Raw genomic sequence first — 72,089 nt, 5'->3', positions numbered from 1 at the left:
CTATTTAGGTAGTAGGATGAGAATGTTAGTGACATATTACTTTCTCAGTGATCTTATGATTTTTCTAAATTTTCTGGAATACATGGTTATTGAATTATGCTTTATTTTGTATTTTATATATTCAGGCTGGAGTGCAATGGCATGATCAGAGCTCACTGCAGCCTTGAACTCCTGGGCTCAAGCAATCTTCCTTCTTTAGCTTACCAGATAGCTGGGACTACGGGCACATGTCATAATGCCCGGCTAAGTTGAATTTTTTTTTTTTTTTTTTTTTTGTAGAGTCTTGCTATGTCGACCAGGTCTTGAACTTCTGGCCTCAAGTGATCCTCCTGCCTTGGCCTCCCAAAGCACTGGGATTACAGATGTGAGCCGCTGTGCCTGGCCCAGATGTTGAATTTATAATCAGAAAACTACAATGAGTTTTTTCCAATTTTTAAATTTGTGGTAAATATACATAACATAAAATGTTACTACCTTAACTGTGTTTAATATATACAGTTTAGTGCCATTGAATATATTCATAGTATTGTGCAACCATCGCCACCATCCATGTCCATAATTCTTTTCATTCCATAAAACTGAAACTATGTACCCATTAAACTAGAACTCCCCATTTCCACCTCCCTCCAGCCACTGACAACCACCATTCTGCTTTCTGTCTCTGTGATTTCTAGTGCCTCTAAGTACCTCATCATGGGTTTTTATATAGGGAGAAATGACTGATGTCATGTGCATTTTCCAATTTAAAAAATAGAAATCAGTGGTAACAAAGACATTCCCAAGACTGGGTAATTTATAAAGAAAAGAGGTTTAATGGACTCAGAGGTTTAAGGTTCCAGGTGGCTGGGAAGGCCTCACAATCATGGCAGAAGGCAGAAGGCAGGTCTTACATGGCAGCAGGCAGAGAGAATGAGAGCCGAGTGAAAGCGGAAACTCCTTATAAAACCATCAGATCTCGTGAGACTTACTCACTACCACAAGAACTGTATGGGGGTAACTGCCTCCATGATTCAGTTATCTCCCACTGATTCCCTCGCACAACACATGGGAATTATGGGAGCTACAATGTGAGATCAGATTTGGGTGGCGACACAGCCAAACCCTATCAGTGGTGTTAGAGATCATTTTGTAGGAGGAGTAATTTTTTTTTGTTAAGAAAGGGAGACAAAAAGTGGAAGGACTGGGCTACTTATATATCAGCAACATGTGTTTGAATTTTGGGGTATAAATTAATGAAACCAATAATCACAACTTTAAAATCAACTATTTCTCTCAGTAGAACAATGAATAAAAAGAGCTCCAATTTACTGAGTCTTTAGGAGGGTACATGCCAGGCACTTGGCTAAGCATGGACAGAAATGAGTGCAGCCCTCCTCCAGCCCTGAAAGGTAGGGTTCTTGTCCCATTGAGAGATGGGTTTAGCTAGCTCCTGTGCTGTGTTGGAGTTACACAGCTCTTCACACTGGTCCTTCTGACGCCAGACTCATGGCCCAGTGCACGATGGGACTCTTCCTCTCTTGGGACAGCCTGTTAAGTGTACTGAGGATATGGGTAATGATGGCAAAGCCCATTATGTTTCACACCAAACCAAAAAGGAGGAATCTTGCGGGAGGTTCCATCCCAGGATAAATGCAAAACAATGTCCAGATCAATTTCAGGAGGAGAAACTGATCAGTCTACCAAGATGTAGCAGATTACTACAATGTGATGGCTTTTTATTCAGAAGGAAAAAAAAAATGCCTACTACTGTTAGGGGGCATATATGCCTTGCCTTGCTTGTAGGAGGGAGGACAACCTCGCTGATAAGCCCTGGGTAGCCAGGCTGTTCAGCAGGTCCCCCCCTAGTCCCTGTATGTTGTTTTTGGTTTTGTCTATATGGCACCACAACACTGGCCTCACTAGAAGACATACAATTCATAGTGAAAAGTGTTGCTGGGAGAGAACAGCCACGGGGTGCTCTATGTCTTCGTTCACATTTCATCATAAGCAGGGGTTCTGGAGTTAGAAAGTACTGAATTCAGGTTCTGACGGTTTTCTCACTAGATTCCTGTGGCAAGCTACTAACCCCTTCTAATAATAATAGTGCTGACCTCATAGGATTATTCTGAGGGTGAAGTGGGATGCTGGCTGTCAGGGGTTTTGCCCCATGTCTGGCACACAGCAAGTGCTTAAAAGGTGAGAGTTATAATTATTCACTAGCTAAGATTACAGGCCATCCCACAACCAGCCATGCCGGCCAGGCGGTGTCATGCTCTGATTGGGTAAGCTCTGGGTCACAGCTGCATTCTGAAAAGATGATACTGTTGCATGGACTAGGTATTGTAGGAAGGCAAGAATGTGGACAGTGACTAGGAGATATTGTAGGCATTCAAATAAGAGATGATGCAGCTTCAAAGAGGGGAGCGACTGTGGTGCCAGAGGTGAGGGCCAGGCATTGTGCTTCTGGAAAGCTGCAGGGAGTTGAAGTCATGAGTTCTCCCCAGGTGCACCAGAAGCTCTGCTTCTTCTTCTCCATGGGAACAAGGAAGGAGGAAAACACTAAGTAGCAAAGGTAGAGGAACACATACCATCAGGCTAGCTTTCCTGTATCAGATCAGGCCACCAACATTGCCCTTGTTGGCATCTTGGATTTCTAAGAAAATGCAGCCCCATGAAGGGAGGGCATATTGTTAAGCCAGAAGTAGGCTCAAGAGCACACTTCCGGCCGGGCGCGGTGGCTCAAGCCTGTAATCCCAGCACTTTGGGAGGCCGAGGCGGGTGGATCACAAGGTCAGGAGATCGAGACCATCCTGGCTAACACGGTGAAACCCCGTCTCTACTAAAAAGTACAAAAAACTAGCCGGGCGAGGTGGCGGGCGCCTGTAGTCCCAGCTACTCGGGAGGCTGAGGCAGGAGAATGGCGTGAACCTGAGAGGTGGAGCTTGCAGTGAGCTGAGATCCGGCCACTGCACTCCAGCTTGGGCAACAGAGGGAGACTCCGTCTCAAAAAAAAAAAAAAAGCACACTTCCAGCCCTGCGAGCCACAGGCCACAACCAGCCCTTTTTGCATGGGGTGCTGGGAACTATCTTCCTCAAGCCTCTACAACCCTTCCTTGATTGCAAGCAAGTCCCTGGATTTCAAAACAGGAAGTAGCCCAACTTGAGTTGCTGTTCTTGCCGGCAGCTTCCCTTCCCGGCAGCTCCTCCTCCAGACAAAGAAAGAGGCAGATGTTTTGCAAAGAGCAAGACGACACTCTTCATGGAGCTCTGGGGCAGGAGACAAGATGTACAATGGCACAGGACAGGGCACCCAGGTAGAGGACAGCATGGCAGGGCTGAGGCATGGCCCAGCACCTCTGTACAAGGCACACCTGGAATTGATAAAGCGAGTATGGAGAGGGACGTGACTGGCATTGAGAACTGTCCATGTCCCAGGGATTGAGGCCACAATATTTTAACTTGGAACTATCTCTCAGTGGCCCTAGAGGTGGGCATTCTGTCTCTCATTTGACAGGCTTTGAGTTAGAACAGCCAGGATTCACATCTCAGTTTGACTCCAAAGCCCCAGACTTTCTTAGTCAACAACCTGATTGTTTTCACCTGCATAATACCTCATGCGTCCAGCCGATATTTTTCCTACTGGGTTGGATGAACCAGTGGGAGAACAATCAGAGACCACTGGCATCCATTGCCAGGAGATAAGAATGGCCTCGTAGCTGTGTATACACTTATATGCATGTACTTTGCATATTGCAGAACGTAATGAAAATGTTAGGGCTTATCACTATGAGCAGTTCTACCATTTATCATACTGATTCCTCCCTTAAATTAGGACAGTCTAATTTCTTTGAAGTCAGGAAGCACCTCTATCAGTTTCATCTTGTTCACCCAAAGGATGGTACCCCATCAGTACCTCACACATGGCAGTTGTTCATTGTATATTGTTTTAAATGGAAATGAATTGAATTATGCATTTTATCTGTGCTCCACAGTTCTTCGGAATTTAAAGGATTGCCTCATCAATGTTAAAGAGCTTTTCAAAAGCAAACATTTTCTCTAAACTCTGAAGGGGTTGGTAAACATTAGTTTCAAGGAGTGTAAGGCCATGATATTGGGTCTCAATACACAGGGGCACATTTCTCAGGAGACTAAGACACGCCTGACAGTGCTGTGTCCAAGACACTCATTGTGCCTCCCAGTTTGACTTTGACAAGAGTCTGACCAACACCCAAAGGTCTCCTCAGCTTAAACTAAGGCCTGTCTTGCCAGAAACCAAAGTTCCCAGCCATTAATCAATGTCTAGTCCCTACCAGGCTGAGAATAGACTCCATGCCTGTAAAGACATTCAAGGAAGCTGCCAGTGGCTTCTGGTAATCGCCAGTGTGAGTGGGAAAGACGTAACTAGCAGGTTGGGGGAGAAATGAAACATGAGGGGCTACTGTTTTTGGCTTCATCCAAAGCAGGGTGTACTTTTTCAGAAGAAAATAAAATAATGAAACAGGAAGAACATAACAAGGTCAATGTCACTTCCTAGTTCACCGTGTGTTAGACTTCAAACAGTGAGTCCTTGTTTTCCGTCTTTTCTATGGGGCAAGATGTGATTGCAACTGAAGTACATTGATTAACCCAAAATAACTTTCCCTCAATTTGCTGGATGCCTAGGAATACTCCGGAGACCCTGCTTTTGTTTTGAGTTAGCCATTTGGGAGCTTGGCACCGATCCCCATGTAGCAATTCAAACTGAGTGAACCAGAAAAATGTCAGGAACTACACAAGGACATATAGTACAGTTTAATTAGTTTAGAGAGAGGGTGGGTCCCCCCCTTCTAGCTAAACATCACTCAAGCAAATTGTTTTTTTTATGGTCTTGTTAAAATAATTTCATGGTTGCAGTTTTGTTCTCATACTAACTGCGCAGGACCGCGTGGGTTATTAAAAAGGGTAGTCAGCCTAGAGAAGGTGGGTGCATTCTGTTTGCTTTTTAAAAACATAGGAGTTTAATCACCTGGCTTGTGCAATGACATATTAAAGAACCCAATCTTGAATGTCAGCGCAAGGCTGAAGCTCCTATTAATAATAGTTGTTAGCTAGGAAATTCTTCTGCTGACTTTAATCAGGAATTTTCCATAGTAACCAAGGCTGCCCACGGGTAGCCAGGCAGTGCGGATTTTCATTCCATCACGCACATTTTTCTGTTCATTTGGTACAGAGAACATTACTTACTGGAACATGTGAGCAGAGCTATGCTTTCTGGGAGTGGAAGTCTTTTACTGCTCCTCTTTCTTGGAAAAATTCCTCAAAAAGATTGGAGAACTGTCCTCTTTCAAGGAAGATGAGCCACCTGTTCCAAAATACAGGCCTGCGCAGTTAATTCCAGGCTTCTGTGTCTTTCTGGCATTTCTCCCTCTTCTGACATAAATCTTGTAGTAGTGACAAAGATGAGAAATCAGGGCAACCCTTCTATCTTTTGTGGGAACCTGATTCTGATTGCACAGAGACATCATTCCCCTGCTGAAGAAATTTCCATGGCTCTCCGTGGCTCATGTGATAAAGTTTGGACTTTTTTAGCCTGAGGTTCAAGGTTGTTCATAACCTGGCCACAAACAGTTTCTGACTTTCTTTCCCTTTTCTCATCCCACCAGGATAGAGCTCAGTCACACTAAGAGGCTCTTTGGGGCTTCCTTAACATAGGCTCTTCTCTTCACCTTGGAACATCATTCTCCATGTCTGTTGGACAAAATCCTTTTTATCTTTTGAGGCAAAGCTCAAATGGCATCTCCTGCAGGGAGTCTTCCTTAAAGTCTGTTCAGTAGGGACACTGAAGCTGCCTCAACAGCGCCTTGTATAGCTACTCCTGGCTACGGCATTTAGAGATGGTGTGTGTGTTTCTGTGTGTGAATGTGTAACATAAAACTACTTTTTATGACATCTGCCCTTCAGAGAAGTTGGTGACTCCCCAGAGTATTGCTGCTCCAAATGAGGTTGACAGCATCACCTTCCTCTGGGAGTCTATTCGAAATGCACAATCTCAGGCCTCACCCCAGATCTACTGAATCAGAATCTGCATTTCATCACATCCCTAGGTGAATCCTTCATGCATTCAAGCTTGAGAAGCACAGGTCTACAGGGCCCAAACATCATGAGGGTCTTGAATTCCTCCACAGTACATGACTGCATAGCAAAATCAGCAAGGAATGCTGTCAATAGCACATATACTTAGGCCTCCTTTGATTCGGTAGGTCTGAGGTAAGCCCTGTGCATGTTTGTATTTTTAAAGACCACAGGTGATCCAGGTGCACAGCCAAGATACAGAACCACTGGCTGAGCCCAGTGACCCCTAAACCTGAGTAAATTGGAATCAACTAGAAGGCTTGTTCATACAGACGGCTGGGCCCCATCCCTGAGTTTCTGAACCATCAGATCTGAGGTGGGCCTTATAATTTGTATTTCTAACAAGCTTCTGGGTGGTGCTTATGCTGCTGCTATGAGGACAATGCTGCCAGCCATTGTCTTAACACACAGGACATATTTTTTGGATGTATAAGTGGAAGAGATGATTAGAAAGAAAATTTAGATTCAAAAAATGTCTAGTGTCTCAGTTATCCATCGCTGCATAATGAACCATTATTCCAAACATTCCAAAACACAGGGGCGTAAAACAATGAATGTGTTATTTCTCACAATCTTACGGGTTGCCTGGGCTTAGCTGGTATGGTTCTTTTGTTTCATAAGGGGTAGCTGAGGGTACTAATGGAGCTGCCTTCCACTAGAAGCTTATTTGCAGCTGCAATGCCAAGGATAACCTCTGATCTTCAAGGCCCTTTTCCACGCCGTCCCTTCCTACCCCTTAGCAGTCTGGCTTAAGCTTCTTTACAGCATGCAGTTGGCTTCAAAGTGGGAGAAGGTAGAAGCTGTTGGTCATTTTAAAGCCTAGGCTGGGAAGCCCTAAAATGTCATTTTTGCCACATTATATTGATATAAACTAAGCAAGTCTAAAGGCAACTTTAGATTCAAGGGGAGGGGAAACGGAATTCCCCTCTTAATGGGAGGAATAGCGAATAATTTGTAGCTCACTGCATTTAGTTTATTGTAGAGGAAAAAGCAAGGGAGCGAATGAGAAATACCTAAATTCTGCTAATCTGTCATTTGGCCAGGTTAGCAATATCTACTGCAGCCATCTGTTGCTCTCTATGCTGAGCCTCAATGGCTGGGAATTCAGAGGTGGGCATCAGCTTTGCTTGGTCTTCCTGCTCTCCTTGTGAACTCTTTTTTTGAGGTAGGGGAGATGCAACCCTGTTTCATCTATTTTGCCACAGGTGGAAGGGGCTTGGGAGAATCGTTTTGTGGGTATTAACACTTCACAGAGGGTTCTATAGAGCTCAGGGGTTGAGGTAATGAAGGTCTCTTATTAGTACAATAAAACACTGTGATGAATCTCTTTACCCTTGGTCATCAGGTAGATGGTTTTAAAAAAAAGTTTGGGAATGAATGAAAACTGGAATGACAGCAACGTAAGACCCTCCCCATTGCCCATTCAATCCGGAGTTGTTATAGTAATTTTATTATTCTTTAACAACGAATGGCTTTAATAGCTGAACTTTTGATGTAGTCTGCAGAACCCTTTTTCATGGGCATTTTCACATGGACTCTTTTGCAATCACCTGTAACAGTGGATACTATTATCTTCATTCTGAAGATGAAGAAACTGAGTTTCTAAAAGTAGAAGTTACCCAAGGTTATGATAACTAAATGGTTGCTGAAATTCAAACCCAGGACTCTAGCCACAAGCCTTTTCCATGATTCTATTTCAGGAGGTCCCTTCCGGGAAAGAATTTAACTGAACACCCTGCAGTCATCTTAACAGGTCAGGAGGAACAATAGGGTGTTCTAGATTTACATGGCTTAAAGTGTCTGCTCAGACCGGATAGCATCAACATGATGTGAATGCTTCTTAGAAACGCTAGATCTTAGGCCCCAACCCAAATCTACTCAATCAGCACTTGCATTCTAGCGAGGTTTTTGAAGTGATGTGTATGTACCAAAAGTTAAAAGCACCAATTAAGGGTACAGTTTTGGAGTGGAACAGGTTAGAGTCAGATCCTACGTTTGTCACTTACTAGTATTTGCATGACTTGGGCAAGTTATTCTCTAAGCTGCACTCTCATTGTCTGTAAAACAGTGATTCTCAAAAGCACCTGACTTCTCAAGGTTATTTGGAACATTCTACAAGTTAATTCACATAAAATGTTCAGCAGACTGTCTGGTTTGTAGTAAATGCTCAGTAAATGTGAGCTACTGCTATTACTGTTAAAAATAATAACCTTCTTGATCAGCCAGCCAGATGGCTCATGATTTCTTTCTGTGAAGAGCAAAAGCCTATACACACACACACACAAGTACACACGAGTACACACATACACACATGCACACACTGCAAAAAAAAGACTGCCTTTGCTTTTGAGTTGGTCTCAGAGCATTGAGGAAGGAAGGGTAGAAGCACAGAAGAACAGACAAGACAACTTCTCCCTCAGAAGCACCCCGGTGGAGCCCACACTCTCACTGGCTAGATGGGCTGTGTGATGAGATGTCCCAAGGAGGAGGAACAGTCCTGGAGCTTGTTAACTAACTGATGAGTCAGGGGTGGCAGCAACCGAAGCATGAAGGTGGAAATACACAAACAAGGCTCAGCATGGCCAGGCCTGCCAGGGCACACTGCCCTCCCTTAGCTCCCCACCCAAGAGCTCACAGAGAGGGTGGGAGGTAGGGGGCAAACCCGGGGATGACAGGGTAGTGTGGGGTCAGGCTGGTCCTACCTGGGTCCTGAGGGGCTGGCTAAACTAGGATTTATAGGGGAATGCTGGGCTTCAAACTGCTGGGGGCAAAAAAGGGATTTCAATTCTGGGGACATCTCTGTGAGATGTATGTGCTATGAGTACTATAAGCTGGAGTGGGCTCAGCATGAGGGGCAAGGTCCTGAGTCAGGTTAATAAAAAATAATGACAACAGCATTTGTCACATGCTTGGTGTATGTCAGGACTGCCTATGAATGAACTCACCTCATCCTCACAAGCACAGTCCACACGAACTGGGTACCAAATGCAACAGATGAGAAAACAGAGACATAGAGATGTTAAACTATCTGCCCAACATCACACAGCTAGTAAGTGGCAGAGCCAGGCAGTTTGGTTTTCAGAACTAGCTTTCTGAACTATTAAACTAGGTTGAATCTCCTGAAATAGAATCATGGAAAAGTTTGTGGTTTTTGACGGGGGAACAGATGTGTGGATGGGTCTGTTCGGCTGAAAGAACCTGGGAGAGAGAAAAATTGGGATGACCTGTGATCCTGTCTTTTGAGGAGGTGCTCACCCCAGAGGTGAGTTCACCCTAGTTTCACTTTGTCTCAAGTTTCAGTCCATACAAGGCAGATGCTGACTAAGTACCCATTCTGTGGCATGCAGTGAGCCTGACTCTGAGAGAATGGTTGGGTGAGGCACTGCAGTGGCCCTGAGGAGCTCAGAGTCTCTTAGACGCCTGTGGTGCAATGGAGTCAGGTAGGTGCAGACCCTGGAGAGGCAGGAGAGGACGCTGGGCTTCCCACTTTCTTCTCAGACAATGAAACCAAGATGATGGAAGGGTTGGCACCATCCTTCTGTTTGTAATTTCCTCCATGCCTTGTGTCTTTGTGAGTCTTTTCCCCAAGTTCAACTCAGCCCTACCATCTCTCACCTTTGCACCTTCTCCCATGTCCCTACATACCTCCTCAAGGCTTCTTGTTTCTGAAGATCACAGATCTGATTCCAAATAAGGAAGATTTGGCCAAATCCCAACTTCTCCAACATGTAGTTAGAAACGACCCATAGGCCAAGAGAATCCTCTTGTGGGGACTGACTAGGGCCATTTGGTTGTAGAGGCAAATTGCCCTACACAGTGGTAGGAAGACACTTGGACTTCACTTGGAGGATCTCTGTGCAAATCTCAGCTTTGACACCGATTAGCAGTGGGATTCTGGGTAGTGACTTACCTTCTTTAAACCTCAGCTTCCTTTTCCTCGTAAAATCCTTCACTTACCCCAATTGGCTTTAAGGTCCCTGCGTAATCTAGGCCCTGTTAACCCTTCCAGTCTCATCCCTCACAATTCCTTAATTAGTTAAGATTCATGGAGCAAATAACAAATGAGCAGTGGCTTAAATCGCAAGGCTGTCTGTTGTTTCCTTACTGAGAAGTCTGAGGGGTATACCCTTGCAGCGTGGCTTCAGCAGTAGCTCAGTGTCCAGATATCTGGATGGTCCATTGGGTCCATGTCTCTCCAGTTCTCTTGGCTTTCCCCTTGTTATCTCAAGGTGGCTGCCATGGCTCCAGGCATTACCCCCACACAGGACAGTGACAAACTCTCTTCATGTACTTCTTTACTTTAATCTGAAGCTCCCCAGAAGACTTCTTCTGACACTTTTTTAGATGAGACCATACCACGTGGCCACTCTAGCTGCAAGGGAAGCTGATGAAGCACACATCTGGCTTTTCTTCTGTAGGGTAAGGCTGGTGAGGGAGAAGCGGATCGCAAATGCCTGCTGAGTGGCTGAGCAACATTGGCTGCTACATCCCAAACCAACATCCTGTCCCTCTATCACACCAGTCTGCTCAGTGTTCCCCCAAAGCAGCACAGAATTTCAGGCCTCTCTATCATTTTATATGACGGTTTTCTCTGCCTATAATGCCCTTCCTTCCCTTCTTCATCTGGTAAACCCCTGCTTAACTTCTAAGGTTCAACTCAGAGATGCCTTTGTTTAATATGACCTACACTCTCAAGTGTGTGTTAGATGGACTTCTGCTCTCTGGACAGAAAGTGTCCCTTTCCCACCTTCTGTATCCTACTGTCAAGCATATAACCATATAAAACAGGTGTTCAATAAATGTTCATTGAATAAATGAAGTTAATAGTCACTACCTCACAGTCATTATGAAGTTGAAAATGAAATAATAAATAAGAACTAATATACATTTTAATAATAATTGACATACTATTAGTAACTTCAACTAGCATTAACTGGGTACTTAACTAAGTATCAGCCACTGGTCTAAACATCTAAAACACCTAACTCATCAGATCCTAACAAAAACCTTATGAAGTAAGCCAATTTGTTGACATGAGCTAGGTTTTGCTGAAGTAAATACCAAAGATTTATTTCTCACTCATGTTCAATATTCTTTGTGAGTTGAGGGGATCTCTCTTCACTGTAATCACTTGGGAATCCAAGCTGGCCATCCTGTAGTTGCAACACTCAAAGCACCTGGCCTGCCTCCTTGGTCAACACAGCAATGTAGAGAGTATGGAGAACCCATGCCAGCAATGAATGCTTCTATCTAGAAGTGATGTACATCACTTCCCCTTATATTTCCTGGTCAGGGCAAGTCACATAATCCAAGTTCACAGTCCATGCCCAAGTTTAGAAGAGTATGTGCGCTGAAAAAGTTGTTGGTGAGCTCTAGTAGCATCTACCACATAGGTGTTCTTATCAGTTTTACTTAACAGATGAAGACACTGAAGAAGAAAATGGGGATGAAACCATTTGCCCAAGGTCACATAGCTAGTAAGGGATTAATGCAGAATTCAAATTTGGCCTTTGTGAATTATGGCAGAGGTCATCAAACTCTTTCTGCAAAGGGTAGGAGGGTGAATATTTTAGGTTTTGCAAGCCGTATGGTCTCTGTCACAGCTACTCAATTCTACTGTTATAGCACAAAAACAGCCACAGATGATATGTATATGAGCGGGTATGGCTATGTTCCAATAAAACTTTATTTACAGAAGTTTGGGGTGGGCCAGATTTGGCCAGTGGGCCATGGTTTGCTGATACCTAAGTGAGAGTCCTTGCTCATGACCTCAAGGTTACCTTGAGCTCTGCAAATTGTGAGATAATGAACCAATGTGAGTTCTTATATCCATTTTCCACCAAATATCTGCTACAACATTACCTCCCTAGCTGCTCAGAGTTAAATGATTTCACAGACTTTAATGGGTCACTGAGCTTTCATCTAGCCAAGGTTAAGGGTAACCAGCTTCTCTTTGGGGCCTGGTTAATTATTACTGTGCAAGTTTAAAGGGAATGACAGACAGGTAATTTTCTTACTAAAAATGACAACAGGAACCATACCAAGAACCAAGCAAGCCACTATTAAAGCCCCATTAGCTGGTGGGGTCATTTCTAATGGCACATTCACCGATGCGACAATCGTTCTGCTGGCCTATGCTAACCAGCAATTGAAATCAATGGGAGGCTCTGGGCACCAAAGCGGGTTTTTTTCTGGGCCACCTAACCCAGACCTTGTTTTTCCAGCTGACACTCTGCCTGTGTCAGCTAATTCCTGCTTTGGAAAATGCATTCCAGGGCTAATAAAGACTTTAAAGTCACACTATTTTCTCACCATGTTATTAAAACCCAAATGGCTTTGCTTATTTCTAACATGACCAGGAGATTCTCTGGTTAGCTTAGAAATTGCCCGAATGGCACAGAAGTTGGAGTTTCAATTGGGAAGACAAGTCCCAAGGTTTATTTATTGATTTTATTAAATTAAGAATTTGTTTTTAAAAGATTCAACTGTTGTAATGGCAAAGCAGTGAGTTAGGTGCCATAAGAGAATCACATGAAGACCATGGTTGGACTAGAAGGCTGATAGGTTTGAAAATCTGCAAGGCAGCGTTCACCTGCTCCAATTACTTACTTGTGGTGGGAAGCTGGGCAAACCTCTTCACCTCACTGAGCCTCAGTTTCCCCGTGTGTGAAATGGCAACAATGAGACCAGTTTCATGGTGTTGTCATTGACGGTGGCAACGTGTAAGTGGCCCTGAGGCCATTCCTGAATTGCAGCTAGTATGGAAGCAGGCAGGTCACAGGTCTGGCCAAGCCAGAAATAGCTGAGAACTGGCTCCGGAAAACTGGCAGAATCAAACCCAAGCTGTGCTCCTCAGTGCTAATTGGGAATTAATCAGGAGAAACAATGACCAGCCAGAACAATCTGGAGAATGAGCTAATGGAATCTGCCCACCCCAAGCTTTGTTCATTCTAGGATGGCAACCAGTCCTCCCCCAGGCTGGTCCACAGCTGCCTTGAGGGAGGAGGGCTGTGTGGGGGCAGAGGCAGAGCGTGCCTCATTTCAGCATGCCTATCTTTATCTCCACCATCAGTTCTCACGAATGCTGCACTGAGCTCACCAGACAGGGCAGCCGGAGCCAATCATCAGAGGCTTAGGGAGACCTGTGGATGCTGGCAGCAAGGCAGGGCCACAAGATGCAGACTAGAGTCAGGCATTTCCCGTGCCCCTGCTCCTCAATGGCAGAGCTGCAGCATTCAGAAGCATGGATGGGATTTCCGAGTTCATCTAGACTTTACATTCGCTTTGTTCAGATGAGAAAACTGAGGCCCAGAGATGGACAGTTAGTCATTTGCCAAAGGCCATCTAGACGTCAGGATTGCTGCCATTCCAGGAACCGGACTGAAATCTGCTTACTGACCTATCTATCTCAACATCCCTTTAGAAAGAGGGCCACCAACACTGCAGTTGGAGAGGTTAGGGGTTTGTTTGAACAGAGAAGGGATAGTGTGAGGTCAAGGATGCAAATTTCTAAACTTCTGAGCTGGGTTAAAAGAAAAATCTTTCTCTACTGTGGTAATATTCACATTGGAACAAGGGGCCCTCCTCTCATCCCTTCATCAGCAGACTATATTCAAGTCGAGTATCCCCACCCAGAGGGAAGGGTTAGCTGCAGATGAAGAAGATGGAGCACAAACACTATTATTGCCTAATTCACTTTGTGGAAAATTTGCTAATCCTGGCCCTGCCATTTCCTGGCTGTGTGTCCTTGGGAAGTTACTTCTCCGCTCTGAGCTCGGATTTCCCCACCTGCCAAACTAGGGTAGTGGTAGAATTGAGAATCTTTTGTAAGCTATAATTTATTAGATGAATGGGGATCTAACAAATTACAAAATTAGACCAAGGGGATTTTACATGTAAAGCAGACTGAGGCAGAGAATTTTTAGTTCATAACAGGTGCCCCTGTTCCTTAAAAGAGGGTACAGAAAAATAATGCCAGGCAGCCATCCTGCAGAGCCTGGAACCTCCTTCCTGTTTTAACAACCTCCCTGTAAACAGTCCAGGGGGTGATAAAATCTCCTTCACTGAAAATCTGCAGCAAATTGCATTCCAGGCGACTCACCAATCATTAGCCATGCGATCTTGTTTATCCTGCCCCAGCCTGGAATTTGGCCTCTTACAAAATCCCAGCTACAAAAGGAAAACAGGTTGGACCAAAACTGCTTAGTGAGTAAATGAAGGCTTCCAAGAGAAAGGCTGGGGGATATTTGCTAAACAGAGGCCAGGCCCAGGCCCACTCACTAGACCCTGGCCTGAAAGTTCCAGCTGAACTTCCTGTTGACATTGATTTGAAAGTTTGAGGTATGATCTGACCCCCGGAGAGGATAGCTCCCAAGCTTGGGTAATTGACTAGGCTCTGCCAAAAGTCAGGTCTTCGCTGCCGGTGATGGCCACATTGCCTTTCATTTGCCCAATGGAGGCATTAACATTTGTTGGGTACCTTGTATGGGGCAGGGATTGTGCAGTTCTCATCATTTCCCTCAGAAGTTGTGACAGAATCATAACTTGAGTCTCTTTTGATCTATTGAGTCATTTGCCCAGGGTCACAGGGCCGGGAGGGTGAAGTAGACGGGGTGGCTGTTGTTTGTGTCAGCCGACACATTTCCTCACCTCTCCACTGCTTAGGATAGCAGACCACGATACCCTGTCCACGGAGGCTGGGCACAAGACCCAGGCTAATCCAATCCTAAGACCGTACCCTCCTGGCAAAATCAGAGAGGAGCGTGCGACCAAGAGGGGCCAATCAGATGCTGTTTCAAACGTTTAACGTATATAACTACATTTATGCCTCACGCAATGGACTGAATGTTTCTGTCTCCTCAGATTTGTATGTTAAAATCCTAACCTCCAATGTGGTGATATTTGGAGATGGGTCCTTCGGGAGACGACTGAGTCATGAGAGTGGATCCCTCATGAAAGAGATCAGTGCCCTTATAAGAGGGACTCCAGAGAGCTCTCTTGCCTCTTCCCACCCTGTGATGACACAGTAACAACAGTAACAATCTGCAGCCTGCAGCAGGGCCCTGGAGCCAAACCATGCTGGCACCCTGACCTCAGGCTCCCAGCCTCCAGAACTGTGAGAAATAAAGTTCTCTGGTTTGTGGTACCTATTAGGTTGGTACAAAAGTAATTGAAGTTTTTGCCATTAGTTTTAATGACAGGGAACCGTAATTACTTTTACATCAACCGTATAGTTATTGCAGCCCAAACTAAGATACCTCTTAGCAACCCAATGATATAGACCCTTACTGTACAGATGAACAAACAGAGTTGTTATGTAACTTACTGGAGCTCACACAGCTAGTCAGTGGGGGGACTAGGACTCAAACTCCAGAGCCCACATTCTTAGCCACTAGGCTGGTCTGAGCCTAGTGACTGTCCTCTTTCTATTCCACCACAAAGCTTCTTGCTGCTTTGTTTATCGTGAGACCTTCTAGTCCCTTCCCGACTCTGCTTTGAGGTGTTATTTAAACAATGTAATTGGGCCAATCTGCTTCTCATAATGCCTGACTCACTCTCTGTCTTCTACAGGGTCAAGCCCAAGTAGCTGGTCTACGGTTGGGTCTGTGCTGCCTCCCCTCAGCAGCTCACCTACACCCCCACACACACATACACACCCACGCACACACCCCCCACCCATGCTGACAGATCAGGCCACTAATGATTTCTGTAAAATGTCAGCTTCCTAGGATGGCATCGTCCATACATATAATGCAAGTCACATTTGTAATTTTACATTTCCTAGCAGCTGCATTAAAAACATAAAAAGAGGCCAGGTGTACCTGTAATCCCAGCACTTGGGGAGGCCAAGGCGGGCAGATCATGAGGTCAGGAATTCGAGACCAGCCTGACCAATGTGATGAAACCCATCTCTACTAAAAATAAAAAAAATTATCTAGGCATGGTGGCACACGCCTGAAATCTCAGCTACTCAGGAGGGTGAGGCAGGAGAATTGCTTGAACCCGGGAGGCGGAGGTTGCAGTGAGCCGAGATCTTGCCATTGTACTCCAGCCTGAGTAACAGAGCAAGACTCCCTCTCAAAAAAAAAAAAAAAGTAAAAAGAAACTGGTAAAATCCCTTTAGTAGCATATTAAATATATGTACAACATTGACATTTCAACATGTAATCAATAGAAAACAAATTATGAATGAGTTTCTTGTTTTTGTTCTAAATTTTAGGAACCTAGCATATATCTTAAACTTACGGGCCATCTCAAATTGGAGTAGCTGCATGTTCCTAGTGGCTACAGTACTGGACAGTGCAATTCACCAAATTTTTTAGGTCACAGCACATCTAGGAAATGACCATACTCGTATGGTGTCCCAGGGTAAATAGTCGAGCCTGTTAGGGGCCAGAGGCAACAGGCCAGATGCCCCAAGCTCCCATCGCCCCACCTTCTTCACTGTTCCAAAAGAAACCCCCCTTAAGGGCTGGATATTCAGAGGCTTTATGCATATTAGGAAAAGGCATCCTGTCTGGGGATTTCAGTCCACTGCTCTTGAAGCTGAAGCTGGATGCCCTTGTTTTGCCCACAGCCTATACAACTATCTTCAGGTGTCTGCTGAGGGATGAGGGATCAATTTCTGGATGCACATTTATCTAGCCATGGTAGCACAGGCTGGGAAGCTGTGTGCTGGAACTTGGAAGTTTGTGTGTGTGTGTTTGTGCGTGTGTGTGTGTGTGTGTGACCTTTCTTCCTTCTCTTTACTGTGAGCTCATAGCAATAAGTTAGGCCGGTGGTTTTCAAAGTGCAGTTTCCAGAATAGTAACAGCAGCATCACCTGGTTCCTGTTAGAAATGCAAATTCTCAGGCCCCATCCCAGACCTACTGAATCAGAAACTCTGGGTGTGGGGCCCAGAGCTCTGTGTTTGACAAGCCCTCCCTGTGATCCTGATGCTCTCTACACAGAATAGAAATAAAGTGGTAATAACACCACCACCACCTGCACTTCACTGAGTGCTTTCTGTGAACACTTACTAAATGACTATGACCCTCATAGCCAATCTGATGAGGGTGCTATAACTTGCCCCATGTTACAGGAGAGGAAACTGAGGTGTGGAGGCCAGTGATTTGAACAGACCCCACAGCTGGTGTATGACAGTGCAGACACAGGGTTTGAATTGAGTTCTCTTTACTCAAGCACCCATGGTTGTAACTGTTTGGCTATGCGGCTTCCTTTTCTACTTCAGCCCAGCTGATGGCTTGAAGTCTTTGGCTTGGAAATACTCTGCCCTAATCTCTCATTCATTCATTCATTCATTCATTCTGGATTGAGCTCCTAATCTGTGCCAGGTCCCATATTAGGCACTGGAGCTGCAAAGATAACTAGGATTTTGTCCTCACTCATAAGAAGCTTACAGAATAGCTACTTTGGGCCTTGGGAAGGCAAAACAAACCAAGAACAGTACGGATTAAGATGAATTGGGGTCAATTGAGTAATTGGAAATTTGGTAGTTATAGTGGTAATTTCTTGGTGGGAAACACATGTGCTTGGATTTTTCAGGATAGTATTGATTATGACTCAACCCCTCCCCTTTCTCGTGTAACCATTTCTTCATCATTGATTCCTCTGGAAGCAGAAATTTTATTTTATTGCTTTAGATAATAACTCAGCCTCATTTTATTTGTCAACTGAGTTCTAATGGTGCAAAATGGAATGATTTTCCTGGACCCACTTTTTAGGGGTGTGGATGTTGTGACACTTTGGGAAACTGGAAGTGATTCTATATGAGTTTAGTAGGTCAGAATAGACATGCAACCTGAAAGTCCACTGGGACTTCTCTGCTTCTTGGAGATAGGTAAGCATTGTATCTGTTAAAAATGCCTTTGGATGCAAGTAACTAAAAACAAGGCCCAGTAGTTTATTCTTATTTATAACAAAAAGTCTAGAATGAACAGACGATAGCCTTGGTTTAGCAGCTTGTTAATGCCAGGGCCAGTGACACTGATTCCCTTGGCCTCTTCCATCATGCTTGTCCCACAGAGTCACAAGATGCCCTCATAGCGCCAGACATCACATCTGTGTTCAAGGCAGGATGAAGCTGTAGGGAAGGTGTTATTACAGACAGGCCTTTCTTTCTTTTATTTTTCCTGGGTGCTATAGTTTGAATGTGTCTTCCAAATTTCATGTGCTGGAAACTTAATCCCTAAATTCATATGTTGATTAGAGATGAGGCCTTTGGGAGGTAACTAGGACTAGATAAGGTTATTAGGGTGGGCCCGCCATGATGGGACTGGTGGCTTTATAAGAAGAGGAAGAGAGACCTGAACCTACACACAGTCTCTTGCCCTCTCTCCATGTGATGTCTCCTGCCACATTTTGACTCAGAACAAGGACCTCACCAGGGTCCATGCCATGCTCTTGGACTTCCCATCCTCCAGAACTGTGAGCTACATACATTTCTTTTCTTTATAATTTACTCAGTATATGGTATTCTGTTATAGCAACAGAAAATGGACTAAGACACCAGGTAAGCAAAGCTTTCCCAAAGTCCCCACAATAAGCTTTCTCTAAAGCCCAGTTGGTCAAAACTGTGTCATGTGGCCTTAAGGGATACTGGGAAAATATTTGTCACAATTGGCTCAGACTCATAGTGATTTATCACTGAGGCTGGGCATGGTTCTGTGAGCAAGAAAAAGGGGAGAATGGACAATCTGTAGGAGACTAAGAGTGTGTACTACAATCATTAGCACCATCTCCACTGTGGTTGTCTTCCTTCTTTTTGCCATGCTAGCAAACAGTGCTTTTGCCATTTGCTGGCCCCTATAGTAATGGTTTTGTAGGTGTTTCCTCATCTAATTCCCAGAACAATTGTAGAGATTGTTCTTAGAGATAAAGGAAGGAGATTAAGAAAGGCCACATGACCTGCCCAATATTACTCAGCTACTAAGTGGCAAAACTGGGATTTAGATCCAGGCTGTATGTTGCCAGAGCCCACATTATTATTATTATTGTTTTTTTGAGATGGAGCCTTGCTCTGTTGCCAGGCTGGAGTGCAGTGGTGCGATCTTGGCTCACTGCAAACTCCGCCTCCTGGGTTCAAGTGATTCTCCTGCCTCAGCCTCTCTAGTAGCTGGGACTACAGGCACACACCACCACGCCCAGCTAATTTTTGTATTTTTAGTAGAGACAGGGTTTCACCTTGTTGTCCAGGATGGTCTCGATCTCCTGACCTTGTAGTCCACCCACCTTGGCTTCCCAAAGTGCTGGGATTACAGGTATGAGCCACCACGCCTGGCCCAGAGCCCAGTTACTTACTGCTTCAAGAGACTGTCCCCAGAGGGATGGGCATCTCTGGGCTGGAGCAGTGTCACAGCCTTGAAAGTCACAGCCCCTTTCCACCCATTTTTGTGATTTCTCCAGGGCCGTGTCCTCAAGGTCCCCTGTGTCTCCAGCTTTTCCATGCTGATCTGATGCCTATTTTAGATCCATGTGGGCTGGAAACTGAGGCTTCATTATTAGTTTTTACAAATTATCAACTGACAACAAGCAGTTAGTTGGCTGAGTAGCTTTTACTGAATATTTGGAGGGACAAAGGAAGGATCACCTTAGAGTACACAGCCTTCCACCATCTTGCTGACTCTTATATTGTCTTCTCCCTTCCAATCTCTGTTACTTCCTCCCTGCTTTCCAGAATTCCCCAGGAATTCCAAATTCTTTTCCTTCTGTGATCCCAAGTATTTCAGCATCTTCTCCCAAATGTGGGTAGCATGAAGTAGCAGTGGGTGTCAGCGTGGATGGGTGCTTATAAGACCAGGAGTCCTCTGTATTATTCCTGGTGTCCATCCTGCTGTGGATTTCCTGTTCTGGTCTGAGGGTGATGGGTCTCAACTGGCCTTTGGGACATCGTGTGGTCACCCATTGCTGAAATCCATGGTCCCAATCGTTGGCTTCTGGTTCTGAAGTCTACTCACCATCAGCCCTCCTCAGTGTCTGAATGTCCCTCACTGGGGAGCCTGAGAACTTGCAGAAAACTTGCACACTGCCTAAGGCTCATTTATCCAGCTGTTTCTTTCTGAAAAGGCTGTATGTTGACCCTGTACCTGCTGGACATGGCCTTGTCCACACTCCCTTTCAGCCATGCCGGCTGCTCTCCAGGTCCAGGGGAGTTGCCACAAGCTGCCCACCTCCCCCACCGTGTCCCATGTTCTCAGAATCCTCTTCCCACCTGGATGTGTCCACCACACCTCCTGCAGGCTCCTCCCTGATCTAGGAAAAACAGCTTCACATATGGCTGGTCTCTTCATCCCCCCACCACCATTTTCTCTGCAAAACTTCTCAGGGGAGCAGAAGGATCAGAGCTCCCCTTCTTGCCTCTTCTCAGCTCAAGACTTCCTCTAAGTGGAACCCTCTTCTCTACCCTAAGGTGGCCTTCATCCTGCCCCCTTCCCTGAGCCCTTGACAGACAGGCTTCAGGCAAATAACAACAGCAACAAACCCAACAACTTGCCAGTCAATGATGGGAGATCCGCAAATGTGATTCTGATTTTAGTTCCTTTTCCAAACCCTTCAAAGTGCTCAGAAAGGATCCTTATTTAACAGTCACCACCCTTCTGAAAAGGCAGTCAGGTTTAGAAAGGACAATTTTTTTTCCCTGTTACGTGCATTCAGTGGTAATGATTCTGGTGTTAATTATTCATTTAGTCAGTCATGGACGAGAGGTAAAATACAAACAATGCAATTAAGAAATGCAATTAGTGTCAGCATGTAGGCCTCCTCTTCCTGCATCTTAGTGAGACAAACCCCTCCCAAATCCACTACCTGCAGTCACGATTTCCTGCACTCTCCTGCCCTTATATCCATCCCAGATATTCATTTTATTCAGTTTTCCCTACCAACAACTCATCAAAGAAATGGAAATTAAAACAATGTTGAAGGACCAGTTTTACCTGTTCTGACAAAATACATAAAATTACGGTACTATCCAGTGTGTGAACCCTTTGACAACAATTTGGCAGTGAGCTGTGGGAGCTATTAAAAAATGTTCATACCCTTTGACCTAGAATTTATCTTGCAGAAATAATTCCTGAAAGAAAAAACTGTCACATGCATGTTCATCATAGCAGTATCTATAATAGCTCCAAATTGGTGACCTCAAAATCAAATGACAGAGAAAAGGTGAAGGAAAATACAGTACTTCGAAGCAGTATGATATTATGCAGTCATTAAAAATGACGGGAAGATTATGTAGCAACATCAGAAGTGCTTGTAATTTGATGTTCGGTGTAAAAAAGCAGAATACCAAATTGTGTCTCTGCAAGTTCTCCCGACGATCCACAGCCTGTGTTAACCAAATCCTGACCCATTTACTCTTTCCTTTCTATCTTCCTGGCCCAACTCAGTTCGGGCCTCATCACTGCCAGCACACATGTGATGGGAGTCCTTCATATACCACACACTCACTGTCTGCTTATGTCCCCACCTCTGGCCCCAGATGATGCATTTTTGGAGGACAGACACTCTGTCTTATCCTCTGCCGTCTGGCACGTGATGAAGCCTTCCTAAATGTTTGTTGAATTACCAGATCAATGGAAATAATTTTGGCTACTGTTTATTAACCACCTACTATGCAGCAGGCACTGTCATTGGCATTTTCCGTATATTATGCCACATTATTTTATTCTGCAATAATCCTATGAAGTAGATACTGTTATTACTCCCCTTGTACAATGAAAACTGAAGTTCAGAGATATTTGCATACCTTAGGCCATGCATCTGTTAAGGGAGAGGGACAAGATTAGAATCCGAGTCTGTCTGACTTCAGAGCCAGTGATCTGCTCATTTCAAGATTAATAAATCTGTGTGTGTGTGTGTGTGTGTGTGTATCTGCCTATGATACAAACAGGAGGAAAACGTGCAAAAATAAAAATGGATGATTTATTTGGCTGGTGAGGAGTGAGATGGTGGGTGGATGAGTTTTTTTCCTGTTTTGTATTTCTTGAAATGTTAAGGTGGGTTGAAAAGAAAGGAATCCACTGAGGTTCCAAGTCCTTCTGAGGTTTTCTCTGGTAGAGTGAACATCTTAAAGGAAGGCAAACCATGTTGGTCAGCTAACTCCCTTTCTTCCACTTTTCAGGGCCCAGGGGTTATTCTGTTCCAGAGACACGATCGTGTGCAAGACCTGGGCCTGGGCAGCAGAAAGTATCTGCTGCGGCGTAGCATGCTGCAGAGCCAGCTGGGCCCACCTGGCCCAGGGCACAGGGACAGTTATTTTCTCCCCACTCCTGCCATTCTGCTCTCACTGCCTTTAGGGGAAGTTGCACAGTTGTTGTTCCAGGCCCCAACTCACTGCAGAGGTGTGTGTGCTGGGTTGAGGCAGGGGTGCATGCAGGAGTGAACAGAAGCTTAAACCATGGCCACCATAGCAGTGGAAATCCTAACATTTAGAAGGCAGATATTACCTCTAAATGAATTGAGACTGAATTCAAAGAAGATATTCATCACACTGGTTTAAGCTTGCATCACATTACTGTATCACTCTGGCTGTGCGTTATGAATTAATACTTTTAATAAATCCTGTAATTATCTTGTGAATAGTGCATAATTATGCTGCTTTGTAATTTTTTCAGTGTTGAAAGCATACATTTGGTAAATGGAAATATGTAAAATATATCTCAATTTTTCTAAATTTTGTTTCAGCATGTCTTCATTTAAAATATATATACTCAAATAAACTACAAAAAAATTGAAGTGGCCCAAGTCCCTTTCACTCTCTGAGAAATCCAGGCCCCTGATGTCCGAATGTGTACGGGACAGAGGCAAGCTCATATGCCTCACTGCATTTTGGAGTGTTCAATGTGCTTGGAGATAGAACCTATTATTTATATTAAAAATAAACTAAATAGGGAAAAAATCAGGAAATAAGATGAAAAGAGCAAAATCTGTATTTTAAAAAGGGCACTGGGGAACTTACATTTTAAAATGAAAATCACACCCATTCATTTATATCTGCTTCTTCTTCAAATCACACTAAAATGACAATGATAATGGATTAAAGAAAGGTTTAATTTACAAAGATAAAGAGAATAGGAGATTAGGCAGGTCAATTACTCTTTTATTAAAAAAATTTGTGTGTGTGTGTGTGTATATGTGTGTGTGTCTATGTGTGTGTGTATGTGTGGTGTGTGTGTGTACGTGTGGTGTGTGTGTATGTGTGGTGTGTGTGTGTGTATGTGTGGTGTGTGTGTATGTGTGTGTGTGTCTGTGTGTATATGTGTGTGTGTATGTGTGTGTGTCTGTGTGTATATGTGTGTGTGTCTATGTGTGTGTATGTGTGTCTATATATGTGTGTATATGTGTGTATGTCTATGTGTGTGTATGTGTGTGTGTATCGTGTCTATGTGTGTGTGTCTGTGTGTGTATGTCTATGTGTGTGTATATCTATGTGTGTGTGTGTGTATGTCTATGTGTGTGTGTGTGTATGTCTATGTGTGTGTATGTGTGTGTATATGTGTGTGTGTATGTCTATGTGTGTGTGTGTATGTCTGTGTGTGTGTGTATGTCTATGTGTGTGTCTATGTGTGTGTCTATGTGTGTGTCTGTGTGTGTGTCTGTGTGTGTCTGTGTGTCTATGTGTGTGTATATGTGTGTGTGTATGTGTGTGTATGTGTATGTGTGTGTGTATGTGTGTATGTGTGTGTGTCTATGTGTGTGTGTATGTGTCTGTGTGTGTGTGTCTATGTGTGTGTCTGTGTGTGTGTGTGTGTGGGGTGGAGGGGTGGGCTTAAATAACATTTATTTATTGCAGCTCTGGGAGCCAGAGGCTCAAGATCAAGATATAGGCAGGGTTGGTTCCTTTTGAGGCCTCTCTCCTCGGTTTGCCACCTTCTCACTGTCCCCTCACACGGCCTGTCCTCTGTGTGTGAGCATCCCTGGTGCTTCTCTGTGTCTAAATGTCCTCTTATAAGAACACCAGTCAGAGTAGATTAGGGCCTACCCTAACAACTTCATTTTAACTTAATTACCTCTTTAAATGCTCTGTTTCCAAATATAGTCACATTCTGAGGTACTAGGAGTAGAGGTTTCAATATATGAATTTGGCAGGGGGTGTGGGATACACAAAATTTAGCCCCCAACACAAGCCTACCTTGAACCAAAGACTGCAGAATGTGCTGATTGACATACACAGTCGTGCTCTGAAGCTAAGGGCGGGTGAGAGCCCTCCAATAACATAGAAATAAATGTTATTTAAGACACACACACACACACACATGTTGTATGGGGTGGAGAGAACACTGGGTCCTACTGGGATGGAGGAAGGGAGAAATGGGACACTGCGGAGTCATCCAACAATGACTGAAATAACAATTGCAGGTTCAAAGCCGACCCAGGGAACCCACAGCATTTCTCTAACTAAAAGCAGCAGAAGCAAGGTACAAAATGAGTCTTCTACCTAGGAATGCAGGTGAAGGAGCTGTGGGGGGTAATGAAAAGGGTGGGGCTTCCATCAAATGAAGAAAGGTTTACCTGGCAGACAAATTTCTCTCCTCTACTTACTCTCTCTTCCAAGTTGAATCATCTTCTTCTTTTTTTTTCCTGTTAAATTGTTTTGTTTTGTTTCCTGTTTAAACTGTTATTTTTAGCTTGAGGACACATGTACAGGTTTGTTGCATGGGTATATTGCATGATGCTGAGGTTTGGGATACGAATCGTCTCATTAGCCAAGTTATAAGCATAGGACCCAACAGTTCATTTTTCAACCTTTGACCCCTCCCTCCTTGCTCTATCAAGTAGTCCCCACTGTCTATTGTTCTCATCTTCATCCCCATGAGTACCTAACGTTTAGCTCCCACTTATAGGTGAAAACATGCGGTATTTGGTTTTCTGTTCCTGTGTTAATTCACTTAGGATAATGGCTCCAGCTGCACCCATGTTGCTGCAAAGGACATGATCTCATTCTTTTTATGGCTGTGTAGTACTCCACGGTGTACATGTGCCACATTTTCTTTATCTGGTCCACTGTTGATGGGCACTAGCGTTGATTTTATGTTTTTGCTATTGTGAGAAGTGCTGTGATGAACATGTGAGTGAGTGTGTCTTTTTGATAGAATGATTTGTTTTCTTCTGAATATATACCCAGTAATGGGATTGCTGGGTCAAATGCTAGTTCTAAGTTCTTTGAGAAATCTCTAAATTGCTTTCCACAATGGCTAAGCTAATTTACATTCCCACCAACAATGTGTAAGCATTCCCTTTTTCCACAGCCTCACCAACATCTGTTGTTTTTTGACTTTAATAATAGCCATTCTGACTGGTGTGAGACAGTATCTCATTGTGGTTTTGATTTGCATTTCTCTGATGATTCGTGATATAGAATATTTTTTCTGTTTTTTGGTCACTTGTATGTCTTCTTTTGAGAAGTGTCTGATCATGTCTTTTGCCCATTTTTAATGGAGTTGTTTGTTTTTTTCCTGTTAAATGGTTCAAGTTCCTTGTAGATTCTGGATATCAGCCCTTTGTCAGATGCAAAGCTTGTAAATATTTTCTTCTACTCTGTAGATTGTCTGTTTCTTCTGTGGATAGCTTCTTTTGCTGTGCAGAAGCTCTTTAGTTTAATTAGGTCCCACTTGTCAAATTTTTGTTTTTGTTGCAATTGCTTTTGAGGACTTAGTCATAAATTATTTCCCAGGGCCAGTGCCTAGAATGGTATTTCGTGGGTTTTTCCCTAGGATTCTTGTAGTTTGAGGTCTTACATTTAAATCTTTAATCCATCTTGAGTTAATTTTTGTGTATAGCGAAAGGTAGTGCTCCAATTTTATTCTTCTGCATATGGCTAGCCAACTGTCCCAGCACCATTTATTGAGCAGGAAGCCCTTTCCCATTGCTTATTTTTGTCAACTTATTCAAGGATCAGATGGCTGTAAGTGTGAGGCTTCTTCTCTAGGTTCTCTATTCTGTTCCATGTGGTCTATGTGTCTGTTTTTGTACCAGTACCATGCTGTTTTGGTTACTGCAGCCTTATAGTATAGTTTGAAGTAGGGTAATGTGATGCCTCTGGCTTTGGTCTTTTTGCTTAGGTTGCTTTGTCTATTCAGGCTCTTTTTTGGTTCCATTTAAATTTTAGAATAATTTTTTCCAGTTCTGTGAAAAATGATATTACTAGTTCAATAAAGATAGTGTTGAATCTGTAGATTGCTTTGGACAGTATGGCCATTTTAACAATATTGATTCTTTCAATCCATGAGCATGGGCTGTTTTTTTAGATTTGTTTGTGTCATCTATGATTTCTTTCAGCAGTGTTTTGTAGTTCTCCTTGCAGATCTTTCACCTTTTTGGTAAGGTGTATTCTTAGGCATTTTATATTTTGTATGTGGCTATTTTAAATTAGATTGTGTTCTTGATTTGACTCTCAGCTTGAATATTATTGGTGTATAGAAATACTACAAATTTTTGTACATTTATTTTAACCTGAAACTTTACTGAAGCCATCAATTAATTTTTAGAAAAATGAAAGCAGATGGGTGAATACTAACTCCTTTGGCAACTGGAGAAAGCACATAAGAGAGAAGCCAGAGAACTCTGAAACATCTCAGGAATTAGAGATATCAGGTGGCTCTGAGGTAGGGTGAGGAGTAGAAGTGAAAACAGTAGGAGTCATTAAAGCAAAAGATAGCACCATCAGTGTATTAGTCCATCCTCACATTGCCATAAAGAAATACCTGAGACAGGTTAATTTATAAAGGAAAGAGGTCGAATTGGCTCATGGTTCTACAGGCTGTACAGAAAGCATGGCAGCAACTGCTTGGCTTTTGGGGAGGCTTCAGGAAACTTAAAACCATGGCAGAAGGCAAATGGGGAGCCAGCATTTCATGTGGCCAGAGCGGGAGGAAGAGAGAGAAGCCAGGGAGGTGCTACACACTTTTGAAACAACTAGATTTTATGATAAATCACTTGTTCACTATCATGAGAATGGCATTGAAAGGATGATGCTAAACCATTCATGAGGACTCCGCCCCCATGATCCAATCACCTCCCACTAGTCCCACCTCCAATATTGGAGATTACAACTGGGCATGAGATTTGGATGGGTTCACAGTTCTAAACCATATCATTCACTATCACTACTACTGTCATCAACACCACCACCACAACCAACACCACCTCCACCACCATTGTCACCACTACCACATCCATCACCATCACCAACTACTATCACCATCTCCTCCACCATTACCACCACCACCACCATCATGACCATCATCACCTCCATTGCTATCACCACTGCCACCACTACCATCACCATCACCACCTCCATCAGCATTACCACCACCACCACACCACCATGACCATCAACACCTCCACCACCATTACCACCACCACCATCACCATCGCCACTTCCATCACTATCACCACTGCCACAACCACCATCACCATCACCACCTCCACCAACATTACCACCACTTCCACAACCACCACCATGACCATCATCACCTCCATCACTATCACCACTGTCACCACCACCATGACCATCACCACCTCCACCATTACCACCACCACCACCATGACCATCACCACCTCCATCACTACCACCACTGCCACCACCACCATCACCATCACCACCTCCACCAACATTACCACCACCACTACAACCACTGCCATGACCATCATCATCTCCATCACTATCACCACTGTCACCACCACCATGACCATCACCACCTCCACCATTACCACCACCACCATGACCATCACCACCTCCATCACTACCACCACTGCCACCACCACCATCACCATCACCACCTCCACCAACATTACCACCACCACTACAACCACTGCCATGACCATCATCATCTCCATCACTATCACCACTGCCACCACCACCATGACCATCACCACCTTCACCACCATCACCATCACCATGACCACCTCCACCAACATTACCACCACCACCACAATCGCCACCATGACCATCATCATCTCCACCACTATCACCACTGCCACCACCACCATGACCATCTGACCATCACCACTTCCATCACTATCACCACTGGCACCGCCACCATCACCATCACCTCCACTAACATTACCACCACCACCACAACCACCACCATGACCACTTCCACCAACATTACCACAACCAACACCATGACCATCATCACCTCCATCACTATCACCATTGTCACCACCACCATCACCATCACCACCTCCACCACGATTACCACCACCACCACCACCATCACCATCGCCACTTCCATCACTATCACCACTGCCGCCACCACCATCACTATCACCTCCACCAACATTACCACCACCACCACAACCACCACTATGACCACCTCCACCAACATTACCACCACCACCAAAACCACCACCATGACCGTCATCACCTCCATCACTATCACCACTGTCACCACCACCATCACCATCACCACCTCCACCACCATTACCACCACCACCACCACCATCACCATCACCACCTCCATCACTATCACCACTGCCACCAACACCATCACCATCACCACCTCCACCAACATTACCACCACCACCACAACCACCACCATGACTGTCATCATCTCCATCACTATCACCACTGCCACCACCACCACCATCACCACCACCACCTCCATCACTATCACCACTGCCACCACCACCATCACCATCACCACCTTCACCACCATGACCATCGCCACTTCCATCACTATCACCGCTGCCACCACCACCATCACCATCATCACCTCCGTCACTATCACCACTGCCACTACCACCATCACCATCACCACCTCCATCACCATTACCACTACCACTACCATGACCATCACCTCCATCACTATCACCACTGCAACCACCACCATCACCATCACCACCTCCACCACCATTACCACCATCACCACCATCACCATCACCACTTCCATCACTATCACCACTGCCACCACCACCATCACCATCACCACCTCCACCACCATTACCACCACCACCATAACCACCACGATGACCATCATCATCACCATCACTATCACCACCGCCACCACCACCATCACCATCACCACCTCCACCACCATTACCACCACAACTATCACCAGCATCATTGCCACCACCATCATCAGCTCTACACTGTTACTACTAGCATCATCACACCATCACCACCACTCTTTCCCCAACCAGTGAATCCAAGAAAATATTCCTCCTTTATCATAATAAAATACTGGATGCTTTTGTTTGGGAAAGATAAACCAGAAAAGACACCGGGCTCCACTCAGGACAGGGGCAAAAGACTATTTTAGAGAGATGTTAAATGAAAGTTTCATATTGAATAGTGAGACCCACACTGGCTGACAGGGTAATAGTTCCCAAGCAGGAGACTGGAGAAGTGCTTTCTAGGGAAGTTGACCAACCTAAGAGCAAAATCACTACCTTTTCATTCAATAGTAAAGCTCACCAGTCAACAAGATTATTCATGAGCTTCTAAACAGCTTTTCAGCTCTTAGATACATACATCAGCCACAGACACTGGGCAATCAAACAGAGCCTCTGGAACAAAACAGAGAAAAAGGAACCCAAAGGTGATAGAGACATTACTGGGAGCAGAAGAAAATTGTGAACAATGGCCAACAAGAACAATAACAGTATTAAGCTCAGAAAAAGTGGATATTACAGAGGCCAGGCATAGTGGCTCACGCCTATAATCTCAGCACTTTGGGAGGCTGGGGCAGACAGATCACTTGAGATCAGAGTTGAAGACCAGCCGGCGCCAACATGGTGAAACTCCGTCTCTACTAAAAATACAAAAAAAAGTAACCTTTTGCCTGATGGCTTATGCCTGTAATCCCAGTTACTCAGGACGCTGAGGCACGAGAATCTCTTGAACCTGGGAAGTGGAGGTTACAATGAGCTGCCTGGATTACAGAGTGGGACTCCCTCTCAAAAAAAAAAGAAAGAAAGAAGAAAGAAAGAGAAAGAGAGAGAGAGAGGGAGGGAAGGAGGAAGGAAGGAAGGAAGGAAGGAAGGAAGGAAGGAAGGAAAGAAAAGGAAGGAAGGAAAGAAAGAAAATGAAGGAAGGAAAGAAAGAAAAGGAAGGAAGGAAGGAAGGAAGAAGGAAGGAAGGAAGGAAGGAAGGAAGGAAGGAAGGAAAGAAAGAAAATGAAGGAAGGAAAGAAAGAAAAGGAAGGAAGGAAGGAAGATTACATATTACATCCCTAAGATTAGACTAAGAGGCTATAAAAACAAAAGGTCAGAGAATAAGAAAGAGCTCTTGTGAAAAGAAAGAATAAAACAGAGAAATTCTAAAGGCCTTTGACCCTTCCAGAATCTAAGGAGGGTAACACGTTGGAAAATTAAGCAAACAGATTGGAGAGGAGAGAACCTCATTCCCATCAATCTGTGGCAAAGAGATACATTTGAAAACCAGTGGGTTTGGCTATCAGCTTTGGTCCTGGCATTTGTTAGATACTTAATCTAAAAAACAGTCCTGCTAGATATGGATTAATATCTTCATTTTATACACAGACTCTCAAAAAGGTACATATTAGATTGAACCACATGAAATAGTTTTGTACGTCAGAGATGGTTGAGTGCCTGCAATTTCAATGATTCAACCTAATATATGGCTCAAGGTCATACTGCAACATTTTTGGCTAAAGATATGAAATGTTAAAAGATAAGTCATTATCATTTGGGGCCTTGAACATACTGTGTTTTCATGTGTCTTTCTTTTTTTTGTCTCTTTTTTTTTTTTTTTTTTGAGACAGAGTCTCACTCTGTCACTGAGGCTGGAGTACAGTGGCGCAATCTTGGTTCACTGCAGCCTTGACCTCCCAGGCTCAGGCGATCCTCCCACCTCAGCCTCAGGAGTTGCTGAGAGTACAAGCACATGCTGGCATGCCTGGCTAATTTTTGCAATTTTTTTTTTTTTTTTTTGAGAGAGGGGGTTTTACCATGTTGCTCAGTCTGGTCTCAAACTCCGGGACTCAAGAGATTCTCCCACCTCAGCCTCCCAAAGTGCTGGCATTTGCACTTTGGGCATGAGCCACTGTGCCCAACCTTCATGTATTATTCTTAAATCTAAAGGAAAAAAGAATATGTATTTTTGTAGTGATTGCTGGAGCCCTCTTTCCTAAGTTGGTTGTGGACAGTTTGCAGCACAATCCTAATGTTAATGGTGAGTGTGTGTGTGTGTGTGTGGTGGGGGGTAGGGGGAATGGGTGTGGGTGTGTGTTTTCAGTGAAGAAATCAAATTATTGTGTCACCCAAAGTCACAAGGAGCTTGAGCATACATACTGGTGAGAGTGTGGGTTGGAAACAGAAATCTCGTTGCTGGATCTTTCTGCCAGGCTGACTCTGTAAGTAGGTGTAGCACTTCGTAGAAAAGCAGAACTCCTTAGGTTCCAGGAGCCAAGGAACTTCATTTCCCCTTATTACTGTCCTCACAAACTGCCAGCTGGACTTGAACTCCCTGACCCCTGGGACAAAATCTTTGGGGGGTAGAAACTCAGCCACAATGTCTTTGATCACTCATCTTAAACAACAAGTTCTCCAGGGAGGCCAGTGGAGGGAGCCTTGTGTGGTACAGCAAGTGGGGCCAGGGGGACAACTGATGGTTTAGCATTTACAGATGAGTTCCATATGTGCACGTGTAGTCCACGTACACACTCCACATGCAGAAACACACACATGTGCATGCATGCACCATGCCTATATGTAGAGATCATGTGTACAACTGCAGAGATCATTTCCACACACCACGCACACAGGTGCATATCTATACGTGTACATCCCAGCCTCATATTCTCTCCACAGGCACGAAGACTCATACACCAGCACCTTCTTCCACTATATCACACCTACCACGCATATACTTGCATATGTAGTACATTGATATAGCAATATACCCATAGAAAACATCCTATGATAATTTTGCAAAGATCCCAAGAAGCAGAAAACAAACATTAGGTGGCATATTCTCTGTCCGTTCTAAAGTGAGGAGCTTGGTCTCTCACCAGCTTGAGAAGCCCGGCATAGCCAGGCCGTGTGAAGTAGCAGGCATGCTGTGAGGAACAAGAGATTATAGCGGGCTCAGAAGTAGAGCAAGGTATTTATCTTCCCCCTCCCCACCGAGTAGAACTAGAACAAGGATTTGATTTTGCCTTAAAGCAGAAAGCCTCTCTTTTGGTTTTGTCTCTTAGTGGAATGCAAGGGGGGAAAGCGAGAGAGATTCCTGCCAAGATTATCGCATTTGGGAATTGAGGTTATTTCCCCCTCCTCTTTGCACATGGGCCACATGAGCAGCCCATGTGAGTCTTAAGTACCTGCCATGTGACCCACTCATTCTCGTGTCTGTGGTGTCACAGGGCAATTAGAACGATCACACCAAGGTCACTGTGTGTGCATGTGTGCATGTGTGTGTGCATGTTTGAGCCCTTGGAGATGGCAATCCGGTGTGTGAATGAATGTCACTGGAATAAGTCTTGGGAGTCCAGTGGTCCATTTCTGTGGCAATGCAAAACGAAAGCCTGGGAATCAGGAAACGCTGCCGGATTCTATGGCCAAGGCCCAGCTCACTATAGGGGAGGAAGGAAAAATCCCAGCTCAAGTGGAGAGGTTTGGGGGAAGGTTTATTCCCTGCGTGCAAAGAATGTGCTGTTCATTCTGCTACATGTGATCGGCAAATCCAGTGTCTGGGGGACCAGCATTTGCACTTCTACTGACCTTTTCTCAGAGGATCCAGGACCCCTCCCTGGCACCCTCGACAAATGGCATCCCTGTTAGTAAAGGTGCTGGCTGGAGGGACTAGTTGTTGGGCAGGCTCTTCAGGAGATCCTTGAAGAAATGCGGAAAAGTTCTACTTCTGTAGTGTGGGCCAATGCCATGCAATTACCCAGTAAATCCACCCAGCACAGTTGATTGTGAGGCAATTGCAACAGCAATGCCCTTTCCTCTAGGAAAGACGCAACACAGTGAGTCTCAGCCATTCATTGACTCTTATAGCTGGAAAACTCATGCAGGTCACAGCCTCTTTGCAGATGAGCACACTGATTCACTGGATACATATTTACTGAAGATCTACCATGTGTTTGGCACTGGGCTCTTGAGAAACATCAATGCAAGAGTCAGGCAAGGTCCCTGACCCCATAGAGCTGACATTTTAGGGAGTCAATAGACAATGTAAAAGAACAGTCAGTGAGACGTATAGTGTATCACATGGTGATAGACAAATACAGCAAGGTAAAGGGTAGACAAGGAGGTAGGTCAGTGGAGGGATATGACTCCTCATAAAGGGGCACCAAGGCCTCTCCAATAATATGGTCTGTGAGTAGAGATCTGCACAAATGCAGGAAGCATACCATGGATATATCAGCAGGAAGAGGGGCCCTGGAGAGCGAGTGCAAAGGCTCTGAGGCAAGAGCCTGCCAAGCATATGCAAAGAACCACAGGAAAGTGGAGAAGCTGGAGCAGGGTGAGCCAATGGGACCATGATAGCAGTTAAAGTCACAGATGTGACAGTGCCAGAGTATGTGCACTTACATGCACTGCAAGGACTTTGCTTTTACCCTGAGTGAAAAATGAGGCCATAGGGTGTTTTGATAGGAGAAAGGACATGATCTTTAGTTTTTAAAGGATCACTCCGTTTGCTGTTTCAGGAATACGTTGTTGAGAAGGGGGTTCAAGATAAATGCAAGGAGATCACTCACAAATCAAGAACAATAATCCAGGCAAAGGGTTTTGGGCTTAGAATGAGATGATAGTGGTGGAATGAAGTGGGTAGATTCTGAAAGCTGAACAGATGGGACTTAACGATAGATCGAATGTGGGACATGGGAGAGACAGAGAAGGTAAGGGTGATTCCCAGATTTTTGGTCTAAACAATTGGAAGTGGAGTTGTTGTTTACTGAGATAGGATTGTTTTTTAGATGTACTAAATTGGATCTCTTCTATTTGTTTATTAAAATGTTGAGTTAGACATTCAAGTGGAAGCATCAAGGAGGAGGTGGATATATAATGGTCTGGATTTCGGAGGAGAGGTCCCAGGTGGAGAGCTGTATTATGTATGTATCTATGGTATTAATGTATGCATTAATGGGATGTGGAGCCATGAGTCTGGCTGAGGCCTTTTACGGAGTAAGTACAGATAGAAAAGGGAAGAGAAGGAATCACTGGGTCCCAAGCACATTAGCATTGAGAGGTCAGGAAGCTGAGGAGGACCAGCAACGAAGATGGAGACATTGAGGGGAGGGAGGTACAAGGAGAACCAAGAGAGAGTCCTGTCCCTGAAGCCAGGTGAAGAATAGGTTTCAGGAAGAAAAGAAAGAAGAACTGCAACAAAGGCCACCGACAGTCAAGAAGGGACTCCTGGATTTAGCACTGGAGAGACCCAACAATAGCTCCCAACACAAAGCCTCCTTTGAAGAGTGAGTACTGTTACCTCTTTAAACATTTGCTTCATTCATTTATTTCAACAGATGTTTATTGAGCATTCAGGATAATACAAGCAAAGATATAACATTTGTTAAGTACTTACCACGTATCAGGCACTGGATTTTACATTAGTATCTCATGCAAGATTCACGTTCACCCCACGAGACTGGTAACGTTGTTTTTCCATTTATATCAGAGTTCAGGTTGTAACCCAGGCTTCCCTTCTCAAAAGTCCAGATTCTTTTTCTTTTTTAAAACTGTAGTTTAAAAAAAACCACACATATAATATGAAATTCACCATCGTAACCATTGTTGAGTGTACAGCTCAGTGGTGTTAAGTATATTCACAATGTTGTGCAACCAACCTCCAGAACTCTTACATCTTGCAGAACGGAAACATATGTATTAAACAACAAGTCTCCATGTCCCCTCGCCCAGCCCTGGCAACCACCATTCTACTTTCTGTCTCTTTGAGTTTGACTACTCATGGAAGTGGAATCATACCACAGTTGTCTTTTTGTGACTGGCTCATTTCACTTAGCATAGTAGCCTCAATTTTCATCCATGTTGCAGCACGTATCAGAATTTTCTTCCTTTTTAAGGCTAAATAATATTCCATTGTATGGAAATACCACATGTTGTTTATCAACTCGTCAATAGACACTTGGGTTGCTTCCTCCTTTTGGCTATTGTGAAGAGTGTTGCTATGATCATTTGTGTACAAGTATCTGTTCGAGTCCCTTCTTTCAGTTATTTTGGATATACAGTCAGTCCTTGGTATCCGTAGTTTCTGCATTCATGGATTCAACCAACTGTGGATGTAAAATATTCAGGAAAAAAGTGTGTCTGTACTGAACATGCACAGACACTTTTCCTTGTGATTATTCCCTAAACAATGTAACAACTATTTACATAGAATTTATATTTATTAGGCATTATAAGTAATCTAGAGATGATTTAAAGTATGCAGGAGAGGCTAGGCATGGTGACTCACACCTGTAATCCCAGCACTTTGGGATGCCGAGGCGGGCAGATCACCTGAGGTTAGGAGTTCCAGACCAGCCTGGCCAACATAGTGAAAACCCATCTCTACTAAAAATACAAACAAACAAACAAAATGAGCCAGACATGGTGGCATGCACCTGTAATCCCAGGTACTCAGGAGGCTGAGGCAGGAGAATCACTTGAACCTGGGAGGCGGAGGTTGCAGTAAGCCGAGATCATGCCACTGCACTCTAGCCTGGGTGACAGAGCAAGACTCCGCCTCAAAAAAAAAAAAAAAGAAAAGAAAAAAGTCAAAAGAGTATACAAGAGAATGTGCCTAGGTTATAAGCAAATACCAAACCATTTTATATCAGGGACTTGAGCATCCTTGAAGTTTGTTATCTGAAGGAGATCCTGGAACCAATATCCTACAGACAGATACCAAGGGATGACTGTATACTGGAAGTTTGGATTTTTTTTTTTTTTTTGAGACAGAATCTCACTCTGTCACCCATGCTGCAGTGCAGTGGTGTGATCTTGGCTCAATGCAGCTTCAACCCCCTGGGGTCCAAGTGATCCTGCCACCTCAGACTCCCAAATCACTGGGATTATAGATGCATGCCAACATACCTGGCTAATATTTAATATTTTGCGAAGATGGGGTCTCCCTATGTTACCCTGGCTGGTTTCAAACTCCTAGGCTCAAGCAATACCCCCTCCTAGCCCTCCCAAAGTGCTGGGATGACAGGTATGAGCCACTGCACCTGGCCAAGTCTGTATTCTTAACCTGTCCACTATTAACACAACAATGGCCAAGGGAGGGGTGGCCCCGCCTAAATGGAGCACCTCTGGCAGGAAACACAGATGCTGAACAGGTAACTCCAGGAATTCTGAGTGCTATCCATAAAAACCAAGATGTACAGTCACCATAAACGGGAATGCCTACTATGTGACTTGAAGGAGAAGAGAATGATGAAGAAGATCCAAACACTGCCCCCAAGATGCTCCCAGAGTATTAGATGGTAGCCAACCTCATTAATCAAAGGGACTTACCAGTTCAGATGGGAAGGTCTTGTGATCTTAATGTGCCCGGGGCAGATGGAGTAAATATTTTAGATCTAGAATAGTAAAATAATGATGATGACAACTATGATAACTATCCTTTACTGAGAGTTTACCCTGAGCTGGATACAGTGTTAAAAGCTTAACATACATTATCCTGTTGAACCCTTACAACGACCTTGCAATGTAAGAACTGTTATTATCCTCCTTTCACAGATGGAGAAACTGAGACTGAAGGAGGTGAGCTCCTTCACTCAAGGCGTGCGGCTGGCATCAGTGTTGGGGTTGAGCCAGCTCTGCTGACCCGCAGGCCGATGCCCTTGTAAGCCACCACCCTGCCCACCCTTGGCCCCTGCCCACAGACCCCTGTGCCAGTATCTCCCATGGCAAGCTGAGTGAATGAGGCTTAGGTCCAAGGGGCAGCATGGGCCACGCCCCATTCCCTAACAGGGCAGAGCCTTTGCCATGACACAGGCACAGTAGATTTCAACACTCTGATTTCCTCATCTTCCTTTCCCAATATGTGACCTGCTGATCCAACATGTGACCAGGCAGGGGTAAGTGGACTGAGACATGGAAGGGGATGGGCCTCACCTGTTTCCTGGACTCCCACACTCACCTTCCCACAGCTCCCATGGTCAGTCCCTGGCAATCTCTGCTCCACAGCAGCTCGAGGGAGCCTGTATTTTATTCTATTTTTGTTTTTATTTTTTTGAGACAGTCTCACTCTGTCTCTTAGGCTGGAGTGCAGTGGTGTGATCTCAGCACACTGCAAGCTCCGCCTCCCGGGTTCAAGCGGTTCTCCTGCCTCAGCCTCCAGAGTAGCTGGGATTACAGGCGTGAGCCACCACACTCTGCTAATTTTTGTATTTTTAGTAGAGATGGGGTTTTGCCATGCTGGTCAGCCTGCTCTCGAACTCCTGGCCTCAAGTGATCCGCCCGTCTTGGCCTCCCAAAGTGCTAGGATTACAGGCGTGAGCCACCATGCCTGACCTGTAGGAGTTTTTAAAAGTGTCAGTTTGATTATGTCACCCCACAGCTACATCTTTTTGTAATTTGTGCACTGCTTAGAATAAGAGTCATGCTCCCTGCTCTGGTCTCGAGGCCCCACATGCAACTGCCTCCCTGCAACCTAGCTCTCCTGCCTGACCTCCCTCCACTCTGCTCCAATGTCCCTTCCCAATGGGGTCTTCTCAGGTGCATTCACTCACTCTCCATCTCCACCCAGTTACTCTCTAGCACATAACCTTTTTTAAAAAAAGTCATTTTTTTGGCTGGGCACGGTGGCTCATGCCTGTAATCCCAGCACTTTGGGAGGTTGAGGCGGGCGGATCACAAGTTCAGGAGTTCAAGCCCAGCCTGGCCAACATGGTGAAACCCCCATCTCTACTAAAAAGACAAAATTAGCCAGGCATGGTGGTGGGCACCTGTAGTCCCAGCTACTCAGGAGGCTGAGGCAGAAGAATCACTTGAACCCGGGAGGCAGAGGTTGCAGTGAGCCCAGATTACGCCACTGCACTCCAGCTTAAGCAACAAAGGGAGCCTCTATCTGAAAAAGAAAAGTCTCTTTTTTTTTGGTGGTAAAACATACTTATATAAAATGTATCTTTTTAGCCACTTTTAAGTGTATGCTTCAGTGGCAGTAAGTACATTCCCATTGTTGTGTGACGATCACCACCATTTGTCTCCAGTCATTTTCTTCATGCCAAAGAGAAACTCTGTACTCATTGAACAATAATTCTCCAGCCCCTGGTAACTTCTACTCTGCTTTCTGTCTCTGTGAATTTGACTACTCCGGGAATCTCATATAAGCAGAATTACACGGTTTGTGTCCTTTTGTCACTGGCTTATTTCCCTTGGCGTAGTGTCCTCAAAGTCCATCCATGTTGTAGCCTGTGTGAGAATTTCCTTTCTTATTAAAGGTGAATGTAGATACTCACATTTTGTGCATCCATTCATCTGTTGATGAACGGGAAGCTTGTTTCCACATTTGGGCTATTGTGAACAGTGCTATGTGCACTTGTGAACAAGTGTCTGTTTGAGTCCCTGCTTTCAATCCTTTGGGGTATTGCACAAGCTTTTGTATTGTGTCTCTAACACACCACTGCCTGAAATGATTTTGCTCATTGCTTTGTTTGCTGACTTGTTTTCTGTCTCTCTCCGGTCATCTCCTTGGATACAGGAGCCTTGCCTGTTTGGCACGCAATTGTTATCACAGGCCCATAACGGTGTCCTGCTCATGCTAGGTGCTCAACAAACTTTTTTTTTTTTTTTGAGACAGAGTCTCGCTCTGTTGCCCAGGCTGGAATGCAGTGGTTCGATCTCGGTTCACTGCAATCTCTGTCTCCTGGGTTCAAGTGATTCTCCTGTCGTAGCCTCCTGAATAGCTGGGACTACAGGTATGCACCACCATGCCCGGCTAAGTTTTGTATTTTTAGTAGCACTGGGGTTTTGCCATGTTGACCAGGCTGGTCTTGAACTCCTGACCTCAGGTGATCCGTCCGGCTCGGCCTCGCAAAGTGCTGGGATTATAGGCGAGAGCCACTGCACCCCGGCCTCAACACACATTTTTGAATGTAGGATGACTAACACCGCAGGTGGCCCAGCCTGTTGGGCACAAGCCTAATCACCACTTCTAAGTGAGGACGTGTCTGAGACACTAAAATGCTCACAGGCATTCACATTCACAGGCAGTGTTTTAAAAATTTCATTTATTTGTCAGATTTAATACAAAATTTCCAAAAGTAACATGTACCCTGTGGTCCACGGAAACGAAAGGTGTGTGTGCAATCAACAAAGCCACAGGGCCTGGGAGGGCAAGGTTAACTGTAGGAATCCAGGAGTATTCCACCAATCCACCAGAGCGTGTCTGTGCTGCTTAAGTCAGATAAGGCGAAGGTTTGGAATGTCCTGAGACAAGGGAGGGGTATTCCCCTCCCTCATAAAAACTCACCACCATGTTTTGGGCACATGTTCTTTGCCAGCCTCTGATAATCTGGGACTGCTGTGAAGAGGAAGAGCATTTCAGGGGAGAAAGCGGCCCCTTAAACCCCAGTGAGACAACAGCATCATCATGCCCAAAACTGTTTCCTCAGCATAGCAGTGTTAGGAATAGGAGCCAGGACTCCTGCATTCAGCCTGCTTTGCCACCCTTGGTTAGGACTGGATGGGTGTTACTCGTTCTTTTTGCTATTCATGGCTTCTCGCTTTTTCTGAGCCAACCAAGGTCCAATCTCCCATATATCCTTTTCCTCGCATGTGTGTGTGTGTGAAAGTGTGTGAGACAGAGTGCATCTGTGTATGTATAAGTGTGTATGTGTGAGACTGTGAAGGAATGTGGGGTGAAAGAGTGTATGTAAGTGTATATATGGGCCAGGCGCAGTGGTTCACGCCTGTAATCCCAGCACTTTGGGAGGCTGAGGCGGGCGGATCACCTGAGATCAGAAGTACAAGACCAGCCTGACCAACATGGAGAAATCTTGTCTCTACTAAAAAGACAAAAAAATCAGCCGGGCGTGGTGGTGCACGCCTGTAATCCCAGTTACTCGGGGGGCTGAGGCAGGAGAATCGCTTGAACTGGGGAGGCGAGGTTGCAGTGAGCCAAGATCACGCCATTGCACTCCAGCCTAGGCAAAAAGAGTGAAACTCTGTCTCAAAAAAAATAAAAAATAAGTGTACATATGTACATGTGTGTGGATGTGTGTGTGTGTTTTAACTGCAGTGACATCGGATAAGTCACTTAAACTCATTGAGCCTCTTTTTTGTGGTCATTCATAAAAACAGACCAATGGAAAAACCTCCTCCCTGCCAGGGGATGTGTGAACTCAGCGGGGTAACATCTGTGGGCACCACATGGTGCTGGGCACATGGCAAGTCTTAACAAATGATACCTGTCACTTTCAAACTCTCTATCACTCAATCTCTTGACCAAGAATCTAGCTGTCAGTCACCTCTTAAGCTACATAAACTACACTCTGCTTTTATTCAACTGGGGGTAGAGTGCAAAGAGGGGATATTTGTCGAAGGAATGGAAGAGACAGATTTTTATGCTGACGTCCACTTTGTGTTTTATGTCCATTTTCTCACTGGATCCTCACTTTAGCTACCTGTGAAGTTGGTTTAGTGATAATCAATTTACAGATGGGAAGCTTGAGACTCAGAGAACAACAGATCAAACATCCAGCAAGTAGCAGAGCAGGCATTTGACTCCAGACCTGGGCACCTCAAAGCCACTGTTCCCTCTACCCTCCAACACTGAAGGATGGCTCTGGAGTCAGCCAAAGAGTCTGCTGGGGAGGTTGTGGGCCAGTGCCAGGCAGGGGACACAGGATAACCAAAGGCCAGGAGAAGAGACAAATAAAAAGTATGTGATTCTGGAGCCCAAAGAGAATGTGAGGAGAGAAAGGGTGAGGCTTGAATTTAGGGTGAGGTTGAATTTTGCAGAGCCTTGAAGTCTGCATTGAGACGTTTGGGATTTATTTCAACAGAGAACCTAGATCAGATTTGAGCTTAAACAAAGTGATTTTGACACATCCAATAAAAATGATCATAGAGCAACTCCCAAGGAAGAATCCTGGAGAAATAGCAGTGGGCTGGGGCAGCTCTCGGAGAAGCTGGCTGGGGGAAGCCACCAGCCGCCAGGATCCTGCTGGAGCCTCACACTGACCACCCGGCTCTAGGATCCAGTTGCTCCCTCTCCATCTTTCACTGCTGGGAGCAAATGGATCTCGCGCTACAGGCAATAACTTCAGGAACCACTCAAATGTCAGTGGGGGATCTACGTTCCATGGTTCCATGGCCACTGGGGCCTTCTGGAAAAGAGAGGTTTCCAGAAGCAGTGGGTACCATGGCCATTAGGAACACCCTAGTTGATTGTCATGATGACCAGTGGGGTGTTGCCTTTCCTTTCTGTGCTCCTATACTCCGTCTTCCTTCCTCCAGTACAAACTAGCCCCATGCTACCTAGAAGGCACTCAACGACAGGCTGCCTCCTCTGGCTTTGAGTAAAAGCCTGAACTTGAGTTATTATGCTGCAGGGGAGGGAGAGAGTCAAGTGCCTTTGAGTGCAATGAGACAGGGAGATTGACCAGGACTGGGCGGGGGGTGGAAAATTCAGTGACCAATTGGAGTGGCTGAGTGGCACATTTGATTCAGGGAGGCTAGACCCTGGCACAGCAGTACAATAGATGCCTACTATAGAGGCCCCCACAGAAGGGATGAGGAGAAAATCAGCAGTAGCCATGTCTGCGAGGCTGGACTGAAGACCTATTTCAGGTGGGGGCTTCACAGATGGTGCACTGCCCAGAAGAAGAGGGATCCTGGGCCCAGTGCGGTGGCTCACGCCTGCAATCCCAGCACTCTGGGAGGCTCAGGAGGAGGATCTCTTGAGTTCAGCAGCTCATGACCAGGCGGGTCAACATGGTGAAACCCTGTCTCTGCTAAAAAATACAAAAATTAGCTGGGCGTGGTGGCACACACCTGTAGTCCCAAGCTACTCCACTTTGGATTTTATGTCCATTTTCTCACTGGATCCTCACGAGAGGCACTAGAATCCCTTGAACCTGGGAGGCAGAGGATACAGTGACCTGCGATGGCATGACTGCACTCCAGCCTGGGTGGCAGAGTGAGACCCTGTCTCAATAAAATAAAATAAAATAATAAAATAAAATAAGAGAGGTGCCCCCCATCTCATCTCACAACTGACATCAATTTTTCAGGTACCTCAGCAAGAAGTACTTGCTTCTTGGAGTCAGGGTCAGATTTAATTAGACCTCAGGGAAATAAAATAGTGTAACATTTCTTCTGTAGTCAAGTTTATGGAGTAGGATGCCTGTCCCAGGGTCTTAATTAGTAGGACATAGACATCATCATTAACACTGAGGTCTTTATCAGGGACTATCTGGTTGCTAGAAATGACTTTTACTCAGAAAAGTTTACATAAATGGGAACTGGCCATCAAGATTCGAAGCAATCTCACATCTGAGGCTGCACAAAGTGCGCAGGGCTTCCAGAGAACGAAAGCGTCCTCTCCATGTCTCTCTGGGGCTCCTGGAGTGCTGCCCTGCTTCTCTCTGATCACATGCTCCATCACCCTCTCTGCAGATCTGCATTGTCTCTGAGTGTTTTCTTCTTGCTTTTCCAGAACTTCAGCCCACCTGGGATTTTAATGCACTGGGCTTAGATCTGTCCAGCTCTCAGCTACCTGTGCGGGAGGCAGGAAAGTCAAGTGATAAAGACCCAGGTCATATTCTGTCTATGGAACTGTTACTGCAGGTGCCGGTGGAGTAGCACTGCAGCCAAATTGCAGCAATGCAGACAAACTACATCCACATCACTCCTTTCCCCACCGATATATCCCGTGTGTCCATATTGCCGAGAAGAAGCCTGTGCTGAAAATGTCAACCAACAGACACTAACGGTAGATACAGGCTCGAAAGATCTCAGGGAAGGTCCTTCCCAATATATAAAACCCATGTTCACTTGACTCCTTAAATTCTTTATCTACAGTGTCAGTTTCCAAGAAACATTTTGTTTCAGAGTTAGTAGAACTTATTCGGAATTTCCTATTGGAATTTCAGTCCATGGTATAGGTATTTACATAAACAAAATAATATAGGTTCCTCTAGAGATATCTTACAATTATTTTTAGTATATATACTAAAAATGGAAATCTTTAGCTTTTAGTATAATTTTAGTATATATCATATGTACTATACTCAACTATACTAAATATGTGTATTAATATACACTAAGCTTAAAATATACTAAAAGCTAAATATTTTGATTTTTGCTTTAAACTTTTTTCTTGGAGAATTGGGATGCATCATAACCAGCTGCATGCCATAATCTGACAAACATGATCCTTCATTAAACTTGATTTCGTCATCTATAAAATGGGCATACAAACAGAGCTTACTTTGCAGGGTTGATGTGAGAATGAAATAAAGCTCAACAAACGCTAGTCTTTCTTCTTCTTATAATCTTGCATCTAAGGGCTAACACTATCTAATTGATCCAGGGCCTGGATCTCTTGGTTTAAATTCTCCAAAGGATTCGTCTGATTGGCTGTGAAGTGTGTCTCTCCAGGGTCAGGAATCTTCCAGAGTCAGGTTGGAGGAGAAGGATCACGTGAAGCAAGCATGAGCACACAAGCTAACCATGCGGCTGGTGGGGAAGGTGATTGCCGAGAAGCCAGGATGGGTAGGTCTGCCATGGCAGATGCAACCCAGAGCTGGAAAGGCAATTGAGACCATCTGGCCCAGTCACTCCAATTTTCCATGTTTAGAAACCAAGGCTCTGAGAAACATAGTGACCTACTTCTAGTTGGGTATTGACCTACACAATGAATCAGGGGCAGGAGCTCTGTTCTTCCCACCCTGCATCCTATCTAAAGGGGCAGGAGGCCTGCCAGGCAGGGAGGAGAGCCCATCACTGACCCTCCCACCTCACTACCTCAGAACCTCTGAGTTAGCTCGTGTTGCAGCCTCCTCCTGTCAACACCCTGGAATCCAGGCTGCAGGAAGTACTCAGTCTCCTGGCCCTCTGCTGCCCAGCCCTGGCCACCTGTACAACAAGGTTCCACCTGTTCCTTCCAGCTAAGCAGGTTTTATGGCCACATGCATGCCTCCCTCCATACCTTTGCTCAGGTAGTTCCCTTACCTGGAATGCCCACCTTCCACTCCCCGCCCTCCTGAGTTCCACAGACTCTGCTGGAGGCCACACCCTCTGAGAGGTCTTCCTGACGCATATCCCTACCCTACTCCAACCTAACAATTTCTGTGTCTTTTTCTCTCTCTGCACTCCGTCAACTGCCACCTGCCCCATCCAGGAGGCACATAATTACATGTTGACTGCCAATTTTAATTCAATTATAAGTTCTCCGTTGAGGTCAAAAACCTTGTCTTAAACATTGCAACAACAAAGCACTCAGTGCTGTGCTGGGTACCTGGAAGGTGGTCAGTAAACATTCGTTGAAGGAGTGGGTGAATGTAGTGAGTGAACACAGTGAGCGAGTGAGTAATTGACTGTCAGTTGGGAATTGAACCAGCAAGAGCCTTCCTGCTCCAGGATATCCTGGGAAGAGAGGTGAGGTCCCTGCTTAGAGCAGTCCCAGCAAGTCATTCACAGGGGCTGAACGCAAGCTCCGTATCACCTACTGCTCACCACAGCTCACAACAGCCCTGTTATAAGGACACTGAGGCTCAGAGATGAAAGTAATTTGCCAGGGGCCGCCGGGGCCATGCGCACCTGAATGGGGATCAGGCTGCTGTTAAGCTAACTCCTTGACTTGGGCTCTGACCACCTACCCCATGCACGGGATGCAAATGAGCAGGACACACTCTTGACCTTCAGGAGCACCTGGGGTGGGGGTTGCAGGGCTGGCAAGGTGTGGCTGGAGGCCAGTCCTGAAGAAACCATTGAAACCCAGGGGCCCACACACCCCTGGGACAGAAGCAAAACCAGGGTCAAGTGACCTCTCTCTCTCTCTCTCTCTGCATAACAAAGTCTCTGCGTTTCCTTTGACCTTCAAAACCTCCCTATAACAAGGCAGGATGAGGGTCATTAAATCTGATTCACAGGATGGCAAATTGAGGGTCAGAGAGGTTGGTGGGTGGCCTTGGGAGCCACTTACAAAGACTAGATGAGGAACCAACTTTCCCAGCCTCCTGCCTAACCACCCTTCTCCCCACTGTCCTGTGGGGGTAACCCTGTTCCAGAGGGTCAGTCAACACTTGGTTCCCAAACGCACTCTTCTTTATCCTGCTGCCTGGCCTCTGTTACCCCTGCCTGAATGCCCTTTCCCCACCCCAAACTCTGCTGCTGCAGGGCTCAGCCCAGATCCCACCTCCTCTCCAAACTTCCCCACGTCTCCTCTGATCGAATTCCTCTATGGACCTCAAAGTCTTTCTCTCTATATCATACTCTGATTTAGTACCTTTTAAAATAAGAACACAAGTGCCTGGCACAATGCCTGGCCCATCGCAGAGCCTGAGGTAGTGTCCTCTGGAATGAAGTGGTGTTCAGCAAAGTGTGGTGTAAAGAACGTGGGAATGAGTGAATGAACAAATGAATGGGTCTCTTGCCTACGTTTCACTGCTGTTGAAGGGATTCATTTCGGTGAAGTAACCCACAAAGCTCCCAGCACAGAGCTGGGTACAGAGCAGGTAGCTAGCCAGTGCTCGCTGGCATGAGTCAGTTTGAGGCAGTGCTGTCTCTAGGCCACACCTAACCTAGACTTCCTGAATGGGCCAAATGCCAGCATGAAGGCCCCAGCAGGCATAGCGCTGGGAGCTGCCTATGGATCTCCCAAAAGGAGCAGTCTGCGGCCCTGCCCGCCTGCCCACCCCGTCCGTCCTCCCAGCTCAGATGCCGTCCATACTGCCCCAGCCTCCTTCCTGGGCATGCAGTTTGGGGAAGAAAAAGGAGGAGGAAAAATCAGGTTAAACCAGATGGCAAAGCTGTTCTTTTAATCAGTAGTCGTGGAGCCCTGGAGCCGGGGCCAGGAGGCGTGGCTGTGAAGCAGGCCAGAATGGCTAGCGGACAGGCGCAAAGGCCCTGGTGTCTCCAGGAGCTGGGTTCAAATCCTAGCCTGTGGGCTTCAGCTGTCATGATGCTGGACAAAACCCACTCCCTCTCTGAGGCTCAGATTCCTCACCTGTAAAATGCAATAACAGTAACTTGCCACATGCTGGTCTGCAGACGAAAACTGACTTGGGACGGGTTCTTACCCTATGCAGCATAAACTAATGACAAATTAATGTATCTCCCTATGTATGTGTATATATGTCAACATACTGGGTCACCAATTGCCCTCCCTTAAGAAGGACTGGCCCTTATTCTGTGATTATATCCTTCCTTTATTATTATTCTATTTTTATTACAGAAACGGTCTCACTCTGTTGCCCAGACTGGAGTGCAGTGGCACAATCACAGCTCACTGCAGCTTTGAACTCCTGAGCTTAAGCGATCCTCCCACCTCAGCCTGTAGCTGGGACCATAGGCACACACCGCCAGGCCTGGCTTATTTATGCTTTTTAGAGACAGTCTTGAACTCCCGGCCTCAAGCAATCCTCTGGCCTCGGCCTCCCAGTGCTGGGATTATAGGCATGTGCCACCTCACCAGTTCCCTTCTTTGATGATTATTTTTTCAGTGGAAAGGACTAAGGGCCTTTGTGCTGCTGTTCCCTCTGCCTAGAGTCCTTCCCCCACCCACTCCCACCCACAAGACTCACTGCCTCACTAGCTTCAGAACTTAACTCACACGTCTCCTTTTCAAGAACACCTTCCCTGACCACCCTATTGAAAATTGCCATCCACCCACAGTGTGCCTTTCCCCCTTGCCTGACCTGTTTTTCCTCCATAGCACTTAGCCCATCTGACCTCTGATTTATTTCCTGCTTGGGCCATGGTCTGGCTCTTCCCAGGAGGGCAGGGAGTTTTGTCTGCCTTGTTCACAGCTGTATCCCAAGGCTTGAAAGAATGCTTGGCACAGAGTAGACCCTCAATAAGTATTTGTCAACTGAATCAACAATTGAGTGGATATTTGCTTTATACTGTCTTTCCATGGCAAGATAAAAAGCGAGCAGTCCTACATCGACTCCCAAAATCGAGGCCTTGGAAAGGACAGGAGTTCACTGGTCTATGACGTCCTTACATTATCGAGAAAATAGAGGCAAAAGAATGCAACACGGATGGGCGCGGTAGCTCACGCCTGCAATCCCAGCACTTTGGGAGGCCGAGACGGGTGGATCACAAGGTCAGGAGATCAAAACCATCCTGGCCAACATGGTGAAACCCCACCTCTACTAAAAATACAAAAATAAAAAATAACAAAGTAGCTGGGCATGGTGCTGCGCATCTGTAGTCCCAGCTACTGGGGAGGCTGAGGCAAGAGAATCATTTGAACCTGGGAGGCAGAGGTTGCAGTGAGCTGGGATCACACCATTGCCTTTCAGCCTGGCGACAGAGCGAGACTCTGTCTCAAAAAAGAAAAAAACAAAAAAAGCAACACATATTATGGCACCAGGAAAAACGCACTAAGCAGTAATAATTAGTCCCCTCTTCCTCTGGTCCCCTTCCTCTCCCCACATTCAGCCTAAGGCCTTATCTGTCTCTGAACACTGCAGAACCTACAGGCCCATACCAGCTTTTCCCAGCACTAAGTCAGCAGCCCTCTGTCCTCCATTTTGCTTCATTCATTGATTTTCTTTAAAGATCCTGATGACGGACCCAGCTTGGGAGAACCAGCCAGACCTGTGAACAGGTCTGATGGAGGCCCGTCCTGCCTGGAAGACCTGGACACCAATATAGGTGAGCCTTGTCAGGATTTCACAGCTTTCATGATCCCAGGTCACAGGTGAAAGAAATAAAAGGTTTGCGTGTGTTTGCTTGCTTTTCAGCTCCAGGCCTGCTGGGGAGGAAAGTCCGGGTGTTAAATACCAAGGCTGATTGTAGCCCTGGAGGTGCTGGCACCAGGCAGAAAGGTTTGACAAAGCTGATGGCCCATACCCACTGGCCTTAGGAAGGGCAGGAGCAGCTTTAGGACCCTGGGCCAGAGCCAGAAGGAAGTGCAGAGACTAAATTGTTTGATTCTGGGGAAAACTAAGGGCCAGAGAGGTTGTGGGCCTTACTTCAGATCTCACTTGGAAATAGCAAAATCAAAAAGCTGATTTCCAGACAGGCATGGTGGCTCACGCCTGTAATCCCAGCACTTTGGGAGGCTGAGGTGGGCAGATCACTGGAGGTGAGGAGTTCAAGACCAGCCTGTCCAGCATGGTGAAACCCCGTCTCTACTAAAAGTATACACACCAAAAAAATTAGCAGTGCGTGGTGGTGAGCACCTGTAATCCCAGCTACTCAGGAGGCTGAGGCAGGAGAATCATTTGAACCCAGAGGCAGAGGTTGCAGCGAGCCAAGATTTTGCCACTGCACTCAGCCTGGGTGACCGAGCTAGACTCAGTCTAAAAAAAAAAAAAAAAAATCAACCCTAACATTCTTGCATCTCCGATTCCCTGTCCAGCACCCTCTGATCAGGGCAAGAGGGGCTCCAGCCCTAGGCCCTGCATTTTAGAAGGTCTTGCTCAGACACTGCCCCTCACTGCAAGTGAGGAGTCTTGGGGAACAAAGGGCTATGCCCATTTGGAACCCACATGCCTCCCTTCCAGAGGACACTCTGGGTTCCCAGGACCCTGCGGTTCCCTGTCCAAATGCCCATGCCCAGTTCTGAGGCCTCCTGGACCTCTCCCATTTTCCCTAGTGTGGACCACATGGCCAGTAGGTGCTCCAGCCCTGAAGGCTGGTCAAAGGGCAGCTGCTTGGGGGATCTGGGTAGAGCTTGGCCGCGTGGACTGAGTGCCTGGTATCTGTTTTTCTCTCGGTGCAGGAAAACATGGAGAATGGGGAAAGTAGCTGCTGCATGCCAGTGTGAAACTCCGAGGAGTCTAGTCTTTCTGATCTGGCCTTCTAGGTCATCAGGAGGCTCTGCCATCATGTGAGGAGGTATGACATACTTTATCTAGCAGTTTGTTAGCTTGCTTTAAAACTTTTAATATTTAGACATTTGGTTTATGACCCTGCCAGGGAGAGTCTGCTGTCTGAAGAGCATGCTGGTCTCCAGCGTGGGGAGAGAGAGCACCTCTGGGCTTTGCTGAGGAAGGTCTTGGGAAAAAAGAGTGAGTGGGCATCTCCTCACACAGGTGCTTGGTTTGCTAGACCTAGGGTCATTCTCACATCACCTTTTCAGCTGAGGAAACTGAAAGTCCCAAGGTCACACAGCTGGGAATATACAACCATATGGCCTTTACCTTCCCCTAAATGATAAGTTTCAAATAACAAAAAAAGAGGACAAAGAGAGATGGTTTTGTCTTTCTTCTGGGGGCACCTCCAGCGCCTGCAGGCTTTCCTACCTGTGCATCTGCCCGGCCACTTTGTCCAGCCAGCCCGGGTGTGCAGGGGCTGTGTGTCTTGTGTCTTCCCACCTGGCTGCTGCTACAGTCCAAACCTCCACTGTTGATTTGACTTCCTAGAAACAAGCCTGATTTGGGGGCTCTGGAGGTTTGAATGCAGGAAATATTGGGATGTGGTTTCCCAGAAAGTCACACATCCCTTTAGCTTTCCCAGGAAGTGCCGAGTCCTTGCTAAGACCATTTCCTGTGGAGGGAGACACTTGCTCTCCGTGAGTGTCTGTTTAATTGTTTTTGAGAAAATGATCTGGACCGGAGGGAATGAATCTGGACCAGACCTTGACACTGCGCCAGTTAAAGAACTTGCGAATACTGGTCCCATCTTTCCCTCTAATCTCCCCTCTTCCCATTGCCTCTGCTGGTGCCCTGGGCTCCACTTACAGCCCCCTAAGCAAGCACTGCATTTTTGCACATGCTGCTTCCACCTCGGATGGATGCCTTTTCCCTCCTTTCTTCACTCCACCAGCTTTCTACTTCAGGTGCCAGCTTAGTGCCTGGCTCCTTGGGTCCCTCCCACTTGTCCCCCGGCTGTACCTTTTATGTCTCCTCTGTACTTCCCAAGCTCCAGAGTGTCCTCCTATAAACAGACTCTGTGTACTGTACTGTGGGCTGATTGCTACTTGTCTGTCTCTTGTCATCGCTGGCAAGCAATTTGGGGTAGGGATTACATTTTATTCACCTCTCTGTTCCAGTGTGCAGCTCGGACATGGAGGGCAGAAGGTGCTCAGGAAGGATCTTCGGCATGCAGGAGCCTCCTCTCTCAAAGGGTATTCTCCAAGCATGAACTTATTTGCTATTTACATGCCCGAGGAGGACTGACCTTAGCAGCTATGATGACCTCATTTATCACTGTAGATAAGCACTTGACCAGGGTCTTCGCCGGCACCCCGGGCCCAGCCTCCTGCTCTACTCGTTTCTGGGGGTGGGGGCACCTGCCCACTGTCCTGAACCTTTCCTCTGCTTGGGTAGGGACAGGGAGCCCCAGCAGCACTTGTTCCAGGATGACCCAGCAAATTGCAAGGTGGCATTTGGCCTTTTTCTGAGCAATTGCCAGACTTCGTCCCAGGGTGAGGAGGAAGCCAACAGAAGAGCTGGGGTGAGGAGATCAAAGACCTTCCCAGAGACTCAGGCAGGGCCCAAACCGAGGGCATTTCCAGGCAGGCAATGGGGCCAGCCCCAGGGACACGCCAACGCAGTGCTGGGGCCACGGGGAAAGGTTGGTTTCGAAACCACATGTGCGGCAGCCTCACCACTGAGTCATGCTTGTGAGGCCTGCTGGAGACCAAAGACAGGGACCGCAAGCTCAAAACCACCTAGTTAATGCTGACTCCATTGATTTCCTGGCCTCCCACTTCCAAACCTTCCTTGGATGGCTAAACTCCTGGAAGACACACCTGTTTTTTTATATTTGCCTGGTATACCCCACTTCTTTGAGTGACAGCACCCCAGAGATCCCCTTCTCCACTCTCACTCCATGTAGTTAAGGTGAGGTTGGATTCTCTCCTCCCTGCCCCCCCAACCCCCCTGCCCCCAGCACTAAGGACCCAGGCTCAGTCAATCAGAATATCTCTCATGCCCACCATGGGCTCTAGGATGGGAGCATGATGGAAGAGTGGCCATTGAGGCTCAGTTCCAAGACTTTTGTAAGAAATGCTAGGGGAGGAGCCCCTCTCTTTTCCTGTAGGGAGTGCTCACTGTGCAAATATGCCAACCTGAGGTAGCTGGAGCCTCCATGTGCACAGTGGAGAATCAGGTCACCCCACAGGAAAGCAGGACCATAACGGGGTACTAGGCAGAGACCCAGCCTCCTGGCCATGCATCTCTGAACTTTTCAGCTGTGTGGACTGATTCTTTTTTGCTTAAGCATGCTTTCATTTTTATTTCATTTATTTATTTACTTCGAGACAGAGTCTTGCTCTGTTGCCCAGGCTGGAGTACAGTGGCATGATCTCGATCTCAGCTCACTGCAACCTCCGCCTCCCCGGTTCAGGAGATTCTTCTGCCTCAGCCTCCTGAATAGCTGAAACTACAGGCACGTGCCACCATGCCCGGCTAATTTTTGTATTTTTAGTAGAGATGGGGTTTCACCATATTGGCCAGACTGGTCTCGAACTCCTGACCTTGTGATCCACCCGCCTCAGCCTCCCAAAGTGCTGGGATTATAGGTGTGAGCCCCTGCGCCCAGTGAAGCATGCTTTCAAGTGGGGTTTCTGTCAATTGCAAACAGAAGATTTCGGACTAATATTCCCTGGATAATATTTATTCTATCATCCTCTCCATTCTTACTCTCCGTGCCACAGCTTAAGCTTCCTCATCCACTTCCACATCCCTACCTTAGATGATTGTAACAGACTACCAACACAGAATTACAACGGAATCCCTGCAGTAGATGACTAACTGCTATTTGCATGCATGTTTTATTTGTGACAGTGATCTTACAAATCGATTTTCATGTCTCACTGATGAAGGCACCAAGCGTCAGGGAGACAAGGGACTTGTGTGCAGCCAGTAAGTAGCAGAGCTAAGACTTGAACTCAGATCGTTTGACTCCAAAGGCCTGCTCTTTCTCCGCAGCTCACTGTCGTGTTTTGCTTCTTTCGACTCTAGGTGCTGCCAACAAGGCCCAATCGTGATCCTCCCACAACAAGAGCAGATTGTGAGGTAAGAACACTTTGGTCCCTAGGAAACACAGAGCCATGAGTGTGGCCAGACTCTGTCAAATATCTTAGACTTCATGGACACACTATAAGGGCACAAATTCTAGTTTTGGTTTATCCTTTTTCTCCTGCCCTCATCTGCCCTCCACTCAATTTCCAAGCTCATCTTTAATTTTGTTGCCACGGTCTCATGGGCCAGGCTTGGGTGACATGCCCACCACTGAGCAGTCTCTTAGGTCAGGGGATGCGCTGTCCGATGGGGTTGCCTTAGGTCATAAGCCCTGCCCTGCATCTCGGTCAGTCCCATTCAAGCCACATGGATGGAAAGTGGGGAAGATGGTTCCCCAGAGGCAAATAAGGTGCTGTTACCAGGAAGGGTGGCCACTCCTTCTCACTCCCTTGCCTAAGACCTCAGCCACCCAAAGCAACAATCATCTATGTGGTTCTATAGTGTGGCAAGCTCTATGCTGAGCACTGGAAGAACAAAGAGAGATGGGGCACAGACTTCTCCCTGACCCAGGTGATGAGGAGCTCACATCTGAGAGTATGTGACCATGGATGAGCCACCAGAATGCCATGGGATCCAGCTACAGCCAAGGAAGCACAGAGCACCATGGGAGCGATTTGTTGTGCTTGGGGATGGGGAAGGGGACATGGGAGGAGCTGTATTGAGAAGGTAACATGGGTACTTGGCTTCACAGAGTGTGGCAACTTTCATCAGGAAGCGATGGTGGGGAAACAGCATCTCTGGCGGAGGGAAGCAGCAGGTGCAGAGGTGCAGAGGCATGAGGAATCTGTCACATTCTGGGAGGGGAGTATGGTTGGGTGGCAATGCAAGACAGAGAAAGCAAGGAGGGAAGGAGGGGCCTAGCCTGAGGAATAAAGAATGCTAAGAGTTTGGATACCTTTTTCTGGCCCTTCATCTGAACTTTACTGGCCAGTCCAAGAGAAAGCTGTCACTTCCCCACCCCAAGCTTCCCTCGAAAGAGGAAGGATTAATTCAGAACAAGATAAAGAAATGTCTGGGGACCTGAGTGTGAAAAGGAGAGACAGAGTCAGCCTGAAACCTGCAACTTGAGCAAGTGAAGGGGGCTGGAGAGGAGGACAGCAGGCCAAGGAAGGGACAAGTCAATGGCTGAACCCAGTAAAACCTGCCATGTCTAGCCCTGCACTGGGCCGTTGGGCTACGGATACAATAAGACAGGGCTCCTGGCCCTATGGCTCGCAGGCTGCCTGGAGAGGTGCACAAGGACCCAGGCAAAGACAAACAAGTGGGCGGAGTTCAGTGGCAGCAGAAGGCCAAGGGGCTTAGGGAGCACCAGGAGCATCTGCTCCAACACAGGGTCTGGGAAAAGCCTTCCTAGAAGACGGGACATTGGAGCTGGACCTTAAAAAATGAATAGGGGTTTGCTACTTAGACACTGAGGAGCTCTTAATTCCCTGTATCCCACCTTGTATTGTGACTGGCCACACTGTACTGACGGCCTACATTTCTCCTTTCTGCTGACCTCCACTGGATGTTCACCACAGCTGGCTGGTTCATTGAGTTATCTCCCATGCCAAAAACGGCAGCTGGCATGTAGAAGATGCTCAATTAACGCATGTGAGAGAACAGCCTGTGCAAAGGCCCAGCAGAGGGTGCAGAGATGGAGCTTGGTACAAGGTGGGTGGAGCGGGTGGTGTCCAGGGCAGGAATGACCTTGTTTGCCCATCTGAGTAGCTTGGATTTTATCTTCTGAAAGAGGAGGAAGGTGATCAAATTTGCATTCATTCATTTATTTGACAAATACTTATCAAACACCTGCTATGTGCCAGGTATTGCATCAGGCCCTACGGATAACATGGGCAGAAGACCAACTCCTTCTCCACGTGGAGCCTACATTCTCATGGGAAAATAGAGACCAACTTGTAAGCAATTCAAAAATAATACCTTGTCAGCCAGTGATGAAGTGCTAGGTAGAAAAATAAAGACCGGTAAGAAGCTAAAGTGACGGCGGAAGACAAGGGAGGTTCAGTGGTAGGTAGGGATGTCTCAGATAGCATTGTCAGCTGCAGGGAGCAGAAAACCTGCTCACAGCCACCCAGCATGTAGAGGTTATTTATATCTTGCAACAGGAAGCCCAAGAGGTAAGCAGTCCCGGGCTGGCTGGAGACTCCATGGTGATGTCAAGAAACTCCTCCTTCCTGGTCCACCTCCTCAGCATTATCTCTGATGCTTTAACTCTTTTGTCTTTGAAATTGACAAATGATAATTATACATATTCATGGGCTACATAGTGATGTTTTGATACATATAATATATAGTGAGCAGATCAGGGTAATTGGCATATCCATCATCTCAAATCTTTATCATGTCTTTGTGTTGGGAACATTCAATATCCTCCATCTAGCTATTTGAAACTATCTACTATGTTATGTACTAGCTATAGTCATCCTGCAATGCGAGAGAACACTAGAACTTCTTCATCCTATCTAGCCATCTAGGAATTTTGTATCCTTTAACAAATCTCTTTCTATCCTGTCCTTCTCCCTATTTTTTAATGAAGAGAATGAATCCATGCATGCTATATTTATTTAAAAGTACATAATTGAAAACACTGAAGTCGATATCTTGCTGACATATGAATTTCTCCATCCAGAAATATTCAGGAAAGCCCGATGCTCACAAAAGTAACCAGCATGAGCTTTCTGGTGTGAAAAATAGGGGAAAGGGGCCAAAGCCACATCTGGGTGGACGTGATGTGTGATTGGATGGCACCTGATAGGCATATGTGTGTGCATGTTTGTGTGTGTGTGTGCATGCATGCATGCAAGGTGACTGATGCCTACACTACACTAACTCAGTAGAAGCAAGCACTCAAAGCCAGAAATGTCCATGAGAATATAGCTTCCATCTCTACCCATCTCCCACAGAGAAACTTGGAAACATTTTAGGAAGAGCATCCGGCTTCCTAAATCTCATAGAATGGGAGCCGCGGGACAAGTCAACAGCTGCCAAGACATGGTTCTCAAAAGGATTGCTCTGGAACAGTGGGGAAGGTGGATTTGGGAAGCAAAGTCTATAGGCAGGGACATAAAACAGTCCTGGGAGAGATGGGGAAGCCTGGACTAGGGCAGGTGATGGGGATGAAGAAGAGGGGGCAGCTTTGAGAATGATGCGGGGAGAATGCTGGAACAGTGACCGCTGAACAAACAAACATAGAAGTGAAGGAGGGTCACGGGGCTCCTTCATTTGATGGGACCCAAATGCAGAAGCAAGAACTGGCAAGCTGCTTCCAGTCACTGATAATATCAGGCTCCCTGTCAGAGAGTGGCTTCTAAGAGGCAAGCCCCAAGAGCTCTCCGAGGGGTCCCTGCAGGGGCCTGCACTTCTTTTGTTGGTGACACCAGCCAATGATGGAATCCAAAGACTCAGTACTGGGCACTGGTTACTGCCTTGGGAGCTAATGGCACATGTGTTAAAAAATGAAAACACACAGCAGCAGCTCTTTGGGGAGTTTGGAGAAAGGCATACCGAAGCAACCTAGGTCACTGGACACTTGAGTGACTGGGTCGCTGGTTAGTGGAGACCCCGCTGGGAAGTGGTGTAAATCACTCTAAAAACTTAGGGCTCTGACTATACCTTAGCAAGAAAGGGAGGTGGATTCGCTCCAGAAATATTTCTTTCCCGTGCCTGCCTCTTTCTTTCTTTCTTCCTTTCTTCCTTCCTTCCTTCCTTCCTTCCTTCCTTCCTTCCTTCCTTCCTTCCTTCCTTCCTTCCTTTCTCTCTCTCTCTCTCTCCTTCCTTCCTTCTTTCTTTCTTTCTTTCTTTCCTTCCTTCCTTCTTCCTTCTTTCTTTCTTTTTTCTTTCCTTCCTCCCTCTCTCCCTCCCCTCCCCTGCCCTCCACTCCCCTCCCCTCCACTTCCCTCTCCTCCCCTCCCCTCCTCTTTCTTTCTTTCTTTCTCTTTCTTTCTTTCTTTTCCTTCTTTCTTTCTTTCCTTCCTTCCTTCCTCCCTCCCTCTTTCTTTCTTTCTTCTTTCTTTCTCTTTCTTTCCCTTCCTTTCCTCCTTCCTTTCTCTCTCTTTCTTTCCTTCCTCCCTCTCTCCCTCCCCTCCCCTGCCCTCCCTCCCCTCCCCTGCCCTCCACTCCCCTCCCCTCCACTTCCTCTCCTCCCCTCCCCTCCTCTTTCTTCTTTCTTTTCTTCCTTCTTTCTTTCTTTCCTTCTTTCTTTCTTTTCCTTCCTTCCTTCCCTCCCTCTTTCTTTCTTTCTTTCTTTCTTTCCTTCCTTCTTTCTTTCTTTTCCTCCCTTCCTTCCTTCCTTTCTTTCCCTCTCTTTCTTTCCTTCCTCCCTCCCTCCCTCTCTCCCTTCCCTCCCTTCCCTTCCCTACCCTTCTCCTTCCTTCCTTCCTTCCTTTCTTCCTTCTTTTCTTCCTTCCTTCCTTCTTTCCTTCCTTCCTTCCTTCTCTCTCTTCTTTTTTTTTAGACAGTGTCTTGCTCTGTCATCCAGGCTGAAGTGCAGTGGCATGAACATGGCTAACTGCAGCCTTGACATCCTGGGCTCAAGAGATCCTCCCGCTCCAGCCTCCCGTGTAACCGGAACCACAGACATGCGCCACTACATCCGGCTAATTTTTTTATTTTTTTGCAGCGACAGAGTCTTGCTTTGTTGCCCAGGCTGGCCTTGAACTCCTTGGCTCAAGCGATACTCCTGCCTCAACCTCTCAGATTGCTGAGATTACAGGCATGAGCCTCTGTGCCTCACTGCATTTATTTTTCTTTAATGTAGCTAGTTAAACTGGTTTCAGTTGATCAAATATCCACCCTTCCTGGGCCAGGCACTGTTCTCAGTCCTGGGGAACAAAACAGGCAAAAATCTCTCCTCTCACAGAATTTAGATTTCTAGTAGGAGGCGACACCCCAAATCAAAAATAAACACTGTAGTCTATTTATAGTATGCTGGTTCCTTTTGTTTTTCTATGTTAAGCAGGACTGTTAGAACATATTAGAGCTAAATGTTGTGCACAGACATTCTTTATTACATAATAAAGGATGTAATAAATAAGAATTTACACTTATAAATTATTCTACTTGTTTCTTCTTTAACCACAAAATCAAAAGGAGATTTGGCCTATGACACATGCCAGTCAATCAGTAATAGGCAATGTTTTGGGCGTCTGTTGCTTCTATATTTTTAATTCAAGCATTTGAGAGAATTCAAGATGAAAGCACTGAGGGCTCAGAAGTGAAATGTCCGAAGATCAGTCCATTGGCAAACAAGACCCAGGGATCTCAACTCATAGACTCAGGTGGTACACATCCTCCACCACCTGCCTGAAACTACCTGTTCTACGCTCCAGACAAAGCTGGTTGCTGTGGGTGCACACGCATATGTTTCATGGAAAAGTTATCATGAAGTGCACAGCTCTCCGTAGGTGACAAAGCATTTGTGCCTTTGTTATCTCAGGCCACTCTCCACATAAGGTTGCCAGATTTAACAAATACAATCATGAGACACACAGTTAAATGTGAGCAATATTTGAGACATGCTTGTATGGAAATAAATCATCATTTATCTGACATTCAAATGTAACTGGACTTTCTGTGTTTTGTGTGGCAACCCTAACTCTGCAACCCTCAGAAGTAGACAACATTAGCGTCCCCATCTGATCACTGAGGCTGAGAAAGTAAATTGCCTAAAGTCAATAATGGATCAAAGGGTGAAAGAACTGGGCCTTCGCCCTTTCACTGGTTGCTGGGAGAATGATCACTCCCGGATCTCATCTTCAGGCATCAGATGCGCTGGGGCCAACTGTGGGAATCTCAGGGTAAGGAGGGAGGGGGACTTTTTCAGGGAGGCCAGCCATGGAGGGACCGGCCACCGTGAGTTGTGGACCACAAAGTCTTCATAACAGAGGGCAGGGACGGGGAGACGTCGATGCTTTGTTGCAACTTAGTTTTGGTTTGCTTACTGTACCAGGGCCTGGGCGCCCCAGCCAACAAGGCTGGAAATGCAGGAAGCCATCTGGAGCCATGTGCTGAGTCACAGGGCCCAGAGAAAAACAAGAACATCGTGACGCCAGAGCAGGGGTGGGGAGAAATCTCCCTCGAGATCTCCGTGGGCAGCGGAAATAGAAACTGCTCCCTTTGAAGCATCTATTAGAAGATCCAAGTCTTTAACAGATCACCATGAGATTTAAATTCAGCTCCTATTAAACACCAACTGAACCCATGTGAGAATGTCAGGGAATCAGGTGGTGAAGGGGCAGCCGTTTTAATTTAATTTTATTTATTTGAACAGAGTAAACCTCTGTTCAATCCTGACTCATCTTCTTTCTTCTCTTACTACCCATTTGCCCTTGAGCAGTTCACTTAAACTTTCTGACCCCGTTTCCTCTTCAGTAATAATAATTCTTGTCTCATTGAGATAGTGTGAGGGCTTAAAGGGAATTACATTTTTCAAAAGCATCTTGCACAGATCTGGCACAGTCAGTGGTAGGTCTTCTTAGCATAGGGATATAAAAAGATCGTTCTGTGAGGTTGGTGTGGGCATTAAATTGGATGACATATCTTTACTTTCAAGCAAGCTCTGGACTGAGCTCTTAGTAAGGTTTCAGCTAAGGAGAGAGATTTCTTTCTTCTTCTCTAGATACTGGGGTAACTGGTTCTCGTCCCCCAGGGTTCTAGTTAGTATAACTAAATACATACACTCACAGTGAATGTTTACACAACATCCGCTCATTCCATTCCACAAATATTTCTTTTAACATTGTACACGTTACTGGCTCAGCCTTTGTAGAGGTCTAGAAAAACAAAATTAGGATGAATATCTCCATTTTGTTGCTTTTTTTTAAAGATGGAGTTTCGCTCTGTCGCCCAGGCTGGAGTGCAGTGGCGCCATCTCGGCTCACTGCAACCTCTGCCTCTAGGGTTCAAGCAATTCTCCTGCCTCAGCCTCCCAAATAGCTGGGACCACAGAGGCACACCGCCACACGTGGCTAATTTTTTGTATTTTAGTAGAGACGAGGTTTCACTGTGTTGCCAAAGCTAACCGCGAACTCCTGAGCTTAGGCAATCTGCCTGCCTCAGCCTCCCAAAGTGCTGGGACTGCAGGTGTGAGCCACCGCGCCCGGCATGCTGCTGATTTTTTAATAATCATTCTGTGGGAGGCCCTATGCTAAGTACTTTGCATGCATTGAATGCTTGGAGTAATCTTTTCAAATTCGTGCTATAGTAACCCCCATTTTATAGATGGAGAAACTGAGGCTCAGAAGAGTTGACTGTGCTGCCCAAATGCACAGAGCTAGTGGGTGGCAGAGTTGAGACTCAATCCCAGCCCTGATTCTCTCAAAGGTTCTGACAGTCACACTATGCGTGAGCTCCCAGAGAGAGAGAAAAACACTCAGTTGAAAATTTAGAGTTACTCATGCACGAAGGTATATAAACAGCACAAAGTGGTGAGACGGTCAAATGCTGATGGAGAGGCTGGTAATCAGAGTTACAGGCAGTTCTGGGCTGGGAGAGGATCCCTGAGAGCTGTACCATGAAAAGGGGCTTTCTAGAAGGTGAAAATGAAGTTGGGGAGGAAAGCTAGACCTTGAAAAATGATGTGGAGCAGGTCACAAAGCAAAGGCACGTCGAGCAGAGGCCCATCTGGCTTGGCCAAATATGGGCTGAGCTCAGTGGAGTCAGGTGACCAAGGCAAGGTGTGCTTTGGAGAGCAAAGGGAGGAAGGTTGAGCTGGCACAGTCTGGCTGGCTGGTATTAGTTTCTAGAATGATAAGCTCCTCAGCCTGGCTGGAGTGACTTCTAGCTTCGGAACATCACTGCTCAGGGGATTCCTGTGTATCACACATTGGGCCTGAGCAGCAGAGCTGAGAGTTGTTCCTGTTATCAGAAAGGGAGGAAGTTTCTGCAGAGTAAGTGGGCATGGTCTGTCTTGCCGGAGGGCCTCAACCTTTACTCTCCTGGGTAAGAGGAGAATGATATTTCCATGGTCTTCAGAGCATTCCACTAAGAAGCCCACAAGCTAAGGGTCATTACAGCAAACTCAGAAATTATATAACCTTTCTGCAGACCGCGGTAATATATATAAAGAGGATTAAAATGATGTAACCCTTTGATCCCACAATTTTACTGCTAGGAATTAATCCGAGGGAAATGGTCATGGGACATCTCTCATGAGAGAGGAGACAATGTGTGTATGGACAAAGATGGTCACTGTAGAATGTAATATTAACTTACAAACACAAGAATCAGAAACGTCCCACCTAGTCAGTAATGGGGGCTTAGTTAAAAAAACTATGATCCAGGCCGGGCACTGTGGCTCATGGCTGTAATCCCAGCACTTTCAGAGGCTGAGGCGGGCAGATCACCTGAGGTCAGGAGTTCGAGACCAGTCTGGCCAACATGGTGAAATCCCATCTCTACTAAAAATACAAAAATTAGCCTGGTATTATGATGTGTGCCTGTAATCCCAGCCACTCTGGAGGCTGAGGCACAAGAATCGCTTGAACCTGGGAGGTGGAGGTTGCAGCAAGCAGAGATCACACCACTGCACTCCAGCCTGGGTGATAGAGTGAGATTCAGTCTCAAAAAAAAAGAAAAAAAAAGAAATTTTGATCCACCCATACAAGGGAACGCTACACTTGCATTCAAAGTCAAGGTGGTCACATCGTAGTAAGGGAAAAATCAGTTATAAAAACATTAAATATAGTATGATCCCACCTCACAAGTATATTAATCCAATTCATTCACTTATTAACTATGTAATGAAGATGTTCTGTAAGCTAAGCACCATTCTGGGTAATGGGGATATGGAGAGGAACAAGTTTAGGGTGGGAAGTTGTCTGGAGGAAGACAGGCAATAAACATATAGACTTAAGAATACACAAGATAATTTCTGAGCATGGCACACAATGCCATGAAGAAAGGCATGTAAGATGGACTAGTTTAGTGTGTGTGAAGATGGAAGGACTATCCAAGGAGGTGACATTTCGGCCATGACTTGCACATTGAAAAAAAAAAAAATCCAGTCATGATTTCCAGAGTCATGAAATCCAGAGCATTTCAGGCAAAGAGGCAAAGGCCTGGAGGGGCAAAGCCATTGGTGTATTAGGAGGGAAAAAACGAAAGAGAAATCATGTGTGAGTACAGAGAGAAGAGGTAGGAGAGGCAAGCAGGGCCAAATCACACAGAGACTGAAAGTCAAGGTGAAGTGTTGATAAGGAGTTTGATAAGGAGAAATGATTTCCTTCCAAGTGCTGTGGAAAGCTACTGGATTCTAAGTAGGCAATCATTATACAGCTGACCCTCAAACAACACAGGTTTGAACTGTACAGGTCCACTTATAAGTGACTTTTCTTCCACCTCTGCCACCCCTGAGAGAGCAGGACCAACCCCTCCTTTTCTTCCTCCTCAGCCTACTCAAGATGATGATGACAAGGGTGAAGACCTTTACGATGAGCCACTTCTGTGTAATGAACATAAATATACTTTCTCTTCCTTATGATTTTCTCAATAACATTTTCTTTTCTCTAGCTTCCTTTATTGTAAGAATACCATATACAATACATATAACATACAAAATATGTTAATTGACTATTTATGTTCTCGGTAAGGCTTACAGTCAACAGTAGGCTACTTGTAGTTAAGTTTTTGGGGAGTCAAAAGTTGTATGCAGATTTTCAACTGTGAGGGGGGTCAACACTCCAATTTTCATATCGTTCAGGGGTCAACTGCCTTTAACTTTATGTATCCAGAAGGAAATACACCAACAGGTTAGTAGAGATTATTAACAAGTAGTGGGGTAATAAACCATGTTTAGAAATCTGTGTGCTATTCTGTAACTCCTGAACTTTTGTAATTGGAAACAAACAGTAATTTCTATTTTTAGAGGACTCACCAGAGAGCAACATGGACAGATGACGACCATCACCTGGAGCTCCAGATTGAAGAGGCTTTTCCCTGCGCAATCTCTTTTGATTTTCACAATAACCCTGTGAGTGAAGCCAGACCACTGTAATTAAGACCTCCATTTTGGAGGTGAGGAAATCAAGGCTGGGAGCTGCAAAGAGGCTGAGGCAGGAAATGACAAAACTGGGACAGGAATCAAGGTTCCACAGCACTGGTCCAAGCTTCCTGATTTTGTGGCCCAGCCAGGCTGATGGCTGAGTCTGCATCAGATTCACCCAGAGACCCCAGGGTCCCTAACAAGAAGTCTACAGGGTTACTCTCCTGCTTGGGGGAGGGCAGGGATGAACCTAGAGCCCCCAGCTGCAGATGACTGGAACAAAAAGAAGGGTCTTTCCCACATAGCAGATGCTCAACAAACATTTATTGAATTAATGCAATAGCTTGCTTTTGGGGGAAATGCTACCTTTGGGAGCATGGTTTTGCTAACTTTACAATTCAGTAGCTGTGCATCCTCCTCTGTCAGTCCCCTCCACAAAGTTGGAGTGTAGGTTCTGGGGCCAGAATGTCTGGGCTTGAATCTGCCTCGACCACTAGCTGTGACCTGCCCTTTCCACCTCAGTTTTCTGATCCGTAAAGTGAGAGTTATCATCATGGCCTCCTTGAGTTGCTGTTTGGACTAAATGAATGAATGAGCACTTTGAAGAGGTGTTGGCATATACTGTGTGCTCCATAAGCATCAGAGGCTACTAGCATTAGCATGATAGGGCTGTTGAAAGGATGAGGTGAGGTTTTTGGCAGTACAGGCAGAGCTGAGCGGGATCTCGATAGGTGGTGGCTGCTGCGGCTGCCCTTCTACCCCCATGACTCCCCTTGCCGGTGTCTCAGTGGTTATTCAGAGGAAACATACAGAAATGCACTGCACATCATTTTTTAGAGAAGGGACACCCCTGTTCACCAGCAGGGTCCTTTGCCAAGTCAAATCATAGCTCTGCACTCTCTCATCTCAGGAGGTTTCTGTCTGTTCAAGATCACATGAAGAATTTCCTGGCACTTTCCAGTGTCTCTGACTCTAATTCATTTAAAGAGCCACCTTTTAAATTTCAGGCTTGACATTTGCTTAATAACATGTGCGGAGCCTGCTCTGGTGAGCGGCCCCAGGGTCACCACCCCATCCTTCTGTCCTCCACTCCTGTTTTCCAACTTCAATGGTTTAAGGTCCACCGATAATTTTGCTATTGCTATACCATGTGGTCTAGTCTTTCCCTCATTATTTTTCCTTAACTTGTCTCCCATTTAAAACTTAAAATACATTTCTTCAAAAGGAAAACTTACTACCATAGATGGAAAGCCAATCTCACCTGCTACAAATAGAAGCTATCCGTAAAAAGATAGACCACGAAAATAAAACAATATTATGGAATTCTAGAATATTTCATTCTAGAGGAATAGGGTTGCCTGTGGCAGACTCTGGGCTTGAGGCCTGTTTGATTCCCATTTGAAAGGGAGATTCGGAGAGGTGTTAAAGTTTGAGGGAGGTGTTAAAGACCTATTAGTACCAAAGTGAGATTTTCTTCTTGGTGTAATGAGAAGGATTGAAAGAGAATTTTCACAGGAGAAAAACTCTCTCACCACAGGATGAAATCTATTTGTTTCCCTGTCTTTTCACTTTCCCCTACTCCCCAGGGGCAAGGGGTTCCCTATTATATGATTCAGTTCTTTATTGAGAAGAGTTAAAGAGACAGTAGTCCAGCCCCCGCTTCTTGCTTATTATACCATGCAAATAAGATTCTTTCCCTGCTTTGCAATGAGGGAGCTGAATTAGAGAGATGTTCTTCTCGGAGGATCTCCAGGCCCTGAAAGTCTGTGAGGCCCCATCCAAAAGTTTGTTTGGCTGCTGTCTTGGTCCATCCAGGCTGCCATAACATAGTACCATAGACTGGGTGGCTTATAAACTACAGAAATTTATTCCTCGCAGTTTTGGAAGCTGGAAGTTGAAGATCAGGCACTGGCAGTTCAGAATCTGACGAGGGCCCACTTTCTGGTTCACAGACAGCTCCTTGCTGTGCCCTCACGTGGCAGAAGAGGCCAGGCAGCTCTCTGGGGTCTCTTTCTAAGGGCACTAACCTCATCAATGGGGCTCCACCCTCATGGCCTAATCCCCTCCCAAAGGCCTCCCTACTAATACCATCGCCTGGGGGTTAGCTTTCAGTATAAGACTGGGTTAGGGGCAGGCAGACAAAAACACTGTCTATAGCAGCTGCACATAAATATGTTCTCACCTGCTGAGCAACAGAGTTGAAATCTATCAAGGGGATGGCCCCGTTGCATGGGTTGTGTAGCTAAATCTTCCTAAGGAGTAAAGATGTAGGATCCATCACATACCCACAAATAAATTCACGTTTCCTGGGGGTGGATTTTCTGCTTGTTGAACTAGCAGATGGCTGTGCTTGAGATGAAAAAGGAAGTTGCTAAACCCTTCTCTCTGCCCAGTGCAGAATTTGGAAAGAAACAACCAAATAACTTGCTAACTTCAGGTTCTGTCCCCTGTTTCAGTAGCCCCGCGGATTCCTCCTGCAGTGGTTTCCTTATCAGAGTCCCTGGGAGGCGCTGCCAATGCATCATTCCTAAATTATTCTGTTTTTGTATCTCCTCCCTTCTCCGAAGTCAGAGGGGACCTGCCTCACCTGGGTGCTGCATGCAGATTTCTTAGCCTGATGCTCAAGACCTCATGCAGCACAATTTCAACCTACAATCCTATGGCAGTCCTGGCTGCTGGGATTTCCTTCCCTGAGTCCTCTGCTTCTGACAAGCTGGTTACCTGGCACACAGCAGGCATGAAGAAATGTTTTTGCATGAAAGCATACGCCTTCTGTTGTGCTGCAGTTTGCCTCCATTCATCTCAACATATATTCCTTGAGTGACTGGGACAACTGGTGCTTGAAGACTTCCCGTATCCAGACACTGGTAGAGAACAGACACTGTTCCAGTTTGCCCTGGACTTTCCTGATTTTAGCCCTGGAAGTCATGTCTCAGGAATCCCCCACCCCACCCCAGGCAAATTGGGACAGTTGGCCATCCTAATAAGTTGGGCTCCATGCATTCTATTTTCGTGGGACTTCCAACATAGTGAGAGTAGATGACATTAAACAAATTACCCCACAAACAAATGCATAATTACAAACTATGGCAGGTGCAAAGGAGAAGTCAACCCTGAGCTGGGCACTGTGGATATGAAGAGAAAAAGACACCGTCAGGCCTTGGTGAAGCACCCTGCTTGTAACTAGGAGACAGGGGGACACGCAGTTTATTTATTGTGAAGTGATGAGCACAGTGAATCAGAAACCTACACTCTCTTGTCCCTGTTCACATTATACTGTTTCTATTTTCATTGGGGTTTCAAACATTAGAAACCCACTCTGGTGAATTAAATAGAGGGGTATTGAAAGGGATTTGGAAGGAAAAGCTAAAAAAATAGGCCTAGGAAGAGACAGAAACACTTGTGTCTTAGGGAGTTGAGATAGTCAAAAAATAATGCCAGAACAAAAGAACATGCTTTGTTTCACTTCCATTAGAAAAATTGACTCTAGCTGTTCAATGCCCTTGGGTTTCTCTGGCCAATATCCTGATTCCAGGAAGAAAGTATATGACGGCCAAGCTTGGGTCTCATGCCAGCCCCTTGGCCAGTCTAACGGGACACCATGATTAGAAATTCCACCAAAACTGTGTGCAGCTAGGCATGGGGATGCGCAGTTGCTATGGGCAATGGAGGGGCGGGCGCTGGGAAGGTGAAGGCCACAGCTGCCTGCTCTCTCCTCTTCAAAAAGGGACCCAGACATTGCCTTCTCCAGGGTCTCTTACACCGTGGTCACTGCCCTTGGAGTGCCTTTCTGCTTGCTTTTAGTCCAGAATATTCTGTTACCATGGCTAGCACGAGGCTGACAGCTGTTGTGTCTTACCCAGCCACCCCGACTATTATCACCTTGGAGCATGAGCTGAATCCTCGGGCACAGCTAGTACAATGCCTGGCACAGCCAAGAGACTCCATGAATTTTGCTGAGCACTTTCTGGAGAGTTTGCAGAGCACGTGGCCATGATGATCCTGCCATCCTTCCCTGGCCCATTGCCCTCCAGCCAAACCAACCTTCTTCCTGGATCTCAAACACTGAGCAACTTTGCAGCTCGCCTGGCTATTCCTTCATCCCATGTTGCCTGCTTTGCCGGTCTTGTGACTCAGGGGTTCTCAAGTGAGGGTGGTTTTGCCCTCCAGGGGAACACTTGGCAATGTCTGGGGACATTTTTTGGTTGTCACCCTGGAAAATGGGACGCTACTGGCATCTCGTGGGTAAAGGCCAGGGATGCTGCTAAACATCCTATAATGCACAGGACAATCCCCCAACAAAGAGTTATGGGATCCACAGCATCCACAGTGCCAAGGTTGGGAAAGCCTGTAGCAAGGCGCAATCCCCTCAGCCCAGAGACCCTCCCGTTCAGGAAGGCTTCCCTGAGCATCACCCGTTTCTTTCTCTCATGCCCCCCACTGTATTTCCTTCATGACACCTTGTCACAGCCTAAAATGATCCTGCCTGCTTGTTCAGTTGCTGGCTTGGTGCCTGTCTTGTGGACTAGATCGGTCTGATGAGAGGGACCCCCTTGGGCCTTGCTCGTGGGGGACTCCCCTGCATGGAGAGTAGCACATGGCATACAGCAGGCTGCTCAGTAAAAATGTGTTGCAGGAATGTTGAATAAAGAAATATGACCTCAAGTTTTCTTTTACTTTACTTGTTTATTTTTTGAGACAGGGTCTCACCATCGACCAGGCTGGAGTACAGTGGTGCAATCATAGCTCACTTCCGCCTCAACCTCCTGGGCTCAAGCGATTTTCCTGTCTCAGCCTCCTGAGTAGTTGGGAGTACAGGTGTGTACTACCATGCCTGGCTAATTAAAAAAAAAAAAAATATTTTTAGAGACAGGGTCTCTGAGTCTTTCTATGTTGCCCAGGCTGGTCTTGAACTCATGGGCTCAAGCAATCCTCCCATCTCGGCCTCCCAAAGTGCTGGAGTTACAGGCATGAGCCATTGTGCCCAGCCTCAACTTTTCAAAAATCAATGGTCAGAAAGCTTGGCTGTGAAGTCCAGCTTCTTTCAGGCTGGCTGTCTTCGCGTGTCTGTGTTTATTTCCACAGCCTGTTCACATTCAGTCTTTGTTGTTGGCTGACTGTGTGGGCCTTCGGCAAATTTCTGAAGCCTCCCAGGCCTCAGTCTCTGCATCTCTAAAGTGGGGGCATTATGGTCAGCCCCAGTACTTAAGAAAATGCCTACAGCACTTAAGAAAATGCCTGACTCACAAAGGTCTCTGTAAACGTCATCTCTCAGCAGCAGCATCATGTTTTGGCTGGGGCAGGCAGTGGGGACAACAGAACGAGCTCTGGGGCCCTACCAGAAGATTAGGGGATTAATGCAGCTTGCCAGGCCAAAGCTGTCCCCATTTGGTTTTGCCAGCTCTTGCTCCATCCATGAAATAAACCGGATGAAGCCTTTATCCAGCCCTTGTTTTGAGAAGGAGGCAAGCAGAGAGCGTGGATTTAATGTGGCAGATGGTGCTGTTCTTGAATTATGAAACCAAAGGCGGAAATTAAAGTGCTCCATTGCAACAGATACGGGCCAGCCGGGGTAGAGGGCAGGAGGTGGGGCAGAAAGAAGTGCAGGAAGGAGGTGCTGTATCAACCGGGCAATGGCTATTTTCAAGGGTAGCTGGAGTCTTAAGATAATAGAATTCCGTAGCCCCAAATAATTTTAGAATCTTCATCTTACATAGGCAAATGAGGCTCAGAGAAGGAGAGTGACTGTGAAGGTCACACAGCTGGTTAGTGGCAGAGCAACTCACTCGTCCTGATTCTTCGAACAGTATTATTTTTTGCTGCCCCAAGCCAAGGCCAGTGGTAGACCCTGTCCCAGGGCTTCCTGATTTTGGGCCGCTCTGCCTTACAGAGGACTTCTCTGGATGGGCACCCAGTGTCCAGAGGGAACCCAGGGTCAGGCAGCACAACCCCAGGGTCTTCTCTGCAGCTGTTCTCCTCCTAGCACACGAGGAGATACCAACCACCGTCCCGGAGCCATTCGGCCTGGGTCTGAAACCCAGCAACCGTAGCTAAGTTTTTTACTCACCTGCAACCTCAGTTTCCTTATCCATAAAAACTGGAAAAATAATAGGCTCTTCCTTATGGAGTTGCTGTGAGAATTTGATAAGCCTTCATCACATAAAGTTTTCGGTCCTCGGCTTGGCACATAGTAAATGTTCAATAAACCGTTAATTCTCTTTGCAGCTCAGAATCGACTTCAGAGTCTAACCGCCCCCTAGGCTGTGAGCCCCTCAAGGCAGCTGTGTATGGCACAGCTTTTGTTCTCTGTGCCTTGTACAGCACCTGCCGCCTGCTAGGGGCTCGGGAAATGTCGGTGGCCAATGCCAGGTCCCTTCGAGGACACCCATTTCTCAGGCATGAGAATGGACACCGTGGAGCACCGGGAAATGCTGCCAGCGGTGCATGTGACTCTGTCACTCGCTTAGACTTTAATCCTAAACGGATAAAGCAACCTTTCTGTCCGACGGTGAACCAGCCTCGTGACAAGGGCTGTTTGTTTTCCCAGCCTTTCTCTGTAGCAAGGAGCCTTTCCCCAAAGACACCGTAGGCTATTTGCATTTAAATTGGTTTTCTCTCATTATAGAAATCTCTCAGGTCAGCTGGAGTTTCCATTTTCCTCCCAGTCAGTTTGGAGCCTCCATTTCTCTCTCGAGGGTCCCTCGTGCTTTCCTCCCTCTCCCTGGCAGTGAGATGTGATCACGTATTCTCACTGTGGAGACCAGATATCCTGAGAAAGGCGTCTGCATCCCATACGAACTTGGAGTGTGTCTCACAGGAGAAGGGGGAGGAAGGCAGGCGGGGAATGGAGTATCCTGGCCCCTGCAGTTGTGGGAGGAGACCCCGTGGTCCTTCAGCTTCAGGATTTAGGACTCATTTTCTCATTTATTCCAGAAACATCTACGAAGCATACTGCTGGGTGCTTGGAATGCAGAGATAAGTAAAACACACTTGCTGCCTTCCAGGAGCTCCCTGTCTAGTGGAGGAGAGAGAAAAGCAAAATTTAAAATATATATAATATGTTCAAATAATTGCTTTAATATGGGTCAGAATATATTCCAGCCAGACTAGAGGCTTTCAGACAATGTTTATCATAAACTAGAGTCTCTCTCTCTCCTCTCTCTCTCCCCCCTCTCTTTCTCTCCCCTGCTTTCTCTCTCTCTCTCTCCCCTGTCTCTCCCGTCTCTGTCTCCCCCGCTTTCTCTCTCCCCTCTCTCTCTGTTTCCCCCTCTCTCTCCCCCCTCTCTCTCTCTCCCCCCTCTCTCTTCCCTCTCTCTCTCCCCTCTCTCTCTTCCCTCTCTCTCTCTCCCCTCTCTCTCACTCTCACACACACACGTATCACCGTACATACATACACACACACCCACACACACGTGTGCATACATACTAGTTAACATGGTTATAGCACTGCCTATGTAAACAGGTACTCTTGTAAGATACATATATATATTTATATGCACACACACATACATACACACACATTCACATATGTATGATATAAATTATATGTTTATATGTTAATGTAATATACATTTTTCACTTAATCTTCATGAGAAACCATGAGGAAAGTACTGTTATTATCGTTGTTTTACAGATGAGGAACTGGAGACATAGAGAGATTAAGTCACTTACCAAGGTCATTGCTAATATTAGGTTGGTGCAAATGTCATGACGGTTTTTGCCTTACTTTTTAAAATGGCTAAAACCGTCATTACTTTAGCACCACCCGATAACTATAGAGACAGACGGGAACCCAGGCAGTCTGGCTTCAGAGCCAGTGTTCTTCATCTATGCTAGAACCACACAATAAAGAGTGATGTGTTCTTGCGTTTTCTCATCTAGTTCATCTTTCAAAAGGTGCTGGCCAAGATGCATTACCCCAATTTTCTGACCCGTTTATGGGCTGTGAGCCATGGTTTGTGGAAACTGAAGTGAACCCTGGAGGGAGTGCTCAAGTCCTCCCAGAGAATCAGGAAGGGTGTCACAGGGAGGAGATGCTTGTGTTGAGGCTTGAAGGATGACTTGGAATTTGGCAGATGAAGAAGGGCAGAAGAATTCATGAAGAACAACCATATGCCAATGTGCAAAGTATGAGCAAGCATGGAGGCCTAGGGTCTAGGGATCCCCCATTGCAGAGCGGTGCTCAGGTGTGGTGGAGGCTGAGCAGGTGGTGACACATGAGGCTGGCAAAGACCAGATCACAACAGGCCTTGAATGTCACACACAAAAGCACGGGCTTTTCCTGAGGGCAGTGGGTGTGAAGGAATTTGAGCAGGAAAGGGCCATCCAGACAGGGAGACACTCAAGGCTAGGAAACAGTGTAATCAATAAACCTAGCCAATGGGTGCAAAGTCTATCATTCACTGGGCATAATCAACAGGGTCATGGGGTTTTTGCCCAGCACACCAATGTGTGACATGGAGCTTCATCTGCCCAGAGGGATGTCTTTGTCTCATTCACCCACAGACACCTTACAGGATGGTGGTGGCCCTGACATGGGCTAGTCAATGGGAGTTGGGACAGGGCTGAACAGAGCAGTGGCATTTGAGGAAGCGATGGGAGATTAGTTGCACGAGATAGAACGAGGCAAAGTAACCTGGTGGCCAACCAGTATCAGAGCTAAGGGAGAGCAAAGCAGTGGGAATCGTGCTCAGGTTTTTGTCTCGCTCAACCAAATAAACCCTTAATCCTTTACTTTTACACAAGGGGTTGGCAAACTTTTTCTGTAAAGAGCCAGATGGAAAATACTTTATGCTTTTCAAGCTCTATGGTCTCTGTCATAGCAACTCCACAGTGCCATTTTACTGCTAAAGCAGCCAGAGACAACACATAAATGAACTGTGTTCTAATAAAACTTTATTTAACAAAGCAGGCAAGAGTCCAGATTTGGCCCTAGAGCTGTCATTTGTTGATCCCTGTACTATGCCATGAGGTAAGAAAAGTGCCAAGTAGACTGCCAACTGGGTGTGCCAGGTTGCTATTAAGTGAGAGAAAGGCAAGAACACTTCTCAGACAGAGAGGGACTATCTATCTCTCCTTGAGGATGCTTATAAATGATCACAAAAAGATCCATCTGAAATTGCAGGGTAATTCCAACATCTAGCCCTGGAAACTGGCTCTGGCAGGATGGAGGCAGGGTGTCTAGTCAGACGCTCAATCTCTGTTACAGTCAGAGTGGAGGTCCTGGTCTGATACTACCATTGGGTACAAATGCAACACAATAGTAACGCTAGCTAAACTTCATTAAATATTCTTTCTACACCAGGAACTGATCTCATTTAATTCCAACAAAAACCCAGCAGGGCAAGTAGGTACTATTACACACCCCCATTTTACGGATGAGTGGACTGAGGCACAAAGAAGTTCAATACCTCACCCACATCATAGGGCTAGCAAGTGGCAGAACTGAGGCTTGCAACTCAGGCAGTCCAATCCCAGAGCCTGAGTTACCAACCACTATCCAAAACGGAGGCTGTCAAGCCACATGGATGCCCACTGCCATCACGGCAAACCCACATGCTAGCCCTGACACTCAGGCTGAAGCTACTCAAGGACTTGAGAATCTTTTGTCCTCTGGCCTGCATGGTGCAGTTGTTGAAAACAAGCAGATGCAGGGAGACAGACCGATCTGCTTCAAAACCAACATCAGCAGCCACAGAGGAGGCACAGCTCTCTGAAATATCTTCTATTAACCCAAATGATTGTCAGAATGAGTTCAGATGAACGGAATATATTTCTATGTGAAGGTATTGCTGCAGGGGTGGGGGCAGAAAAAGGAATGATCTCGGTGTGCTTGCTCTGCAAACATCCACCGAGGACTGCTGGATACCCTGTCCCTGACCTCCTGGAGGGCACCCGCTGGGAGGGAGCCAGGCACAGAAGCAGATGGTTCAAATGCCCTGGACGTCATGCACGGTGG

The 72,089-nt window shown here is 46.0% G+C and overlaps 2 long non-coding RNA genes across 2 annotated transcripts; one reads left to right on the top strand and one right to left on the bottom strand.

Annotated features, from left to right (window-relative positions):
- Positions 1-42,327: 42,327 nt before the first annotated feature.
- LOC117065475 lies at positions 42,328-68,619 on the bottom strand. The gene is made up of 3 exons (XR_004429936.1): positions 68,199-68,619; positions 62,024-62,117; positions 42,328-42,725 (listed from the first exon to the last, which is right to left on the bottom strand). It is a non-coding gene; the product is annotated as an uncharacterized LOC117065475 (long non-coding RNA).
- LOC117065476 lies at positions 50,176-62,114 on the top strand. The gene is made up of 3 exons (XR_004429937.1): positions 50,176-50,252; positions 52,093-52,146; positions 62,015-62,114. It is a non-coding gene; the product is annotated as an uncharacterized LOC117065476 (long non-coding RNA).
- Positions 68,620-72,089: the final 3,470 nt, after the last annotated feature.

The sequence above is a fragment of the Trachypithecus francoisi genome, unplaced genomic scaffold (genome assembly GCF_009764315.1).
Source record: "Trachypithecus francoisi isolate TF-2019V2 unplaced genomic scaffold, Tfra_2.0 Lachesis_group2, whole genome shotgun sequence".
NCBI classification, from domain to species: Eukaryota; Metazoa; Chordata; class Mammalia; order Primates; family Cercopithecidae; genus Trachypithecus; species Trachypithecus francoisi.
The sequence above is the reverse complement of the archived record's forward strand: the minus strand, read 5'-3'. Positions and strand labels throughout refer to the sequence as shown.